At 36.2% G+C, this 72,089-nt stretch overlaps 2 protein-coding genes across 4 annotated transcripts; one reads left to right on the forward strand and one right to left on the reverse strand.

Moving 5' to 3' along the window:
* Positions 1 to 3,522: 3,522 nt before the first annotated feature.
* On the reverse strand, positions 3,523 to 22,909 carry LOC131155278 (phospholipase A1-Igamma2, chloroplastic-like). Its single transcript, XM_058108308.1, has 3 exons — positions 22,072 to 22,909; positions 20,995 to 21,521; positions 3,523 to 3,893 (listed from the first exon to the last, which is right to left on the reverse strand). The coding sequence occupies exons 1-3, from the start codon at positions 22,843 to 22,845 to the stop codon at positions 3,650 to 3,652; spliced, it is 1,545 nt and encodes a 514-aa protein (XP_057964291.1). The 5' UTR covers positions 22,846 to 22,909; the 3' UTR covers positions 3,523 to 3,649.
* A 22,795-nt stretch (positions 22,910 to 45,704) lies between these two features.
* LOC131155279 (uncharacterized) lies at positions 45,705 to 63,884 on the forward strand. Of its 3 annotated transcripts, XM_058108311.1 has the most exons (7): positions 45,735 to 46,373; positions 46,469 to 46,680; positions 62,157 to 62,442; positions 62,551 to 62,636; positions 62,737 to 62,828; positions 62,936 to 62,982; positions 63,142 to 63,884. In XM_058108311.1, exons 1-7 carry the CDS (start codon positions 46,050 to 46,052, stop codon positions 63,193 to 63,195), a joined length of 1,101 nt encoding a protein of 366 aa, XP_057964294.1. In that variant the 5' UTR covers positions 45,735 to 46,049; the 3' UTR covers positions 63,196 to 63,884. The 3 variants fall into 3 exon arrangements, with proteins under 3 accessions (XP_057964293.1, XP_057964292.1, XP_057964294.1); XM_058108310.1 differs by having other exon boundaries at positions 45,705 to 46,373; positions 62,160 to 62,442; positions 62,936 to 63,884; XM_058108309.1 differs by having other exon boundaries at positions 45,715 to 46,373; positions 62,936 to 63,884.
* Positions 63,885 to 72,089: the final 8,205 nt, after the last annotated feature.

Consider the following 72,089-nt stretch of genomic DNA (forward strand, 5'->3'; position numbering starts at 1 on the left):
GAAATGACCTTAGAAAGACCTTAGGGTGTACCCTTCGAGGTCAACCGACACCGGACTTTTTCGGTGTCTTCAAATTGGACCCCAAGTGCCCCTAGGGCACACACACTTTCACATATATTTGTTAGGCACTTGAATAGGGCTTGTTTGTTATGATACGGGACCGAAATGCACACATGGTGCACTTTCAAGTCGATCAGCCAAGCCAGTTCATTTTGGCCTGGTCGACCGAAACCCCTTGGGTCAAAAGTTTGACCATCTGGTCGACCGAATCAAGTAGTTCAAAAGGCCCTAGTCGATCGAAACCCCCTGGGGTCAAAAGTTTGACCACCTGGTCGACCGAACCAGGTAGTTCAAAAGGCCCTGATCGACCAAAACTCCCTGGGGTCAAAGGTTTGACCACCTGGTCAACCAAACCAGGTAGTTCAAAAGGCCCTGGTCGACCGAAACCCCCTGGGGTCAAAAGTTCGACCATCTGGTCGACCGACCACTTTTGTACTACAACTACCTGGTCGACCGGAGGGTTCTCGGGAGAATTCTCAGCGGTCTGGTTGACCGAACCAGCCAGTTCAAAATGGCTCGGTCGATCAAAATTCGAAAAATTGGGAAATCGCCCTCTCCTAGTCAACCGTGCCCTTAGTTCAATATTTCCTGATCGACTGAACCATTTGAGACTTGGTCGACCGAAACATATCTGGTCGACCGGACCTCTCGGGTTGCCATGATTTTTACCGCAGTTAATATTTTTTAAACAGGGTTAAAATGCTTTAAACATCATTAAACTTTTCTAATAATACCCAATAGGTCCCCAATGGTCATATTTTCTCCCATGCCTATATATATGTGATCATTTGAGAAAATTAGTATGGGATTAGCAATCTTTGATTAGGAGAAATTCTTTAAAAATCCCAAAGTTTATAATACTCATTTACTGATCCTCCAACACATATTCTTACCAGATCTTCCACTCAAACATTTTTGTAAGTGTGATTTAAGTGTTGTTGCTTTCTAGGGTTGCTCTTCCATGTGTGGTAATTGTTTTTGACGATTTTAATTAAGAGCTAACCCAAGTATTCTTAGGGGACTTTCTTAATAAGTCTCTCCTAAGAAGACTTATATTAAACTTCCAAGTATTGCACATTCATTGCAATACCTTGTGAAGTTTGTATTTGGTGTGGATTGCAAAAACCATTTCAAAATACTTTCAAATATTTAGTGTGCTTTGTCTTGATAAATCTTTAAAGAGATATTTGTTTGTGTGAGAAAAATCTTTGTTGCAATATTCATTGATTTATATCTATTGTTGAATACAAAGATTAAACACTTTTTGCAAACCAAACTTATACATTGCTAGAGCTTCATATACATATATGTCTTGAGAAAACTTGTTGATTGAAATATATAAAGTTTAAATAATATCTTTGTTTGAGCATTTAGATTGAATATCCTGTGATACAAAGATCATCTAGGTTTGCACTCTCACGCACTCATTACAACGATAGTAAATCTATTTGAGAGTTGACATCTTAGACCACATTGAGCTTACATATTGAATCATACTGTGGTGTTTGTGATTGCGCGTATTTGGGCACACATCTGCTTTACTTGAAAACATATTCATTGTACCATTTGATTGTATTTTAAATATTGTTGTATTTCCAGGCACGGGCCTGAAGAGGGAGATTAGCCCTGGAATAGTCCCGGATTGGCTTAGACCCGATTAGGAAAGTTAGGTGCGTTGTCCTGTTAAGGTGTGTAGGTCGAGGTCAACCTCGCTAATTGGCCTGATTAAGATTGAGGTCAACCCTGTATTAATTTGACCTGGTTGTAAATGGTGCCGCTCCACCCTTAAGTGAGCTATTAGTGGAATCCTCTGACTTGTGAGCTAGCGGCGGGGACGTAGGCACAGTTGGCCGAACCCCGATAACATATCGTGTGTCTATTTACATTTTAGCACTTTATATTTATCGCACATATATGTTATTGTATGAATGATGTGCATGACTTAAATTCCACGTATTTTAGTTATCAACACATTTGGAACTTTGTAGAAAGACCCTAGGTTACCAAAACTTATTGACTTTTGACTTAACCTAGGATAAAAGTTAAAATTTCCAATTCACCCCCCTCCCTCTTGGGAATACACCTTTTCTAACAATGTGGAAACTTTGTATCATGTGTTTTCAATTGTTTCCCCCTTTTTCTTTAAAATTTTTCTTCTCGTTTAGGGATTGCTATTCCCTCTTCTTCAACACCCTAGACAGAATCTGGCGTTGATAGTTACTATCTTCCATTGCATATTTAATAAATGACTTACAAATTGTTTCATTCTAACTCAGCCTAATTACACTACCCTTATTTCCTCAATTGTAACCAATATGTTTCGTATGCGTTCTTTTTTATATATATAAGATCAACGATGAAAATTAATGGAGATACAAGACAAGGTGTCTAATTAATTGATTTCTCCTTTCCACCTTTAGCTATGTACATAATTCACTAGAGAATAAACTATGTCAGTTTCTTTATAACCTTGTATTCTATCTTAAAAGTAGAATAATTTATATATACATGTGCATATACATAAATAAAACTAGCCCAAAAGTAGTGTGTATAAGTTATGTGTGAGTCTGTTTATTTATTTATTTTTATTCTTGAAATTGCAATTAACTAGAATACAATAAAGAGGTTTTTCATTGGAAAATTCCAATTAGTCTAGTTGTTATACCAAATGAAAATTTCCAAACGACAAAGGCAACATATATATGGAGATATTTTTATAATATAATGAACCAAAGAGCATTGGGAAAAAAGGAAGAAGTTTGTCAATGTTGAAGACTGAAAAATTTCATATAATAGTGTTATTTTGTGCCATTTCCTCTATTCCTCATGAAGGATGTGAGGCGCAATCAAACTTAAAAATCAACTATAAAATTATGGTCAAATTATTATAAAATTTAAAAAGGGGCACATGCGGAAGTACAAGGAGTGAACTACGAAACCATGTATTTCTCTTCTCTCTAGTCCCCCAATCCTAGAGTTGTCTAAGACACTATTATGAAATGAAAGACAATAAAGTACGATATATGTTACTTGACTCTTTAAAAAATGTTGCTACTATAATTTTTCTTTAAATCAAAGTAATATGAGCATAATGTGTTTGTATCTACATTATCTCCTTTTCCCTATTTGAGCAATATTCATTAAATCAATAAAAAAAATCCAAAAACTATATATGTAATTGATTCGATAAAAATCTTACTTGGAGAATATTTTCTAATAATTAAGCATCTTTTATTTATAAATGCTTGAAATGCAATCATATTAAATTAAATAAAAAAAACATATCAAATTTTTATTAGAAAATAAAACCAGCAAGGAGGACCTTTGAGAAAGGATATAGGAGCTTCAACTATGGAAGACGGACTTGTGGAGGAGCTTTGCTTGAAGCATAAATTAAATGGAAAGGTGATTGAACCAAATACGAACCCTCAAACAAAACATTATTCTAATTCAAGTAGGGTATTTTTTTTATGGAGAATGCCACAAAATGCATATAGATAACTTTATTATAAAATTACTTCTTTGGGTGTATAAATTTTTCATTTATGTTTACAAAGAATTTACAATGAAAAACATAGAGAAAAGTGTTTTAGTGATCGAGAAGTAGGCCTAACCGGCTAAGGACATGGTGTGTATCATCAGAATGATCATCGAGTTTTGGCCGCTCAGGCTGCATCCAACGTCCATCCTTGTTCTTGATCATTCCCTTGTTCTCATATTGTCTCCAATTCGGTGGAACCAAGTAATGATCCTTTAGAAAATCGCATGCCTTGTTCACAAGAGCCGGGTCCCTTCTACTCGCTAGCACAAATCTTTGCCCTTTTCCATGATACCTGCAATATCATTAATTAACTTTCCAAACATTTAATCAATAAAGCTATTGCTATATTTTTGTTTTTTCTTTTTCTTTTTAATTGTTTCTTGCTAAAAAGCGTACATGGCTTATAACCATGACAAACAAATCAATGTACCTTCAGTTTCTTTCCCCATTTTCCATCTTGAAAAAAATAAGTTGTCTTTATTTTAATTCTATATATTAAATCAAGAAAATTCACTTTGGAGACTAACAATTACAAACTATTCATTATACACTTGCAGAATTGAAATTACTAATGTCTCGTTATTAATTTCTATAAAAATCCTACTTTCTGCTATCAAAGCAGAAAGGGCTTTGAAATTAAAAGATCTTTGAATTCCACTTTTTTTTTTTGGCTATCAAAATAACAGTAGTTTTTGCTATCAAAAGCAAGATGAGGATTTTCCACCTACTCTATGTATATATATATAGTCTTTTTAACTTTAGTTGAAAATGGGTGGGGGGAAGACAAACAAACCCCTCTCCTTTCTTTATATAATGGGAGATAGATTATTTCTCATATCCCTTTCCATCTATTGTAAGATTTGAACTTGAAACATAGAGCATGAATTTCCCAAACTTTTAACTATTAGAATGTCTCTTAAAAGATAGGAGTATAAGTATTGAATGAATTCGATAATTTTTTTTTAAAAATGATTTATTTCCCTTTTTCCATTGCATTAGGATGCACTTGTTAGTTAGATCTAAAAATTAGTTATTAACTGCAAATCTTTATGCAAGACTTTTTTTATTAATTCAAAATAATACACATTTAATAAATAAATACAAATAAGTTGACTCAATAACTATATTGTATCGTTAAAAAATTATATAAAGGCCTTAGCTAGACTTGATATTTAAGATATAAAACTTTAGTTTATTCATTACCCTATCCTCTCAAAACTTTCATATGATAGAATTCTAGTTTGAAAAATTCCAAATATTATCATTTACAGTGTCATTCAATTAAAGAATTATTGGTTATATTATCATCAATATTATAAATACCAAGAAACCTAAGTTGTTAAAAAAAATAATTTATAGTTACTTTGTTGGAAAAAATAATCACGTGAAGCTATCGCGTTCATCCAAAACATTGATGCCGATAAGTGCATAACAAGGTCGCCAAAATAATCTTGCCATTCCCAACCACCACCACCGAAGACGTTAGCCACTATAACGTCGCCGACGGCTCCATCTTCGTCATGATGGCCTCGAAGAAGCTGACAATCTCGGGCCCTCGGTGCCATGGTCCAACTTCGACGCCATGATGTTGGGTATGGAGCTAAACTGCGTGTTTGGAAGCGGTGGCAGCGCAGCTCGCTCTTTGGGCCGAAAAGGTAGTCGTTCCACTGGTACTCCCTCATCTATGTCTCTGTTTCCAAGTTTATATGTAGACAAGAAAAATTGAACTCCTCAAATTTATTTTCAAAATTTTTCTTGCGAGTCAAGCTGGGCAATTCGCTTAATTTTTTTTTTTTTTTTTCCCACAAGAAGCTTGCTTAGGTCTATCCTCATCTTTCCTTCTTTTGTTTAAGTTTCTTCCCCCATTTTGAGTATGAAATCATAAGAAAAAAAAACCATTGAAAGTCTTAATAAATGTTGCCTACCACCTGTTTGTTGAAATGTTTAGCTCAATTTATGTTCAATTATGTTGCCTACAATCCATTAAATTTGGTGGTTGTCGTAGGTTTTCTTTTGCCTTGGAGATTATGCACGATATACCCTAAATATACCAAGGTCAAATAGTCAATCCGCAGCATTAAGGTACAGCAGTAATCAAGGCCATCATCGCTTAAAGACAGTTGCTCTGAAGAGGTCAACTCCATATAGGTCAGAGCGATCCACGCTCGTGCCACAGACAACTTGTATAAACTCCTTAAAGGTCAGAGCGATCCACGCCCGCGCCATAACTCGCCAATAATTGGCCACACATCCTCGGGTCCAGTTCTGTCATTATAAATAGGGACTCGGGCAAGAGGCCAAGGTATCTCATTCTAACGCTATTTCATTGTTGCCTACAACCTCTCTAAAGCATTCTCTTACTTAGGCATCATAGAGATCCCCCCGGAGTACATCCTGGGTCCTCTAAGCCACCTTTGTTTTCATCATTTTCAAGTGATTGGAGATTGGAAGGCTCATCGGAGGTTCTTGACGTCTTTATTCCACAACAGTTGGCGCTATCTGTGGTAACGCTTTCGAGAGGTGTTCATCCTGCTTCCGGCCCCGATCTTTGAATCATGGCAGTGACCACCAACTCCATATCTGCCCCTGTCGCTGGCGATTAGTCACCCCAATCCGTGCACTCTACACTCGTAGACCACTCAGGAGTCACAAGGGAGGAGTTCCTCATCTTCCAAAGGAAAATGGAAGCCTCCCAGAAGAAGATGGATGACATATTCAACATGCTCTTACAACAAAAGAGTTATAGAGAACCTACCCTTCACCAGCAGTTGATCGATCCTAACTCACTGAAGAAAGCAGAAGACCCAAAGGAGAGCAATGGAAAAATAAATCCCCCAAAAAAAGTGGAGGGCGTGAAAAGCATGGGAACGAACGAGCAACGCTCGATTGAGCTAGAAGAGAGGATAAAGAAGATAGATCAGATAGAAAAAATGATGAAAGAGGGACGAACCAACCCCTTTTATGGATTCACTAAAATATTTAGATCCACCTTTCACCAAGGACGTGATGGAGGTCTTACTACCCAGCAAGTTCAAGATGCCAACTTTCGAAAGGTATAAAGGATCAACTAACCCAGTCGATCACCTGGATACCTTCAAGGTACTGATGCAATTGCAAGGTGCACCTGATGTCATCATGTGTCATGCATTTGCTGCCACCTTTAAAGGAAATGTCAGGGCTTGGTATCGAACCCTTAAGCCTAGATCGATAAGCTCTTTCGCTGAGATAGAGTAGCAGTTCACCAGCCATTTCATTAGTAGTCGAAGGATCGCCAAAACCACTGCTCATCTGATGAGTTTGGTTCAAGGAGAGCGAGAGACGTTGAAGAAGTTTATACACCGCTTCATCACAGCAACCCTAGAGATCTGCAACCTAGATCACAGGGTGGCACTGGCAGCCCTAACCACGACTCTTCAGCCCGGAGCCTTCCTATACTCGTTAGGGAAGAAGCCACCAGCCGACATGAGAGAGCTGATGACTAGGGCACAAAAGTATATCAACTTGGAGGAAGTGATGGATATGAGAAGAGATCAAATTGAGTTAAAAAAAAAAAGGCGCTACTAGAGAGGTTGGCGAATCTTCTAGAGCTGGGAAGAGACAGGAGAATAGTAAGCCACCGAACAGCTCTAGAGGGATGGGAATTACTAGTAAGTTTCAAACTTATACTCCCCTAAACGTACCTCAAACTAATGTATTAATGCATATAATAGAGAATGGGTATGTGTCGTGGCCTGAACCTATGCAAACGCCCTCATATAAACTGAATATGCCGAAGTTTGTCAGTTTCATAGGGATCACGGGCACGATACTAAAGACTGCATTCACCTAAAAAACGAAATCGAGGCCTTTATAAAAAGAGGTCATCTGTCTACATTTGTGAAGAAAGGAGATCATCGAGGGGAGTTGCGTGAACAGAAAAAGCCTGATGTAGCTGAGAAGGAGGAACAGATCATTAGAGAAATTACCGTGATCTTTGGCGGCTTTGCCAGTGGCGGTGATAGCGAAGGAGCTTGAAAGAGATATGTCAAATAGGTGCTTTTAATAGAGGAAGGGAGCCAAACGACAAAAAATAGAAGCAAGAAGACATTATAATCTTTAGCAGTGAAGATGAAGGAGTACAACAGCCTCATGACGATGCACTAGTAGTGTCGCTACTTGTGGTCAATTACAAAGTAAGACGTGTGCTGATAGACAACAGGAGCTTGGCCAATATAATATTCTAGTCGGTGCTTCAAGAAATGAATATTGGCAAGGAATGCTTAAAATCTGTCTCCACCCCACTAGTCGGGTTTGGAGGAGACGTAGTGCATCCACTGGGTACGATAACGCTCTCGGTGACAATGGGGGCAGCCCCATAGCAAATCACGTCGATGATAGATTTCCTAGTGGTTGATAGACCTTCGGTATACAACATCATACTGGACCGCCCATCGCTTAACGCAGCCCGAGCGATAACATCCACCTATCACCTGAAGGTAAAGTTCTGTTCTGAACCCCTCACGGGACGGGGGTGATCAAAGGAGACAAGATGGCAGCTCGGAATTGCTACTTAATAACATTGAAGGATAAGAGTGAAGCACAGGAAACCTTGATTGTTGAAGACCTGGAAGTGAGGGGGGAATACCCACAAATCAGCACGCTTGACGAAGACCTTATGGGTATAACCATAAATGGTAATCAGGAGAGATGTGTACGGAATGGGAGTCGTTTATCTGACTATTTAAAAATGGAGTTGAGCCGAATATTGAATGAGTACGTGGATGTCTTTGCCTAGTTGGTTGATGACATGCCAAGGATTGACCTTGGAATCATGGAGTACAAGTTACGGGTATACCTAAACCATAAACCTGTGAAATAGAAGAAGAAGTGCTTTGTAATAACCCCAAAAATGGTTATAAAAGATTAGTGGGGTGATTTTAAAAAATAATAATAATAATTAATTAATTAATTAAATTTAAAAAAATTAAAATTTAAATAAATAATTATTAATTAAAATAATATAATATAATATAATATTATAATATTAATATATATATATATATATATGTGTGTGTGTGTGTGTGTGTGTGTGAAAGTAAAGCTTCCTGAAGCTCATCTGACTATCAAATTACAAGAAAGGAAAGAAGAAGGGACGCCCCTTTTGTCTCACACACACTTTCTCTCTCGTCTCCGCTTGCGTCTCTCTCTCTTCAATTTCCTCAGCTTAACTGATCGAAAATTAGAAAATACTGTTAGACTCTATTCTCCGCCACCGACATTTCTACCAGAGCAGATTTCTCGTAGAAGCAGCATAGGCATATCCCCTGGGGTAAGGTAAATTCTCACTCTTATCTCAATTTTGCTTAAATCTTAAGCTGAATTGATGATCGGACACCACCATGAGAATCTAGGGATGATTCTCTACAAGTCTAGCAAAGCGGATTTCTCGTGGGATCGTTGTAGTTATAACCCCAAAATTAGGATAAGGGGGTTATTAAGGGATTAATTATTATTTAATTAATGTAGATTTGGAAAGTTAGAATATTGGGCATTCTAAGGTTGAACTTGGGTTATTGAATTCAGGATTCAGGTGAGCATCGCGGGTATAATTTCGGGATCCCTGCAGGCGTAGTTCAGGAAAACCAGGGTGAGTGGAGTATTTTAGAATTTTAATGTTAATTTGGAGTATACGAAATCTAGGAAGTGATAAACGGAAGTTATTCTAGGAGTTAAGTTGAATAATTTAGGATAAATGTGAATTTTAGGTTTTTGGGCTGCGAACGCTGAGGGGCGTAGGAATTGGGTATTTTTAGCGAGATCTCAGTAAGTCAAGTAAGGAAAATACATTATTACAGTTATTTTTTAGAATTATTGATTTAGTTAATACGTAAAAATGAGAATATGTTATTTTACCTGAAATTATTATGATATGAATATTAGATAAAATTGTGTGGCATATGACTTATATTGAATTGTGGTGTTTTAGTATTTGAAATATAAGACATGATGAAAAGTGATAAATTCTAATGAGTATTTTCTGAGAAATGTTGAAATACGTGAAACATGGTATATACTATTATGAGATGATGGAATATGCACAGAAAATGATGAGAATATTTTTATTGAGATGAATTAAAATATACTGATATGAGAATTGTTTTATTGAGAAATGTTGAAATGAGGATATATAAACGTATTGAAGAGTATTTTCTGAAAAAATGATGAAATATGCAATATAGAAACGTTTCACTAGGAAAAGTTGAATAATGTGAAATGAGATATATATGTATTATTATGAAATGAAATTTGAAGTGTGAATATTAAAAATGAGAATTTTGCAATGTAAATTCTGCAATATAATATATTGAAATGTGGAAATTGAAATGTGAACATTGTAAAGTGCGAAAGCTGCAATGGGATCATTAAATACTGGGAAATGTGAACATGGCAAAAAGCGAAAGCTACAATGGGATCATTGAAATATGATTGATAAAATTCCAATACCTTATAATGATTACAGGTATGTGGTAATGATAACCCTGAGGGATGGATATGGAAACCCTAATGATGGGTTGTGATATTGAGCACGGTACCGTTGCTAGTGGTGTTAATGCAGCCACACGGATTCATGGAGCGTGTGGCGTGACAGTCGACTGAGCTATTTAGTAGAGTTGTTGTGCCCCCTAAGTCAGGATCAGGGCTACAGGCCGGCCAGTCATACTACAAATATGGGATATATGATATGATATTTTGATTTAACCGGGTCGGCCAACCACAACTAGATCCAGCCTTCGGGCCGCACAACCCTAACCATAGGGGGAAGCATGTCGTGGAATATGGAGTGAGACCTCGACCATGGGGTGAAGCATGGCATAGAGAATATCCTCAAGGCAGTCATGAGTTATAAACATGGGTATATTGGTTACCAAGCACACTCATAAGCTAGATGAAAGTGGAAAGGAAATGAAATGAAAATGGGAATGAGAAAAAAAATGTGAAATGAAATTGTGTGAGTTAACATTATAAATAACTAAAGCGAAGTAAAACTCATCGCCTAAGGGCTTATTGAGTAAGGTGAGTACCCTATCAGTTATGGCCGAACCCGAGTTATTCAAGTAAGAATACAAACGATATTAGGGCAGAGGGAAGCTGCTTGTATGGGCGGGTAAACTCCCTATTCTCAGGAACTTCTTTGGTAAACATGAGTTGTGTAGGAATGATTTTGGAAATGAAATTAAAATCTTTTGAAAGCTTGTGTTGTAAATTTATATGACGGTATATATGGAATGGTACATTTTTTTAGAAGATACAATCACTAATATGTTTATATATTATGATATAATGAAACTCATACCGCCACACATTGTAAATAGTTTATTCCGTCTTACTGAGATGTGTCTCACCCAAATTATCTAAACTTTCAGGAAACAGAGATAGGCCAGGTGATAGAGTTCCGAGATAGTATGGAGTTGAGACCCTGATATACAGGGTGAGTTTTTGGACTAGGGAGGTGTAATTCCCCTAGGGTTGTGTTTTTTTTGGATATTTAAAGACCTGCTCGGGAAAACAATGGAGGCATATGTGGATGACATGCTAGTGAAAAGCCAGAGAGCAAAGGAGCACTGCAAAGATCTAAATGAGGCATTCAAATTGTTGCGCAGGTATCAAATGAAATTAAACCCTTCCAAATGCATATTTGGTGTCTCTACAAGAAAATTTCTAGGCTTTATGGTGACACACAGGGGAATAGAAGCTAACCCGGACCAGATACGGGCTACTGGAAATGAAAGCCCCTCGAAAAAAGAAGGAGGTCCAGGTCTTAACAGGAAGGATTGCCTCGCTTAGTAGGTTTGTCTCCTGCTCAGGAGATAAGAGCCTACCCTTCTTCAGGGTACTGCAAAAGAAATGAGGACTCAAATGGGGGGAGGAGCAAGATGAGGCCTTCGAACAACTCAAGCAATACCTTGGTTCCCCCCCACTACTAACCAAGGCGAAAGCAGAAGAAGATCTCTACCTATACGCGGCTTCAACTCCATATGCGGTTAGCTCAATCCTAGTTGGAGAAGAAGGAAGGACATATAAACCCATCTACTCCACCAGCAAAGTATTGAGCAGAGCCGAGATAAATTACACCATAGCGGAGAAGGCTGCCTTTGTGGTTATCTGTGCAATACGAAAGTTAAGACCATACTTTCAGGCACACAAGATAATTGTGTTAACCCATTTACCACTGAAACAGATTCTCCATCGGCCGAAGACCACGGAGAGAATGATGAGATGGTCAATTGAGTTAGGAGAATTTGACATACATTACAAGTCAAAGCCTGCTATAAAATATCAAGTGCTGGTTGACTTCATGGTGGAATAATCATACGAAACAACTGAAGAACCAAAGGTCTAGACATTACATATGGATGGATCGTCTAATGCAGCCGGAGGAGGAGTAGGGCTAATCCTTACGGCTCCAAATGGTTCAGAAACACTCTATGCGTTGAGGTTGGAGTTCGCAACAACTAATAATGACACTGAATATGAAGCCTTGCCGGCAAGTCTATGCCTAGCAGAGTCCCTTAGAGTGGCTTAGATTCATGTGTCGAGCGATTTACAATTGGTGGTGGAGCAAATGAAGGGAGAATTTGAGGCTAAGGAACAAAAAATGAAGAAATACGTAGCAAAAGTGCAAGAGTACATCAAAACATTTGCTCGATTCGATATAGAGCACGTACCACGATCGGAGAATGGAAAGACTGATGCACTGACAAGATTAGCCTCAGCTACAAAGCTAGATTGGAATAGTGCCATCTACTTTAAAAGAGTTGGGAAGCCTTCCTACGAGGAGGTTGGTGTAAACTTGGCGGTGGTTAAAGCTATTGAAGGAGAATGGAGAACCCCCTTGATACAATACCTCCGAGATGGGTCCTTACCAAATGAAAAGAAGGAGTCTATGAAGATAAGAATGAGGGTAGCCCAGTACACACTCATAAACCAAGAGTTATATAGACGGTCCCTAACATTGCCATACCTACGGTGCTTAGGTACCGAAGAAGGAGAATATGTGCAAAAGAAAATGCACAAAGGGATATGAGGAAATCACCTGGCTAGAAGGGCCTTAGCCCATAAGACTTTGTGGCAAGGATTCTATTGGCCCACCATGAAGAAATATGGGCTTGAAATGGTTAAACAGTGTGACAGGTGCCAAAGGTGCACTAGAATACCACGCATGCCAGCCCGTATTCTCTCTGTTGGCTTTTTGAGTTTGATCCTTAGTTTTGATAATGACAAACCGCAAGTCACTTATGTGTGTTTCTAGTGGTTGAATAGGTTATAATTTAACACACACATAAGAGGTTTGAGATGGAAGCCAGACGGAGCTCAAAGAACACATTATTTGGCATATTCCACCAAGACGGAAGAACAAAAGAAGAAGAAGAAGACATGTTTCAGTTGTATATGCACTTAATTTTTCTATTTTGGTCTTTAATAACTGCATACATCCTGCATGATATGTTTTAATGCTAAGACAGAATCGTAGACAGACCTTAGGACTGACTTTGGTCAACCTTTGGTCAACCGACACCAGGTTTTTTAGGCTAAGTTAAATTATTTTGGCCTTAGATAGACCCTAAGTCCCTGCACGTAACTTTTTACTAAAAAACAGGACATAGGCTTAAGTTTGAAAGGGTTTTGGGCGACTGAACCTTGGCGTTGAAAACGTCTCGGTCGACGAAATGGTTGAAAAGTCAGAAAGGTTGACTTGGTTCTGGCAACCTGTTGACGCTACGATTCCAATGCAGTTTTGATAATGACAAATCACTTGGTATTTGATCTGTGCATTGAGTTTGTGAATAGGAACCATATTAAGCATGCACGGAAGGATAACGAGTTATGGAAGCCTTACAGTAAAGCATACATATCTTGGTAAGATCCATGGAACTCAAAAGTACGAGAATCAAGATGCAAGCGGCAAAGTTCAAGAATATCTTAGGAATGGGTACTTAGACCTCATGTATTTACATTTTCGTATGATTTAATTTGAGGCTCAATATATATCTTAGAATGACTTTAGGACTCATGCATTTCATGAACATCATTAGGAAACATTCATGGACTTAGAATTAAAGTCAAAACCCTGGAAAATGTTTTTATAAAGGAGCCAAGAAAGAAAACAAAACAGCTTTTTGAACTGGAAAGTAAATATGCAAAAATTGGGAACTTCAGATGATTGAACTTTAAGTTCAGTTGACTGAAGAATTTTCTCAGACATTTAAAGAATAAGCTCAGTCATCTGAAGATTTTTAGGTGAAAAATAGAAATTGGCAGAAGTACTTCAGGTGACTGGACCTTGACCTTGGTCATCAGAAATCCACACTTCGATCATTTGACCCTTGACCTTGGTCATCTAACCCTATGTCTAGGCTATTTTTTTTCGAAGGATAAAATGATTTCAGTCATCTGAGCCCTTGACCTCAGTTGTCTGAACTTGCAAGAAATATTAAACATGCAATTTTTATTGATCAAACATGCAAGCTATCTTATGATCCAACGGTTGAGATCAATTCTAAGGGTAAGACACTATTTATACTTCATATCTAAACCCTAGTATGTAAAAATAAAAATAGAAGAAGATCATCATAAAGCGTAGAACACATCTTGTTGAAAAGAGAACTGTGAAACTTGAGCTGATTGATATACGATTGCCTGCTCTTCACTTTACATTCATCTACTTTAAGTAAATCTACTTAGAATATCTAAGTGGAACTCAGTTACTCATCTGAATTTTTCAATCTAGTATTGAGGTTTGATAAATCATATTTTTTGTTAAGAATTAGTTGGATAAAATTTTTCTTATATAAGCTGATCTACTTGTTGATATTCATTTTTCATAGAGTATATCATTGCAAAATCTACTTTTGAATTCTTGTTAAGAAGTTGATCTTGTGTGTGCATAGAGCAAATCATTTCATTAAGAATATTACCACTTGAGAAGAGTTTTAGATATTGATTAAACACTTTTGATTCAAGTGGGTTTTCATTCAAAGAGTTGTTATTTTCAATATAACAAACCTACTTATTTGAAGATCATTTATGTTTGTAACTATATATATATATATATATATATATATATATATATATATATATTGAAGGATATTTTCAGAAAATCATATAGTCAGAGTGTTGATCTTTGGTATCACCATCTTAGAGATACATTTACATATACATCAAGTCAAATATTACCTAAATCACATTGAGATTGAAATATTATTGAGATTAAAACATTTCGTGAAATAATTTTTTACAAAGTGGGTGTAACATCTTTGCAATTTTAGAAAGTTATTTTTATATTCAAAGATCTAACCTAAGTTCTCCAAAGCATTGAGTTATACAAATATTTTTGGGGAGATTTGATAAAAAAGAATTTTTGTATGGAAGCACATCATACATAAACGATTGTATCATTTTCCTACATTCTGAGCTTCAAGTTATATCATATGTTAAATGTATTAGGAATTTGAATTGTACTCGCAAACTTTTGTTTGGAAGCATTTTTTAGTGTTTTTACAGATTCTATTGTATACACGGCTCGGTGTGTGAACTGGTGTTTGAGGAGAGAGTTGTATCTCTTGTAAGCAGCAGAGTAGGAAGGAGTTGTACCTCTTGTAAGCAACAGATTGTACGGGAAGCTCTGTCCCAATTTAAGGAGCAGAGATTTTAGTGAAATTTTTGAGTGGTTGCTCAAGGCGAGAATGTAGGCTGAGTTGGCTGAACCTCGTAAAAACCGCGTTTATCTTCTCTCTTCCCTTTACTCTTTACTTTCAGCACTACATTTAAATTGTTCATATTGCAAGTGTAGGTTGAATAACATTGCACACAATTAATTAGGTAAAAAGAACTTATTGATAAATTCAATTTAAGTAAGTTATAAATCCCAGAAATCGATTTGGTAAATAAATAAATAAATAAGGATTAAGTGGTAAATAGGATAAATTTTTTTTAACATACCCAATTCACCCCTCCCCCTCTTGGGATTACTTCTAATTCAACATTTGGTATCATAGAGGGTGTACATAGACTTAATAGTTCTTGTGTAAAAAGATCACATGACACACATCAATCTAACTCCATTCGGTGAAGGACACTTATCCATTAGACCACCCTTTTTCTGTGGTTTAAATTACACCTATTAGAAACGTAGGATGAGCATATATCTATTGAACATAGATTAGAAGGTATGAAAAATAGTGACTAAGGGTAATCATATTCCCATGAAAGTAATTGATAAGGTTAATGTACCTAAAATTGAAGACGAGTATACAAAGAAAGATTGGAAATCAGTACAAATCAATGCTACTGCCATGAACTTGCTTTTTTGTGCATTAGACATAAATGAATTTAATAGGGTAATGACATGTAACTCAGCTAAAAATATTTGGAAAAAATTAGAAGTTACATATGAAGGTATTAAGGAAATCAAGGATAGTAGGATAGACATGCTCACCAGTGAATATGAAGCATTTAAAATGACTATTGATGAATCTATACATTCCATGTACACGAGATTCACACACATTATTAATTCCTTAAATGCACTTGGAAAGACTTACCCTACTTATGAGTTAATTAGGAAAATACTCAGTTGATTACCTCCAGTGTGGGAAGCGAAAGTTACGGCAATAGCTGAAGGGAGAAATCTTAAGGAAATGTCGGTGGACGAACTCATTGGATCACTCATCACCTATGAGCTGTCAATAAACAAGAGGAGGATTGAGCAAAGCAAAGAAAAGAAGGTTACTGCACTTAAGGCATCATCAAGCTACTCAAGTGAAGAAAGTGAGTCCGAAAAGGATGATGACATGGCTTTGCTAACAAAGAAGTTCAGGAAGTTCTTGAAGAAAAACAAGAAGTTCAACAGAAAAGTCTGGAACTCTAAATCGGAAAGAAGAGAGTCTAGCATGAAGAAAAAGAAGGAGGATCCACCAACATGCTACAATTGCCGAGAAGTTAGACACATCAAGTCTAAGTGCCCCAAGCTCGTGAAAGCCTCAAATAAAAAGAAGAAGGTGCTGAAAGTCGGTTGGGATACTCATAGCACTAGCGATTCAGAATCTGAATCAAGCGATGACGAGATTGCCAATCTGTGTCTAATGACACATGACGACCTTGAGGTACAATCATCATTTTCATAATTTTCGTATTATTCTAGTGAGTTTGAAAATGAAAATGACTTGATTTCATATGATGAACTGAAACAAGAATACCTATACTCTATTAAAATGCTTGAGAAGAAAACAAAGAAAATTTCTGAGTAAAAAAGTAAAGTCAAAGAACTTTCAAGGTTATTTGAACGCCAAAATGAATCTCATGCATCTTTCATAAAAGATAAAGATTGAAAATTGAGGAGTTAGAAAAGGATTTGAAAGATAAATATGCAATTATTTATAAATTTACTGAGAGACAAAACAATTTTGAAAAACTCTTAGGATCTCAAAGAAATTCCCTAGAAAAGGAAGGGCTTGACTTTAATGGAAAAGAAAATCTAAAGAATAGACACCTTTACATGGGTTATTTTAGAAGAGAGTCAAAGTCATATGTTCCAACTAAGAATTATTATAGAAATACTACATGCTTTAAATGTAGAAGGTTGGGTCATATACAATTCGACTGTCCTTTCAAAAATAAAGATGTAAAAATTAAGAAAGTATGGAAGGTCAAAGGTCAATCTAGGTACCAAAGTTAGTTGTTTTATTGTGTCTTGCAAATATGCTTAAGATCAGCATCCTCAAAAGACAAATGGTATATGGATAGCGGATACTCACGTCACATGACCAGGGATAAAGCGAAATTCACATTTATCATACTCAAGGATGAAGGATTTGTCACTTTTGGAGACAATGTTAAGGGAAGGATCACAGGTGTAGGTAAAGTTGGTAAGAACTCTTCATTAATTATAGATGATGTCCTATTGGTTTAAGGCTTAAAACATAACTTATTGAGCATAAGCCAACTATGCGATAAAGGTTACAAAGTGTCTTTTGACCATGACAAATGCATAGTTGAACACAAAACTAAAATAAGATATTGTTCATTGCTAAGCGTCATGAAAACGTATATACCACAAGCTTTGATAACTTAACTTCACAAGGTGTGACATGCTTATCTGCTATAAATGAAACAAGTTGGATTTGGCATAGGAGACTAGGACACGCAAACATGGATTTAATCTCAAAACTTGTTAAGAAAGAATTAGTTAAGGGACTGCCTAAGACTAAATTTTTGAAAGATAAAATTTGTGATGCTGCCAACTAGGAAAACAAGCGAGAATAAGCTTTAAGAAGAAGAAAGAGATCTCCACTACTAGGCCACTCCAAATGCTACACTTAGATTTATTTGGTCCAAACCTAATTCAGAGCTTAGGAGGAAAATCATACGCCTTTGTCATAGTTGATGACTTTTCAAGATTCACATGGGTATTATTCTTAGGGCACAAAGATGAAGCATTTGAAAAATTTATAAACATGTGCAAGAAAATCCAAAATGAAAAGGGATATATAATCACTAAAATTAGAAGTGATAGGGGTAAAGAATTTAAAAATCAAGGCATGGAAGACTATTGTAATTCATTAGGAATTGCTCATAATTTTTCAACACCTAGAACACCACAATAGAATGGTGTAGTTGAATGGAAGAATAGGTTCATACAAGACATGGCCAGAACTATGCTTAACGAACATAAACTACCTAAGTATTTCTAGGCTAAGGCAGTGAATACCGCTTGCTATGTTCTAAATAGAGTTTTGATTAGACCATCACTTAATAAGACTCTGTATGAGTTATGGAATAGACATAGACCAAACATATCATATTTTCATTTTTTTTGGCTGTAAATGTTTTGTACTTAGAGACAATGAACACCTAGGAAAGTTTGATGTGAAATCCGATGAAAGTATCTTCCTAGGGTATGCATTAGATAGTAAAGCCTATAGAATACATAACAAAAGAACATTGGCGGTCATAGAATCTATTCATGTAGTGTTCGATGAGTCAAATCCCTTCTCCAAAAGGACTGATAAAGATGAAATTAAATTAAACAAGGAATTTGAAGAACTATCCATTGAGAATGATTCAGAAAAGAAAAATGAACTTAAGGAACCATCCGTTGAAATTGATCAAATTGAAAATGAGGTTAATGAACCACCTAGAGAATGGAAATATATAAAGAATCATCCCATTGATCAAATAATAGGTGAACCATTACGTGGAGTAGCCACTCACTCCTCTCTTTGGAATATGATTAGTTATTTTGCATTTCTATCTCAAGAAGAACCTAAGAATGTGAGTGAATCTATAGAGGATGAATCATGGGTGTTGTCCATGCAAGAAGAATTAAATCAATTTGAGAGAAACAAAGTATGGACATTAGTTCCTAGACCTGAGGATAAGTCAATCATAGGAACCAAATGGATATATAAGAATAAGAAAGATGAACATGGAGTAGTTGTGAGAAATAAGGCTAGATTAGTAGCTGAGGGATATAATCAAGAAGAAGGTATATATTTTGAAGAAACATTTGCATTTGTAGTTAGGATGGAAGTCATACGAATGCTTTTAGCATATGCAGCTTTTAAGGATTTCAAGTTATATCAAATGGACGTCAAAAGTGTATTTTTAAATGGCTACATAAATGAAGAAGTGTATGTAGAACAAGCTCCAGGTTTTGAAAACCATAAGAATCCAGATCACGTGTATAGACTGACAAAAGCCTTGTACGGTTTAAAGCAAGCTCTTAGAGCTTCGTATGCAAGGCTAAGCGGTTTTCTATTAGAAAATGGACAGCTCGATAGAAATTGCCTAAGAGAGCAGCTCAATGGAAACAGCTTGGCAGAAATTGCCCAAGAGAGCAACTCAGCAGAAATTACCAAAGAAGAGCAGCTCGGCAAGAATTGTCATCGAGAGCCGCTCGGTAAAACAGCTATGCATAGATTGTCAAGGAAAGTTGTTCGGCAAAGACAGCTTTGCAAGAATTGCCATCAAAGGCGACTCGGCAAGAATAGCTCGGCAAGAGAAGCTCGCTAAGAACGGCTTGGTAAGAATTGCCAAAGAGAGCAGATCGGCACAAATGGCTTGGCAAGAAAAGCCACAGAGAGCAGCTCGACAAGAAAGTCCCCAACCGACCTCCTTCGAGTTTGGCTCGACAATAATGAAGTAGCCCGTCAGCTTAGAAATGTCAAGCAGGCATATGTCGGCTTGGATACGCCGAGCTCCCCTCTTCTACTCGGATAAGCAAAGCATGCTTCAAAAAAAAAAAACTTTCGAATTTTAGAAGCAGTGCTCCATAAATTCGAAACTAAAAGGGAGGGCAACTGATATACCCTAAATCTACAAAGGTCAAATAGTCAATCCGCAGCATTAAGGCACAACAACAATCAAGGTCATCATCACTCAAGGACAGCTGCTTTGAAGGGGTCAACTTCATATAAGTCAGAGTGATCCACACCTGCGTCATAGACAGCTGGTATCAACTCCTTAAAGGCCAGAGTAATCCACGCTCGCGCCATAACTCGCCAATAAATGGCCACACATTCTCGTGTCAACTTCTACCACTATAAATAAGGACTCGGATGAGAGGCCAAGGTATCTCATTTTAACCTCATTTACGGTTGCCTACAATCTCTTTAAAGCATTCCCTTACTTACGTATCAGAAAGATTCCCTGGAGTACACTCCGAATCCTTTAAGTCACCTTTGTTTTCATCCTTTTTAGGTGATCAGAAATTGGAAGGCTCATCGGAGGTCCTTGATGTCTTTATTCTACAATAATGTGGTTGCGAGAGATTTTCTGAAAATGAAGCTCAAAGCAGAGCACATGGAATATTGGAAAACAAATTTGGCGGCTGTTGGTGATTTTCTTCTATGTTGGAGATTTTGATGACCGGTGGAATTTTTATTTTTTTTTTTGCTTTGGAAATTTTATTCTAAAAAATGAACCTCCTATTGAAAATTTGAAATCTTTCAAAATTTTGTCCCGGTCGGAGCTGGACCGCGGGGCTGACATGCTGGCTTCGTCGAGGCCGTCAAGAGGAAGACGGAGCCGCCGGTGACTAGGCTGTGGAGGTTGGCAAATCGTAGAAATATTCCGGCAGCATTGCTGTGCACTTGTCGGTGCCGGTGTTTCGGATCAACGGACATTAGCTTCACAAGATTATTTTCCCGGTATGAGCCACGCGTCACGAATCTAGTAAACCGGCACAGGGCCACGTTGGAGGGACCGGCGCCGGCTATAATTTCCCATGACGAAAGCCTCAGTAATGCCGCCATCAGCCCCCAGCAAGAACGCCATGTATAGCATGAAATCACAAGGAAATGACGAGCAAACTGCAAATTGCAAATTGAAAATTGAAATGCAGTAAATGTACTAACCCGTCAAGCAGATGGAGGTGCGCCTCCAAGTTGTGGGCGCAGGCGGGGTCGCCAGTGGGCTTCAGGAACGGAGAGTTCTTGTGGTTCAGCGCCAGCTCCACGCCGACGTGCGAGTAACACCACGGCAGCCCCTCCGCCAGCCTCATCACCGCCGGCGGAACCCGTTCGTTGAAAAACAGTCCCGGCGACTTGGGCACCACGTCGTGCACGTTCACCACCCGCAGCACCTTCACCCGCAGCCCCTCCACCCGCTCCTTGAACCTCGCGTTCCCAACCCTCGGCCCCGAAAACGAGAACACGCTCACCGGCACCGCCCCGTTCACCCCGCTCTCCACTACGTCGTACGCGCTCAGCACCGCCAGCGCACTCCCCAAGCTATGCCCCGCGAAACTTATGCTCATTTCCTCGTCCGCGTACTTCTCCACCAGTCTCTTCACCTCCGCCAAAACCTGTTCCCGCGCCGAGAACTTGCAGAACCTACACGTCTTGTCCTTCTCTGTATACAACTCGACGAAACCGGACTCCACCTGCACTAGGCAAGATGGGTGTTAGCTAGACTCTTTGGGGAGTATTTACTTGACCCAACATCTTAATTTTAAAATTATTCTGATTTAGGATCAAAGACTCTTTATATGTAGACTTAATATAGATTGATGAGTATTAATTTTACCTAAACTAACCAAAAAATTATAAAGAAGACAAATAATTAAGAGATAAAAGATAATTAAATTTGGTTATTAGAGTACTTATAATTAATTATAAATATATTTTGGGATAATATGGATCTAATTCCATCTCAATAAAATTAAGATGGGTGTTGGGATGAGAAGACTTCAGTGGAAAAATTTTCATGAACAAGAGTAACAATTTACTTTAAAAGTTTCAGCTCAAAATTACCCTAATATTTAAGTAGAAAAATTTTGATGAACAAGTTTAATATACTTAAGTAGGTATTAACTTGACCCAGAAAGATTTAACTACTAGATTTTGGACACATTTTTTTCAATGTGAACAAAGTTTGGAGTGAAAATTCTTTGACAATGGAAAAATAATGGACTTTGGTTTATTACTTGGTACCTTGACGGTGGGATCGGGGCAGGGGATCTTGGCAGCGGAGACCGGTTTGAGGAAGTCCATGAGGTCCGCGATCCACTCCAGCCGCGTCACCGTGCCCCTCCACGCGACTGTGATATCGCGGCGGCCCAACCGCGCGGATGTTTCGTCGTTCGACACCGCGACGTACCCGATCCAGTTGGCGTTTCGGCTCCAGACTTTGGGCCACCGTGATCTCCTGAAGAAGTTGGGGAGGTTGATGATCGACGTCGCGTACAGGTAACGCGTCACCTCGTACTCGTGGCCGGTCATCTCGAGGGATTCGAAAAACTTGCGGCGCGTGAACCGGCAGCTGCCGCAGTACTTGGAGAACGGGTCGAAGTCGAAAGCGTCGTAGCATGCTTGGGCCATCTCGCCGTACCGGATCAGCTCCGTCCGAAGCAGCGGGTCCATCGGGTCGAGCAGCCCCACCCAGTCGTCTCGCCCATGGATCTCGCGCCAGTGATCGGCCAATCGCCGCTCCGCCAGCTTACTCGCCGGGGCTTCTTCGTCTTCGTAGTTTTCATGTCTCTGGTCTCTTTCTTTTTCGAGCTCGGTGATAAGGGAGGACAAGGATGACTCGCTGGTTCTTGACAAGACGCTTCTCATGGTAGGCGCTCTTGCTGCAAATCCAAATTGAAATCTCCGCGAAAATGGCGCCGGAGAGTGGTGTTTTTCCAGCGGGAGGAGGCAATGCCGGTGGCGTGCAAAGGGAAGAATCGCGTTGGAGGATGGACAAATGGCCATCATTAAGGGCATCGATCTGTGAATTGAATGAGCTGAATGTATGAAGATGGTGAGATAGATACAAAGATGCCTAGTGAAATGGGTAGGAAGGAGGGAGGAGGGCTTGGGGTAGGAATAAGTTGACTATAATAATACGTAGTCTCATCTTTTAATTGACTATCAGTCTATAATAATACCGTGTATGGATAGCTGGTTGGTGTACATAAGCGCATGTGATTCGCATGGTTAAACGGGAGACTATTTTCTCTTAGAAAATATTAAAAATGTTAATTAATATAAATATTAGTTAATTAAAAAATATGAAAATTTTAATTATAATATTATGTATAAAATTTTAATTAATTGTTCAATTCTAATATATCTAAAATGACTATTAAAAGTATTAATGTTTATGTTAATTAACTTTTTAACTGATATTTGTAATTTATTAAATAAAAAGTTATTATTTTGTTTTATAAAATTTAATATATTAATTAATATTTGGAAATTATATTGTCCACAATTATTTTGGTTAATCAATTATTTAGTATTAGCATTTTAAATTTATAATTGTTGAAACTATTAGGATATAGGTTTAATTAAGTACATATTTTTAGTAGATTTTTATGTTGAAAATTACAATTATTTTTCATATTTTCATACACATATCAAAGGCAAAATGTACATCTTCTAAAAATACCAATTTGTTGACTCTATGAGTCAAATCTTATTTTGATAATGACAAATCACTTGATATTTGACTTGTGCATTTGAGTTTGTAAACAAGATAATGATTTAAAATGCACGAATGGTAAACGTGTATGGAAGCCACAAGGAATCTAAATTATATATCACTTGACTTAATCCATTGATCTAGAAGAATAAAAGAATGAAAAAACAAGCGTCAAGTTCAAGATCTTCAATGAGAATGAGTATTTATAATTGAATGTATCTACATATGTCTTATGATATAATTTGAAGTTCAATCATTCTCTAGACAGACTTTAGGACTCATGCATTTCATGAAAGATTCATTTACATTAGTTTTAAGTTGAATAAATTTTTCGAGGCAAATTTTAGAGGCCTCGTCAACGAACTCATGAAGGTCATTTGACGACGAACAGTGTTGTCTCGTTGACGGAAAAATACCGAGAGCCCAAAAAGTTCAGACAATGCTCTCATCAACGAACTCATGGCCTCGTCGACGAATGAGTGTTGTACACTCGTCGACAAACATACCCATTCGTAGACGAATGTCACAGCGCAGAATGACGGTTCAACGCAAAAACGAACGTAAATATGATATTTTACATGATCTAACGGCCATAAATGATTTAGATGACGAGATTGCTTATAAACCAAAACTCTAAACCCTAGAGCACCACTTTTTTTCTATCTCTTTAGAAGCCTTGAACATATTGAAAGATTTTTTCCTGCACTCTAAAGAATTCATATTTGTCTGGGTATTTGCATCTTCAAAATCCAAGCGAATACACGCACAATTTCTACTAATCTAGGTTTGATCTTGAGGTTTGGAAAAATATTTTATTGAGTATTCAATCTTCTATTAAACGGTCATCTTCTCTATTATATGTTTATCTAAAATCTTGTTGAGAACAAGAAACCTATTTTCCCCAAGTTATTTGTTTGAAAAATATTTTGAGAATAGTATTCTAAAGCTTGAATCCTTGTGATATTTAAAGGTATAATTTTATTCAAAAAGATTTACATTATTGGGCAAAAGGTAATTGAAAAATATTGTTTAAATCTTTGAAATATTCAAAGTCTTATTTTTATTCAAAGATTTAACGTTATAAATTATTTGATGGCAAGAACTTAGATCTACGGGTTATTCAAGATCATTTTTACAAGGGATCTTATTTTATATTCTTGCAATAAAGTACTCTAAAATCAAACCCTAAGTTCTCTAAAGTTTTTATTTATAAAAATTAATTTTTGGGAGATATTGATTAAAGGGTAGATTTGTGAAGCATCTCATTCTTCATATAAAAATCATATTGTTACATACATATTGAGTTTTATGTTTTATCATATGATTATGTGCTAGGTTTCTATTGTACTCACTAGCTTTGTGTAGAAGCATTTGAGTTTTTGCAGAAATTGTATTCATTATTTTGTATGCACGATTCGGGCTGTGAACCGGGGTTAAGGAGGTAGTTATGCCTTTTATAAGCAGCAAATTGTAAAGGAAGTTCTGATCCAGTTAAAAGAGCAGATTTTTAGTGGAATCCTTGAGTGGGTTGCTCAAGGTGAGGATATAGGCTGGGGTAGGCCGAATCTCATAAAAATCGTGTTTGTTTTCTCTCTTCCTTCAACTCTTTTTAATTTCCGCTTGTATTTGAATTATCTACTTATTGTGTATGAGTTGAACATATGGTACGTTTGTGAGTAATTGGGTAAAAATTGTATGTTTGATAAAGACACACATTAAATTGATTAATTGTGAAACATTAAGCTAGTTGTTAAGTAACTTACAAGTTTGTAGTTGATAGTTTTCAAAATTAGAACATGAAGAACTTGAATTTTTTAAATACCAATTCACCTCCCCCCACTTGGGATAACATCGAAATCCACATTTGGTATCAGAGCGGGTTTACATAGACTCAACCGTTATTTTTGTAAAAATTACAATAGCACACACCGGTGTAACCCCATTCGGTGAGGGACACTCATCCACTAGACCACCAAATTTTTGTGGTGTAAATTACACCTACTAGAAACGTAGGACGAGTATATATCTTTTAAATATTGATTGGAAAGTGTGGAGAATAGTTTCTAAGAGAGACCATGTTCCTATGAAAGTTGTTGATAAAGTAAATGTACCTAAGATCGAAGATGAGTATACTGATGATGATTGGAAATCTGTTCAAATAAATGCTACTGCAATAAACCTTCTATATTGTGCACTAGACGTTAATGAGTTTAATAGGGTAATGACCTGTAAAATTGCTAAAGAGATATGAGAAAAATTAGAAGTAACATATAAAGGCACTAAGGAAGTAAAAGATAGTATGATAGATATGCTTACTAGTGAATATGAAGTATTTAAAATGCCTACTGATGAGTCTATTCAATCCATGTACACCAGATTCATACACATCACGAATTCATTAAATGCTCTTTGTAAATCTTACCCTACTTATGAGTTAATCAGGAAAATCCTTAGGGGACTACCGTCGATGTAGGAAGCTAAAGCTACTGCTATAGCCGAAGGAAGAAATATGAAAGAGATGTCGGTTGATGAACTGATCGGATCGCTCATCACTTATGAGCTATCAATAAATGAGAGGAAAAATGAGCAGAATAAAGCAAAGAGAGTTACAACTCTTATGGCATCATCTAGCAGCTCTAGTGAAGGAAGTGTCTCAGAATCAGAAGATGACATGACCTTACTACCTAAGAAGTTCGAAAAGTTCCTGAAGAAAAATAAGAAGTTTAACAAAAAATTCCAGAACTTGAAATCAAAAAGAGAAGAGTCCAGCAAGAGGAAATAGAAGGAAGATCTGCCAACTTGCTATAATTGCAAAGAGGTCGGACACATCAAGCTTGAATGTCCTAAACTAGTGAAAGCCTCCAAGAAAAAGAAGAAGACTCTAAAAGTCGATTGGGACACGCACAACACAAGCAGTTCAGACACTGAGTCCAGTAATGATTTGGTAGCCAATCTTTGTCTAATGGCACATGATGATATTGAGGTACAATCATCTTTCTCGGTATCTTCTTATTATTCCAGTGATTCTGAAACTGAAAACAACATGCTTTCTTATAATGAATTGCAACAAGAATATTTGTACACTCTTAAAATACTTAAGAAGAAAACTAAGAAAATTTCTGATTTGAAATGTAAAGTAAAAGAAATCTCAAAGCTTATTGAAAAACAAAATGAGTCTCATGCATCTGTGATAAAAAAAAAAAAGGATTTAAAAATTGAGGAATTCGAAAGAAACTTGAAAGATAATTCTAAAATTATTTATAAATTCATAGAGAGCTAGAGTAACTTTGAGAGACTTCTTGGGGCACAGAGAAATTCTCTTGATAAAGAAGGACTTGATTTTAATGGAAAGGAGAATTTGAAACAAAAACATCTTTTTATGGGTTATTTTGTAAGAGAATCAAAAGCTTATGCTCCATCAAAAGACTCTTATAAATATACTACATGCTATAAATGTAAAAAATGGGTCATATAAAATTTGATTGTCCTTTTAAAAACAAAGATGTCAAAATGAAAAAAGTATGGAGAGTTAAAGGAGATTCAAGCACTAACCCCCATGGACTCAAGAAAAAATGGGTACCAAAGACAGTTACTTAAATGTGTATTGCGGGTATGCTTGAGATCATTCTCCTCGAAAGATAGATGGTATATGGACAGCAGATGTTCACATCAGATGATTGGAGATAAAGGTAAATTCGCATCTATCACACCAAAGGATGGAGGATTTGTCAATTTTAGGGATAATGCAAAAGGAAGGATCATATGTGTAGGTAAAGTTGGTAATGATCCATCACTTATCATAGATGATGTTTTACTGGTTGATGGTTTAAAACATAACTTATTGAGTATAAGTCAACTGTGTGATAAATGTTATAAAGAATCTTTTGAACATGACAAGTGCATTGTTGAATATAAAATTGATAACAAAATTCTATTCACTGCTGAGTGCCATGAAAATGTATATACCACCAGTTTTGATAACTTAACTTCTCAACGTGAGACATTTTTCTCTACTATGAATGTAATTAGTTGGATTTGGTATAGGAGACTAGGACACGCAAACATGGACTTAATATCAAAACTAGTTAAGGGAGACTTAGTTAAGGGATTGTTTAAGACGAAATTCGTGAAAGATAAATTCTGTTATGCATGTCAATTAGGAAAACAGGCAAGATCTAGTTTTAAGAAAAAGAAAGTAATCCCCACTACTAGGCCACTATAAATGCTACACTGAGATTTATTTGGTCCAAACCCAACTCAAAGTTTAGGAGAAAAATCATACGCATTTGTTATCATTGATGATTATTCTAGATTTACATGGGTACTATTTTTAGGTTACAAAGATGAAGCATGTGAACAATTTATTAAACTTTGCAAGAAAACTCAAAATGAAAAGGGATATACTATCATTAAAATAAGAAGTGATAGGGGTAGAGAATTTGAAAATCAAAATATGGAAGAATACTGTGATTCACTATAAATATTTCATAACTTTTCAGCTCCTAGAACACCTTAACAGAACGGAGTAGTAGAGAGAAGGAATAGATCTATACAAGAAATGACCGAAACTATGCTTAACGAACACAAATTACCTAAGTACTTCTAGGCTAAGGTAGTAAATACCGTCTGTTATGTTCTAAATAGAGTCCTAATTAGACCATCTCTAAATAAGACTCCATATGAATTATGGAATGGTCATAGACCAAACATCTCATATTTCCATGTCTTTGGCCACAAATGCTTTGTACTTGAGACAATAAACATTTAGGAAAGTTTGATGTGAAATATGATGATGGTATTTTTCTAAGATATGCCTTAGATAGTAAAGCCTACAGGATATATAATAAACGAACATTAACTATTGTAGAATCCATTCATGTTGTATTTAATGAATCTAATTCATTTGCTCAAAAGACTGATGAGGATGAAATTGAGATTAATAAAGAATTTGAAAAATTATCTATGGAAGATAAGTCAGACAAGAGAAATGAAGTCAAGGACACATCTTCTGAAGATAATTAAGTTCAAAAAGAGACTGATGAAATACTTAGAGAATGGAAGTACATAAAGAACTATCTTATAGATCAAATTATAGGAAAACCATCACGTGGAGTAACTACTCAATCTTTACTTAGAAATATGATTAGTCATTTTACTTTCTTATCACAAGAAGAACCTAAGAATGTGAGTGAAGAAATTGAGGATGAATCATGGGTAATATTTATGCAAGAAGAATTAAACCAGTTTGAGAGAAATAAAGTCTGACCATTAGTTCCTAAACCTAAGGATAAGACAGTTATTAGAACAAAATGGATATATAAGAACAAGAAAGATGAACATGGAATAGTTGTTAAAAATAAGGCAAGACTAGTAGCTCAAGGATATAACCAGGAGGAAGGAATAAATTTTGAGGAAACCTTCGCACCTGTAGCTAGAATGGAAGCCATTCGAATGCTGTTAAGGATTTCAAGCTGTATCAAATGGATGTCAAAAGTACATTTTTAAATGACTACATAAGTGAAGAAGTATGTGTAGAACAATCCCCAAGTTTTGAAAACCATAAGCATCCAAATCACGTTTATAGACTGACTAAAGTCTTGTATGGTTTAAAGCAAGCTCCTAGAGCATGGTATGAAAGGCTAAGCGATTTTTTACTAGAAAATGGATTTACTAGAGGAAAGATTGATACAACACTTTTCATAAAAGCTAAAAATGAAAATTTGCTCCTAGTACAAGTATACATAGATGATATCATATTTGGAGCAACAAATGAAGAGTTGTGCAATGAGTTTGCAAAGTGTATGCAAAACGAATTTGAGATGAGCATGATGGGAGAACTTAACTTTTTCCTAGGACTTCAGATCAAACTAGAAAAACATGGAATCTTTATAAATGAATTGAAGTATATTAGAGACTTGCTCAAAATATTTAATATGAAAGATGGTAAAATTCTAGGAACACCTATGAGCTCTTCTTTAAAATTAGCAAAGATGAACAAGGTATACCAGTAGATGTTAAGCTCTATCATGGGATGATTGATAGCTTACTATATCTAACTGCCAACAGGCCAGACATAATGTTTAGCGTATGTTTATGCGCAAAATTTCAGACTGCACTGAAAGAGTCTCATTTATTAGCTGTTAAAAGAATACTTAGATATTTGATTGGAACCATTGAACTTAAATTATGGTATCCTAAGTATACCTCCTTTGAGATTATTAGCTACTCGAATGCTAATTTTGCCGGTAGTAAAGTGGATAGAAAAAATATGAGTGGCACATGTCATTTCTTAGGACATTCTTTAGTATCTTGGTTTTCAAAGAAGCAAAATTCAGTTGCTCTTTCCACAGCCGAGGTAGAATATATAGCGGCTGGAAGTTGTTATGCTCAAACGCTTTATATAAAACAACAACTTATGGATTTTGGATTACACTATGACACAATTCTTATAAGATGCAACAATACGAGTACAATAAACATCTCAAAGAATCCTATATTATATTCACAAACTAAATACATAGAAATTAGACATCATTTTCTTCGTGACTATGTACAAAAAGGAATGTGACACTTAAGTTTGTATGCACAAATGAACAATGGGCAGACATATTCACGAAATCACTTTTGGAAGATAGGTTTATCCAAATTAAATGTGAATTAGGTCTGATGCATAGTCAGGAAGTTGCTTAGAGTTACATTAAACTACATAATTAAGGGGGAACAACTTAAATTAAAATTAACATTTGGTTAATATTTTCACATTTGGATAATTTTTTTTTACATTTGGTATTAAACTTAATTAATGGTTATTGCATGTTAAATTTTGATGGATACATGACACATGTTAATGCCCACATGAACTTTAGGACTTTAATGGACTGATTTGTTTGTACATGTCTATGAAAATTAAAATACTGTGTATGTTTACATAGAAATTTAATTCAACAACACAAATTTACATTAGAATGGAGGAGAAGTAAATTAAGTAACACAAGGAGATATATTTCGTAGTACAATTTTGAAACTTAAAGGTTGAATTGTATTGTCTTTTTTTTTTTTTGTGCAAAGATGAGATATACTTATGTCAGAACATTTTATTTACATACCTTTTTGTTGATGTCAAAAAGTGGGAGAAATTAGAAAGCAAAAATGACAAAATGATTTTTTGGGAGAAGTTAGTAAGCAAAAATAAATTATGATTTTGTTGTCAAAAAGAGGGAGAAGTAAGCAATATTTTTCCTTTGAAATAAAGGGGGAGAAGAGTATAGTATAGACGTATATACTAGCAAAAATATTACATATTTTACAATGTGTATGAACTTCATCGTGTGTAAACTATATTGTTGTATTGCTGAATTCTAATTTATACATTATCTTAGGGGGAGCCTTGTTAGGCGTAACCCATTTTGGCTCATGTGTTTGTCATCATCAAAAAGAGGGAGATTGTTGACTCTGTGAGTCCAATCATATTTTGATGATGACAAATCACTTGGTATTTGACCTATGCATTTGAGTTTGTGAATAGGATCATGATTTAGAATGCACAAATGGTAAATGCGTATGGAAGCCACGAGGAATCTAAAGTACATATCACTTGACTCAATCTATGGATCTAGAAGAATAAAAGGATGACGAAGCAAGCGTCAAGTTCAAGATCTTCAATGGGAATGAGTATTTAGAATTGAATGTATCTACATATGTCTTATGATATAATTTGAAGCTCAATCATTCTCTAGACAGACCTTAGGACTCTTGCATTTCATGAAAGATACATTTACATTAATTCTAGGTTGAATAAATTTTTTGAGGTAAATTTTAGAGGCCTCGTCGACGAACCCCATGGCCTCGTCAATGAACTCATGAAGGTCATTTGGTGATGAATAGTGTTGTCTCGTCAACGAAAAAATACTGAGAGCCCAAAAAGTTCAGACATTGCTCTCGTCAACGAACTCATGGCCTCATTAATAAACGAGTATTGTACACTCGTCGACGAGCATACCCATTCATCAACGAATGTTGCAGCGCAGAATGACGATTCAACGCGGACACAAACGTAAATATGATATTTTACATGATCTAATAGCTAGAAATGGTTTAGATGGCAAGATTGCTTATAAACCTAAACTCTAAATCCTAGAGCACTACTTTTTGCCTATCTCTTGAGAAGCCTTGAACATATTGAAAAATTTTTGCCTGCACTCCAAAGAATTCATATTTGTCTGGGCTTTTGCATCTTCAAAATCCAAGCAAATACACGCACAACTTATGCTAATCTAGGTTTGATCTTGAGGTTTGGAAATATATTTTATTGAGTATTCAATCTCCTATTAAACGGTCGTCTTCTCTATTATATGTTTATCTAAAATCTTGTTGGGAGCAAGAAACCTATTTTCCCTAAGTTATTTGTTTGAAAAATCTTTTGGAAATAATATTCTAAAGCTTGAATCCTTGTGATATTTAAAGGTATATTTTTATTCAAAAGGATTTACATTATTGGGCAAAAGGTACTTGAAAAATATTGTTTAAATCTTTGAAATATTCAAAGTCTTATTTTATTCAAAAATTTAACTTTATAAATTATTTGATAGTAAGAACTTAGATCTACGAGTTATTAAAGATCATTTTTACAAAGGATCTTATTTTATATTCTTACAATAAAGTACTCTAAAATCAAACCCTAAGTTCTCCAAAGTTTTTATTTATAAAAATTAATTTTTGGGAGATATTGATTAAAGGGTAGATTTGTGAAGCATCTCATTCTTCATATAAAGATCATATTGTTGTATACATATTGAGCTTCATGTTTTATCATATGATTATGTGCTAGGTTTCTATTGTACTCACTAGTTTTGTGTATAAGCATTTAAGTTTTTGCAGAAATTGTATTCATTATTTTGTATACATAGTTCGAGTTGTGAACTAGGGTTGAGGAGATAGCTACGTCTCTTGTAAGTAGCATATTGTAAAGGAAGCTCTGTCTTAGTTAAAGGAGTGGATTTTTAGTGGAATCCTTGAGTGGGTTGCTCAAAGCAAGGACGTAGGCTGGGGTAGGCCGAACCTCTTAAAAATCGTGTTTGTCTTCTCTCTTCCCTTAACTCTTTTTAATTTTTGCTTGCATTTAAATAATCTGCTTATTATGTATGAGATGAACATATGAGTAATTGGGTAAAAATTGTATCTTTGATAAATACACACATTAAATTGATTAACTGTGAAACATTAAGTTAGTTGTTAAGTAACTTGCAAGTTTGTAGTTGATAGTTTTAAAAATTATAACGTGAATGACTTAAATTTTTGAAATACCCAATTCACCCCCCTCTTGGGATAACACCGAAATTCACACAATCAGGATTCTATGTTAAACTAAACATTGACAAGGAATCCTATGTACATTTCAAAAAATCTTATAACGCAAACCAAATAAAAATATTCTTATGAGACAGACTTCATATATATTCTTAAGAATGAGACTTTGGGAATGCCATTGATTTATTTTTTATGCCACGAATCAAATGCCCCCTTAGGAATTATATTCAATCTTGAAAATTCACTAGAAAAGAGTGATGTTAAAGAGCACAGACCTATGTGGTATCAAGTAGGTGGGGCTCACTATGCTTGATCATCAAGCATGATCTTATCACATGGATCGATACACATTGTTGTGACACTCAGCCTTTTTGCCTAAAAAGACACTAGCAATGGACCCCAATTTTCTTATCCTTCCACGAGGGGTGCATTTTATAAGCAATTAGTCATTCTCTTGCACTATAAGAAAACTGATTTTTAGTGACGGACTGACGATTTGAATTTCGTCACTAAAAGTGTAGTATTAGTGATGATTTTTTAAAACCGTGACGATTATCAAACCGTCACTAATACTGCACTTTTAGTGACGAAATTCAAACCGTTACTAATACCCCCATCGCGGGAAACCATTTTTCGCTTGAAAACTATCCCGAGAAAATATTAGCAATGATTATTGGGGTATTACTAACGATTTCATTGCGTCACTAAAAGACACTTATTGCCTTTTAGTGACAGTTAATAGTATTGTACAAGTAGAAAAAGTCAACTATATTAGTGACGGTTTAGAATTTCTTCGTTAATAGTCTATTATTAGTATCGATTCATGAAAATTGTCACTAATAGTGTTTTTATTTAAAATATATAAAAATAATTTATTTAACAATATTAGTGACGGTTTGGAAATTCGTCGCTAATAGTCTATTATTAGTGACGGTTCATGAAAATCGTCACTAATAGTGTTTTTATTTAAAAAATATAAAAATAATTTATTTAACGATATTAGTGACGGTTTGGCAATTCGTCGCTAATAGTCTATTATTAGTGACGGTTCATGAAAATCGTCACTAATAGTGTTTTTATTTAAAAAAATATAAAAATAATTTATTTAACGATATTAGTGACGGTTTGGAAATTCGTCGCTAATAGTTTATTATTAGTGACGGTTCATGAAAATCGTCACTAAAAGTGTTTTTATTTAAAAAAATATATAAAAATAATTTATTTAACGATATTAGTGACTGTTTGACAATTCATCGCTAATGGTCTATTATTAGTAACAATTCATAAAAATCGTCACTAATAGTGTTTTTATTTAAAAATATAAAAATAATTTATTTAACGATATTAGTGACAGTTTGACAATTCGTTGCTAATAGTATATTATTAGTGACAGTTCATGAAAATCATCACTAATAATGATTTTATTTTAAAAATATAAAAATAATTTATTTAATAATATTAGTGACGGTTTAGAAATTCATCACTAATAGCTATTATTAGTGACGGTTTATGAAAATCGTCACTAATAATATTTTTATTTAAAAAATATAAAATAATTTATTTAGCGATATTAGTGACGGTTTGTAAATTCGTCACTAACAATAAGCTATTAGTGATAGTTCATGAAAATTGTCACTAATAGTGTTTTTATTTAAAAAATATAAAAACGTCCTTCACTCCTTTCCCCCAATCTTCCTTCCCCTCCAATCGTCCTTCCTTTCCCTTTAATCCTCCTCCTTTCCCTCCTTTATTCCCCAGTGACATCCTCTCACCATGCCTCCGTCGTTCTCCTCTCGTTGACTCGCGACCCCTCATTCTTTAGGATAGTTTCCTCCCTCGTTCTATGAATCAACATGAAGCCTTAGCTCACTAACCCTTGCTTGTGACACCAATTGTGGTCGAGTTGGGTTCTTCACCAGATTTTGAGTGATTGTGGTCGAGTTAAGTTCTTCGAGCTTCAGGTTTAGGGTCACACACCCTTGCCGACTCGCAGCCCCTATTTTATCGTTAATACCTCTTATTTTTTCTTCTGCAACTATTTTCTTTTCCTACAGTGTCATTTTAAAAAAAAAAAAATTTGCTAGACATTTTGCTGAAACTTAATTAAAAAATTGTCATATATGGACTACTGCTGCCTTGGAGAATGTCAAATGTGTAAATGTATAAATATATATACACATATATTTGTATAATGTACACCATTTTAAAAGTTAAGAGTAAAATGTGCAATGAAATGGTTCATAGAAGTTAGATATAGGTAGCAAACATAGCAATTATGAGGGAAACCATGCTATAGGCTATTTCTTTTAATATAAAGAAAAGACACACAATCATGTAATAAAAAACCATCAAAGATCAAATTGCACAAAAAAATGGTATATATATATATATATATTAAAGAAACGTCCTAAAAAAGTTTCTCTAATTTTCTCTATTTTTTGGTAATTCTCTATAATTTTTCCATGATTCTCAAGAATTTACCCACTTTTATTTTATTTTTTGAGAGTTTTAATTTTATGACTTTTTATATTTTCTTAAATTTCAAAAACTCCCAAATTTTTTTTGCATATTTTGTAATTTTCTATATTTATTTTAAATTTTTATTTAATTTTTAGGATTTTTAAAGAATTATTTTCAATTTTTATCTAATTTTCATTATTTTAATTTTTAATACTTTTTCCTACATTCAAAAATACTTAAAAATCTAATAATTTTATTATTATTATTATTATTATTATTATTATTATTTGTAATTTTTACTGATTCTAAGCTTTTTTTTGAATTGTAAATGATTTTTTATTATCTATGTTAATAAAAAAAAGGGTCTGACTCGACTTTGTTCAAGTCTAATCGCTTAGAGGCGGGTCAACCTGAGTCGAATCGAGTCAATCAAACCCAATGTCACTTATTTGGGTTGGAAAAGAAATAAAAAAAAAAAGTCAAATGAAATTGCAACACGTGGCATGCACCATATGTCAGAATGGGGCACCCACCCCTTCTTCACGTATGTATGCATAGGGGGGAGGGCGGATAATGGCTACGACACTCCTCAAATGCCATCGCTACTATGGTGATTGGCTAGCTGCCACCATCGTCGCCTACTGTCGTTGGTAGCCACTAGAGCTCCAATTTTTTTTTTCCATTCTCTCTCTCTCTCTCTCTCTCTTCTCCAGTGCTATCTTCTTCTCTTTCTTATCTCTATTATTTCTCTCTTTGTGTCCACTAGTTCTTTGAAATTCTTTTTTTTTTGGATTACGCACCGGGTATCCACGTGTCCGTTTTATGGTCCACGTGACTAATCCTGTGCCCCTTGAAGTTGACCCCACAACTCCAAAAGGAGGGTAAATTTAAGAGTCTAGGGGTGGAAACGAATCGGGGAGGGTTTGAACACCTGACCTCATAAGAGGCACTCCTGCAGTCTGCACTACCACTTGAACCACACCCTGGGGGTAGTTCTTTGAAATTCTTACTATTAGAGATGGAGCCAGGAGACACAGCTGGAAATGCGTTGCAAGCTAGGAGCTGAGTTAGAAACGCGGTGCATTTATCCACCATTAGCCTCTCCGTTGTAACTTCCATTCATGATTGATTTTATTTTAATTGTGATTTAAATTCCAAGCCCTATAAATAGAGGGTTGTGGAAGTTGTAATACATAGTGCAGAGTGTGTGCAGATAAAGTGAGAAGCTCAAAGAGAGCAAAGAGGAAGAAGGGAGGAAGAGAGAGTAGAGAGGAAGAAGGGAGGAAGAAAGAGAGAGAGTGTGTGAGAGTTGTAATTTTTCCGGCGATAGTGAATATTTGGTGTGTGCTCCATGGACGTAGATCGTTATTGACCGAACCATGTTAAAATTTTGGTGTCACTTTGATCTGGATGCTCACAAGTTCCTAACAAGTGGTATTAGAGCCCGGTTGGAGTAGGAAAGCCAGATCGGAAGTGATCCTGAAATCAGAGCTCTGTCCAGTCGATCCAAACAAAGTTTTGAGGCCACCATCGCATTCAGCTCGCCAATAAGAAGAGAATCGTGCAAATCGGAGCTTGAAAGGAGTTCAGTAGAAGCCTCACGCACCCTTATGCGCCACGCTGGAGTAGGACGCTTCACCACGCGCCGGTGATTAGTCCCTCACGCGCTGCACACGCTGCACGCGTCTTCCTCGCCCGGACAGCCTCAACCTGACCCGGTTCACTCCCTGACCTAAGCCGACAGGTCATTCAGACCCGGGTTAACCCGAGATTCGGTTCCTGACCCGGATCCGACCTGCCGTCTCAGAACAAGCCACGTCAGCTGCCACGCTAGTCGAGCCATGTTAGCAGGTGGGTGCCACGTTAGCCGGAGGTGCCACGTCAGTAGGTGGACCCCACCCCTGACACGTCATCATGGGCCCCACATTGCCACATCAGCAACGCCTCAACAGGTGGACCCCACTGCCATGTCAGCACGTCACGTTAGCAAGTTTGACCAGGTTTGACCAAACTTTGACTGAGCTTTTCGGAGTCGTTTTAGATCCGTTCTTCAAGCGACTTGAACCATTTCTAGGGTTTTCGATCATTTCGGATACAATTGCGCTATCCATTTGAGCTAGTTCCATATCTAGATCAGTGAATCAAGATTTCAAATGAAAAAAGCTATGGAAACAATTTCGGTTTTTGGAAGATGCAAATAGAAGATTATTTGTTTGGGAAGGGATTGCACTTATCGCTGAAGGGTAAGCCAACATCCATGAATGAGGACAAGTGGGAGTTGCTTGTTCGAAAAGCCCTCAGAGCCATCAGAATGACGTTGTTGAAATTTGTGGCGTCCAATATCAAGCATATAACATCCACCAAGTCTCTGATGGATGCGCTCTCTAATATGTACAAGTAGCCTTTAGCCAAAAATAAGGTACATCTCATGAAAATACTATTTACGATGAGCATGTCTGTAAGTGAAAGTTTCAGCAGGCATTTGAATAACTTCAATGAGTTGCCTAATTAACTCGCCTCAGTCGGGATAATGTTTGATAATGAGATTCGGGTCCTACTGATTCTCAGTCAGTTGCTTGAAAGTTGGAATGGTGTCATTACTGCCATCAGTAGCTCTGCAGGAAAATTGAAGCTTGTATACGATGAGGTCATCAACATGATTTTGACGGAGGAAATAAGAATGCATCCGAACCATAGCTACACTTCGAGTTCAACCTTGAACATGGAGAATCAAGGCAGAGGAAATAAGCATGGATAATCAAATAATCGTGGTAGATCTAGGCCCAGACAGTCTAAATCTAGAAATCCCCAAGGTACTCAAGACACAGGTTCCCAGAACAAAAAAGTTATTGAGTGTTGGAACTGTGGAAAAGCTGGTTATTGCAGGAACCAGTGCAGGAGTCAAAAGAAAGAATACGAGACGAGGGCAAAGATAGAAGCAAATATTGCTTCCGAGAATGATGAGATGTTGATCTGCTCTTTGGAGAGCAAGCAGGAGTCTTGGGTCTTAGACTCCGGAGCCTAATTTTATGCCACATGTTGCAGAGATTGCTTAGAGGAGTACACACTAGGTAATTTTGGTAAGGTGTACCTTGGCAACAATCAACCTTGCGAGGTAACAGGCAAGGGAGTTGTAAAGATCAATATAAACGGGTCAGTATGGAAGTTGAAGGATGTCAGGTATATTCCAAACCTGAGAAGAGAATTTGATCTTAATTGGTTAACTGGCAGATGAGGGATACACGACGAAATTCATTGGCAATGAATGGAAAGTTTCAAAGGGTGCACTAACGATTGCGCGAGGTAAGAAAAGCAGAACACTTTTTCTAACCTCCAATGCCTTCATGTCTATTTTAGTTGCTGCAAGAAATGACGACAGCAACATCTGGCACCAACGACTTGGTCACATGAGCGAGAAGGGACTTAGGGTGATGCACTCAAATGAAAAATTGAGTGGTCTATAGTCAGTGTAGATTGATATGTGTAAGGATTGTATAGTCAGGAAACAGAAGAGGGTTAGTTTCCAGATAAACACCCATGCCCCAAAGAAGAAGAGACTAGAATTAGTCCACTCAGAATGTGTTGGGACACATCAGCAGAATGCTGAGAATCCTCAGGTTGAGGAACCAGTGGAGCAGATCGTCGCACCACCGCCTCCTACTCCAACTCCGGAGCTTAGGAGATCTACTCGGTCCCATATACCAAACAGAAGGTATATTGATTACTTACTTCCTACAGATAGAGGAGAGCTCGAATGCTATGATAAAGCATGTCAGGTGGCAGATACGAGCAAGTGGGAGCTTGCGATGAAGGATGAGATGAAGTCCCTCACTTCCAACAGAACGTGGAAGTTGCCCAAAGGTCTTCACAACAAGTGGGTGTATAGAATCGAAGAGGAGCATGACGGCTCCAAAAGGTACAAGCCTCGGTTGGTAGTCAAAGGCTTCGAACAGAAGGAAGGGATTGACTACACCGGCATCTTTACACTAGTTGTGAAGCTAACAGCCATCAGATTAGTCTGTAAAAATCAAGCAGACAGGAAGGTGGCGACTGTACAGAAACTAAAGTTGTGTTCAACTTCAGTTGGTCTTCATGCTTGAAGACACATATTTTGAGCACATCATTTATTCATGATACTGGTTGAGGAGGCATCTCTGTATCCAAGTGGGAGATTGTTAGAGATGGAGCCAGGAGACACAGCTGGAAACGCGTTGCAAGCTAGGAGCTGAGTAAGAAACGTGGTGCTTTTATCCACCATTAACCTCTCTGTTATAACTTCCATTCATGATTGATTTTATTTTAATTGTGATTTAAATTCCAAGCCCTATAAATAGAGGGTTGTGGAAGTTGTAATACATAGTGCAGAGTGTGTGCAGATAGAGTGAGAAGCTCAGAGAGAATAGAGAGGAAGAAGGGAGGAAAAGAGAGAGAGTCTGTGAGAGTTGTAATTTTTCTGGCAATAGTGAATATTTGGTGTGTGCTCCGTGGATGTAGGTCATTATTGATTGAACCACGTTAAAATTTTGGTGTCACTTTGATCTAGATGCTCACAGGTTCCTAACACTTACTCCTTTCTCTTTGATCTGTTTCTAGGTCGGTGACCCTCTCTCTTTCTAAAACTCATGTTTCTCTTTTTAAAATACTCAAACCTTGTCCTTTTCTACTTTTTCCCCCTTTTCAACTCTCACATCCTCCTTTGCTACCTTCTAAAAATCCCATTCTATGCTATCTTTCTCTCTCTCTCTCTCTCTCTCTCTCTCTCTCTCTCTCTCTCTCTCTCTCTCTCTCTCTTTCTCTCTCTCTCTCTCTCTCTCTCTCTCTCTCTCTCTTTGTCGTGTGTAGTTGTCAATGGGTGCGTGGTGTGTTGATTTTTATATAGAAACTTTTTATATTCAACATGCATCTACTTTGATTTCTAAGTGATTTGTGCGTTTATATGCTTATACATTATAAACTGCTCTCTGCAATGATTTTTTTGAAGAAGTATATTTACTAAGAAATATGTGAATCATATTATGCACTTCAAGATAAATCAAGCATTAAAGAAACTATGCTCCAAAAATCAATTCGTATGTGGACATTGTGGGGAGCACACATTCGTCTCATCATAATTAGATTTATGATCTGCATTTAATTGCATTTACAATCTCTTTCACTAAGAACAAAGACAACAACCACAATTTACATTATACGTCAATCTAATTCTAATTCCGCATACATGAAAAATAAACAAATAGAGAAATAGACATGAACTTGACACTATGTTGCTCCAATTCAAATTGATCATTGTATCTCTTCTTAACCTCCTTGCTTTGCTTCTCTTCAATTTCTAGCTTCTTTTAGAGTTGGTCAAATCCTCTCTCAGGCTCTTCTTCTTCTCTTCTTCTTTTTCTTATTAGAAATCCAAGCTCTCACTCTAATGGAGGAAAGGCTACTTGAGATGGAAAGACATGAGAGGGTTTTTCTCTATACAATTCTCTCGTTTTTTTTTTTTTTTCAAAATGAACCCCCACCTTTACCATGCACAAGGCAATCTTAAATAGGCCCACTCTCTTTTTAAAATTATTTTCTTTGATTTTTCTTTTAAAACTCTTGTTGCAAACCTTGGAGTGAGAATCTCCAATTGCAATATATTTTTCATTTTTTTAAAAAATTGGCTAAAAAATTAAGGGGATGCCAAGTGTCAAGGAGGTTAGGGGGAATATGCTATGGTTAAAAGGGGGTTTGTTGACTTTTTGAGTTGACAAATCACAGTAACTCATTTGTGCGTTTAGTCTTTGAATAGGTTAAATCTCAGATAAGCATAGATGATGATGCAAAATGGAAGTCTTGAAGTTTGTAAACGAACACATCATGAGGCGTATTCCATGGATATGAGAAGAGCATAATACTAAAGACTTTATGCTTTTAAGTTGTAATATTATTATAGGTTTAAATGTGTGCTTGCATCTCATGATTTGAATTGAAGCTCAACCAAAACCTTAGACTGACCTTAGGCACATAAATTTTAAATGAAAACATTTTTCTAAAACAAGTTTCTTTTTAAAAAACTCTTTCGTATTTCTTCCGTTGCATTGATGAATACTTTTCTCTATCAAAAAATTCTTATCTTAAAAAATGTTCAACATGAAAATTGTGAAATTTTTTCTTAGCTTTCGGTTGATGCTGAGAACATTCAATTTGGAGTTGTATAGAAAAAGTTATATTCAAAATACAGGAAGCTGTCCACATTAGAAAATTCCTTTCATGCTGAAGACTTTCAGGAAAAAAATAGTCAACGGTTTTGGAGAGCCCAGAAAAATCCTTGACGGTTTTGTAGGATGTCAGAACACTCAACGGGTGGAAACGGCTAGTTTTTCAAAATAAAATATATTTTCTTCCCCCAACGGCCATAAAACGGCTAGAAATGAGTTTGACCTATAAATACAAGCCCCAAACACTTGAAAAATGTTAGAAAATCATTTTGCAAGCTTAGTTTAATGTCTTTGTGATTCTCTGCATTTTTTCATACCCCATTTGAGATTAAATTCTCTTTTCTCCTACTCCTTCGTGAAGATCTTTTTCGGAGAAATTTTTTTGGGGTTTATTAAAAAGGCTTGAGCTCATATCTACTCATATATTTGCTTGAAAGCTTTTCTATTCTTAAAGTTTTTCAAAGGTAATTTTTCTCCTTCTCACTTTTATTCGAAAATCATTTTTGGAGAAATATTTTTTGGGTTTTATTTAAGGAGGCTTGGGCTTATATTTCATTTATAAATATATTGCTTGAAGGCCTTTTATTCTTGTGCTTTCAAAGATCAAATTTCCCATACTATTTCATTTGAAAAATATAATTTTTGGGAAAACCTTTTTAAAGGATTTATTGGAGGGCTTGGACTTATATTCATGCTCATAATATATTGTTTGAAAGCCTCCTCTTTGTTTTGAAAATCTAAGTTCAAATTTCTCCTACATCTTTATCTTGAAAATTCTTGTTGAATAAATTCTTTTTGTTATTCAAGTAAGGCTTGAGTTTATATGTAATCTCATATATATTTTTGCTCAAAAGCCTTCTTATTTTTAAGGTCCATCATTTAAAAAGAAAACTCAGGTTCTCTTATTTTTATTTGAAAATATTTTTGGAAAAAAACTTTTTGGGTTATTCGAGAACTCTGAGCATGTATTTAATTGATATATATTGGCTTGAAAAGGTTTTTGAGAAAAACCTTGAGCTTGTATTTAATCATATACATATTTGTTCGGAAGGTTTGTTGATTATTTCTAAAGGTCATTTCAAAAGAGAAAATCATTTTCCATACTCTCACATTTTTATTTGAAAAATATTTTTGAGAGAAAAAATATACTCTATTCAACTTCATTTTAAATTATAAGAGAGGACATTTAGATTTCAATGTGTACAACTCAGCCTTTTCAGAAGCATTTCTTTGTACAAAAAATTGTTTTAGGAACCAGTTTGGCTCAACCTAGTAATTGAGCTGGGGAGACTTCGCCCCGTAAAAAGGAACCAGTTTGACTCAGCCTAGTAATTGAGTTGGAGAGACTCCGTCCCGTAAGGAGGAACCGGTTTGACTCAACCTGGTAATTGAGTTGGGGAGACTCCGCCCCGTAAGGAGAAGTGTAAATGGCTTCTGCTCCCTCCGTTTAAGTGAGCAAATTAGTGGAATCCTTGGGAGTTTGCCCAAGGCGAGGACTTAGGCAGGATTGGCCGAACCTCAATAACAAATCTTCGCTCTCTCTCTCTCTCTCTCTCTCTCTCTCTCTCTCTCTCTCTCTTAGTTTTCACACTTTAAATTCCATACATGTATGCTTGTTCATTTAATGTTATAATTATTTTGCATATACACGTTTAATTTAAATGAGATATGCTTCCCACGTGTATGTCTGTACTCATTAATTAAATCATTTTATATACACACTTATATTTTTGAACGAGATATGAGTTGTGGTAAATGGTAAATTTAATGTAGTCAAAAAATTTTAAAGCCCAATTCACCCCCCTCTTGGGATCACGCCATAACTGTCAGGGTCTACTGTATATGTGAGCACACCAATTTTGAGTGAGGGATTTTGGGGTTAGATTAGGTGTGTGCATGTGCTTTTAGTGCATGTGTGTGCAATTAGTGAGATGAAAGGCTATGTAAGTGTGATTTAATAAAATGTGGGTGTTATGAGGTGAAACGTGTATGGTGCGAATGAAATTAAATGTGAAATTAAGTGAGATTGAGTGGCATCTAGGGTTGTTGTCATGTGAATTTCAATGATGTGTAGGTGTATATGGGTGGGATTTTTGAAATTTGGGTGAAATTGAATGTAATATATGAAATTGTGTAGATGAAATTGAGTGTATTGTGTAAATTTTGCTGAACCGTGGGATGTAATGTGAGAGGAATATGTGAATTTTGGTTTCAATTTTGTGCAGTGGTGTAAATTTGTGTTCAATGTTAGGGTTTGCGACTAAATTAAGTTTTAAATATGGATTTTGTTGGAAGTTTGATTTTTGGGATTCAAGGTTCAATCGAGCCCAGCTCGATAAATTAAAGTTCAATTAAGCCTCAATTTTGAAATCGAAGTCCACTTTGACCTTAATTTTGAAATTAAATGTCATTTAGTAATTTTGAAAATCGAGGTTAAATTAGTTTTTAATTATGAAATTAAAGCTTAATTAAGCCTAAAACAGAAAAGTTTAGTCAAATTTGGTCGAAGTGATGTTTTGTGACTCGAGTTTGATGTTTGTATGAATTTGTAATGTTTCTATGTATAGTGTAAATTTCAAACTTGGAATTGGGTGGATTGTGTGTGTTTTGTAGGTGGACGTGTGATAAAGGTAGAATTTTGAAGATTGTTGTATTTTTGTTGATTTTGTGTCAATTTTATGATGTGAATGTATTGATTGTGGAGATTGCATTTGAGAAGATAAATGTGTAATACATGCATATAGATAAGAAAAAAAAACCCCTTTTATTATTGATTTTCAATGCAATGGGAGGATGAGTGAGGAGATGGAACTGAAATTGAGAGAGAAGTATGCCTAATAAGAGAAAACTTCAAAAACCCTCTCAATGGCGCCAAAGAGCTTTTTGAATAGAGAGGTAAAGAAGAGAGAGCGAGGCTTTGAAGATAATACACATGAGAAGACCCTAAATAGGATAGAAAAACGACTAAAAAGATAGAGGAAAAGGAAAGTAAAATGAAATAAAGATCTTTTTGGCATTTTTTTTTGGGTGTTCAATGAAGGAAAAATTTGACTTTTGATTTTTTTAATCTTAAATGGAAAAATTTAAGGGAGTTTTGAAGATTTTATTTAATCAAATTTGAGATTAATCATTTGGAAAAGAAAGCGTTACAAAAAAAAAATGCAAATAAAAGACATTAAAAATGCTAACATGTCTTATTAAAAGAAAACTGGATCACATACCCCTTAAAAAGGATAGAAAGACCCTGGGTAGGGTTTGAGGGTTCAAAGTGAGACCGAACAAAATTAGGTGCATACATGTATTACAAATTGAGAATGAAGCGTACATATAGTTTGGTTCAAGGTGGAAATTTGTTATGAGAAATTAATTTGCCCTCACTTAGTTATTCTTAAAGACTTGATCCATAATTGGTTCCTCTACTTTTTTTTTTATGCATGTTGTATGTAGCTCATTTAATTCAAATTTGTTCCATTCATCTAGTTGATCTTCCTTGAATATAGTTTTGAATACTCAAATTGTTCAAATGACAACTTGCTTTTATTTAAAAAAGCCATTGGGCCTTTGAAGATCCATTTGCACAGCCTCTATCTCATTCCAATTTTCGTATATAGTGTATCTGATTAAACTTTGATGAGGATTTGTAATTACGTTTCTTTGTTTATGATATTTTTTTTCCAAATTCTTTGATCGTAAGATTGCAAGAAAAGTTTCTCCTTAAATAGTTGAAAATCAGTGGTTAAGAATTTCACTATTGCCTCAAAATTTTCTAACCCATAAGCATAAAACTTGTTGTTTATACCATTAAAACATGAAATGAGTATCATATGGATACAACTATTGCATAAATTTGAAGGTAAATTATACACTAAAAAAACTTTTAATCAATAGAATCGATACTCTTATCATGCGGAGCACTAAAGAATAACTTAAATAAAAAAAAATAAGAACTCAATTATTAGGTTTTTTTTTTTTTTTTGGATACTGAGGTTCACTAGATCAATGCTACACACTAATTTCAATTTTTCATATCCTTTTTTCACTCATAAATTTAAGAAACTTAAAGCATTGAAATCAATGAGTTTATCTACCCACCTAGAAATGGAAACATATCGCCCAAATAAAAAACAGAGTCTACTCATTCATAATTAAAGTGGCATTGAAGGCTGTTGTCAATTTGAGTATTCAGGGGGGCAATTCTGTCATTTCAACATTAGCAGATGGCCGGAAGCAAGAGTTCTGAGTGCAGAGTGCGAAATGCAAATGCAAACTATCCCAGTTTTTGCTCTTGCGAAGTTCTCTTCGTTTTGGTCTCTCTTTTGTCCGTAGACCCTTTCGCCGCTCCTTTTTTCCAACCTAACCCGCAAAATCGAGCACACCCATTGCTGGTCCTCAGTTCCTCGTTCTCCCGTAGGTTTCAAACCCTCAAAACCCTCGCTGTTCGAAGCTTGTGCTAGCAATTTTCCATTCCAATTGAGACCCATTTCTTTGATCTCTCGCAACTGCTTTGTATTCTACTCTAAATCCTCTCGATCAAGCTCACTGTAATGTCCGGTTCTGGCGGTTTTGCCGTGTCGCGAGCTCACGGGGGAGACCGGTTCTACAACCCCCCGGCGATTCGGCGGCACCAGCAGCAGCAGCAGCAGCAGCTGTTGTTGCAGCAGCAGCAGTTGCAGCAGCGGCAGCTTCAGAGGCCGTTGAAATCGGACTCCTCAGCGGAAGTGGAGAGCCGTACGGACTCCGAGGAGTCGACATTGTCGAAACCGCCCACAGCGTGCTCCTCTTCTCCGCCGCCGTCAAATTTGACTACCAATTTGGACCGTTTGATGGAATCAGTGACACCCCTTGTGGTCGCTCAGTGCTTTCCCGAGGTACTCCAAAAAAATTTTAGGGGTTTACATTGATTTGTTCTTGAAATAAATTGCTAGGGCTATTTTTGTTAACTATTGGCGTTTTGAGTGCACAGGCGGGTATTAGGGGGCGGAGGACTAGGGAAGCTGAGTTACAACCTTTTTTCGGTCTTGGCGATCTGTGGGAATCGTTTAAAGAGTGGAGCGTGTATGGAGTGGGAGTGCCTCTGTTGTTGAATGGGAAAGACTCAGTTAAGCAGTATTATGTACCATTCCTGTCGGGTATTCAATTGTACATAGACCCCTTAAAACGCCCGTCAAGGTTGAGGTAAGTTTGAATATTTCTCATGTTTGCAGTTTTTTTTTTTTATGGTTCTTAGTTACGCTCTCTTTGTGGGTTCAGTGGCCTATTGGTAGATTTTAGAGTATATGCTCATTACTCATTTGGATGATCTTAATTTTTTTTTTTTTTTGGATAGCAAAAGAAAGTTTGATTATTAGGGAAATAATTTACAAGAGGGAGAATGAGATATCTTCTGAGAAAGATCTGGAACAAACTAGGAATAAACAACTACGAACAAACAAAAAGAGAAAAGATCAATAAGCCACGATGTTCGATATTCTTCATAAAATTTAAAAAATGCTGCGCTTCCATAATGCTGCCTTATCCTTCCTTCTTCCAAAGCTTGTGAAAGAAATGGCTAACAAGTCTTCCACCAAAGAAAGATGCCCAACTGTCTCCCATAATATTACCAAAAAGCTTATTCCAAATCCTCTAAGCAAGTTTGCGACGCAAAAGAAGCTGAGAAGCTGTCTTGGAGTTCTTGTAACAAAGAAACCAATAACAAAGTAAAGCTGTTCTGAAAAGAACTCGTAAGAGTTGGTCTAGAAGAAGGCCCATACACTGAGGAAGACCACAACTGACCCGTCCCTCTCACTTCAAATAACACAGAAAGGGGAGAAAACCTCGTTAGAGTATCCACTTTGGAAATTCGAGAGACCCACATGACAAGGATGCCATTTGAGGCACCATGTGAGGGTAAAAACTATCCCCACAATGGCCACCCCAAATACTTCTTACCAACCCCCCCCCCCCCCCCCCCCAATCTACCAATTCCAATTTTTCCCTCTTGGATAGGGATGATATTGGGGGAGAGCACCTGTCAAAGACTTTCTTAATCAAGTTCCATTTTCTAATCTACCCTTACCCTCATTCCAATTTCCAACTAACTATGTTTATAATTTGACATGCTTCCCCCCTTCCCGAACCCTTTACCGCCATCATAATTTATCTACTATGCTAGATTTTATGCTATTTTTGAACTTTTTTTTTTCCCTCTTGTACTTCCCAGGACTCAAACCCACCCTCACCAAATTCTCTGTAGGGTCTAATAAATTTGGGACTGGATCTTATGGATCAATATGAGTATGAAAGACAGAACTTTGCAGTGGTGAAGGTGAGGGACTTGGAGAGGTTAGGAGCAAACTTTGGGTAGAAGGTAGGGAAGCTTCGAAAAACTTGATGGTGGCTGCCTCATGGTGCTCCTTTTGAGTTTAAAGTAGCATGGGATAGTTTGGTGAGAGGGTTAAAAGGAAGGTTGTTGGTTGGAAAAGTTAACTTTTGTCATAAGGGGAAAAACTTACCTTAATCCAAAGCATTCTTGCTAGTCTTCCAGCTTAATTTATGTTTGTTCACAATTCCAGCATTGCTTCTAATTAGGATCGAAAATTCAATGTTGATGGGGAAACAAAGCACCCCTTAGTGAACTGACTGTTTGCTCCCTACTCAGATTTGGAGGTATGGGTTTGAGACATCTAAAAGAGTTCAATCAGGAATTGTAGGGCATGTAGCTTTGGATGTTCACTTTTGAAAATGGTGTTTTGTGAAAAGAGTGATTACATTATGAATGGAAGGAAGGTGTTATAAAAATTTCTTGGGTTCATGGTAGGAAACGGCCACAGAACAGATTCTGGATTGATTTTTTGTGTGGAAATGATGCACTTGAAGACTGGTTGCCAGCACTTCATAACGTTTTAAGTGATGAAAAGGAATGGGTTTTCAGATGTTTTGGAATCTGACTTTTAGAAGTAGGGTTTCAGACTGGGAGTTCGAAGAGGTGAAAAATTTGTTAGCCAAGCTCCATAGCATCAAAATCTACTGGAATTTGGAAGATTCTGTAAGAAGGCTTAGTGTTAAGACTGCTCATTATCGGTCAAAAACTACTACAAATTCATCTCCGGAAGCAGGCAGGTGGTCTTTCATTGGAAGGCTATGTGGACTGTTATAATCCCCTAGAAAAATTGTTTTTTATTGTTAGCATTTTAGGCTCCTTGGGAAGCTGTTCTCAGAGGGGACAACCTGCACCAAATAGGCTTCTTGGGAAGCTCTTCTTCAGCGCTCAAAGTTCAAATGTGGTGATGTGAACACTGAGGGTATGGAACTTAGCCCCTCTTTGTGGTTTTTAGTGCATTCAGAGAGAAAGGAATAAGATGGCCCTTTGAGGGGAAAAGTGGTTCCTATACAGAAGTTAAGGATGCACTTATACACGCACTTCATTTTTGAAGCTTTGGAGTTTAAACCCAAAGATCAATTTTTTCTGTGACTTTTTTGATAATTGTTTTTTAACAATGCTTTTGTTTCTTTGGCATTTTGCCCCCCTTCCTTCCCTTCTTTGGTGCTATTTTCTTTAATTCCACACTTCACTTGTCAAAACAAAATCTCTAGTTATAGTTGGCTGTATCTGTTGATTGATTGTGAAATGGACACAAAGGAAGAGATTTTCTTTAATCCCAAGTGCCAATACAGACTGAAAGACCTACAAACTTCATCTTTTAAATAGTAAAAATTTGGTGTAACCAAGTGCTTTGTGAAGGAGAATGTTTATCCTTTGAAATGGTTCTGTTTATTTCGACAGGGAGGACCTTAAAGTTAACTTGAAACCATGGATGGAAGAAAAAAAAGTAAATGACAACCTCTTCCTTTAAGACTGTTGCAATGAACAACTTTTACCGAACGATAACCAAGGTGAGAGTTAAACTGCTGTGCAAAAGTAAAAAGAAGAAAAAAAAAATGGAATGAAGTGGTTGGTAATCTAGAGAAATATGATCCCCTGGTGTCAAACAAACAAGTTGAGCTCATGTGAGAATGATTTGGAGTGTTGTAATAATGCTTTGACTTTTTTTTGCAGATTTTTGAGGTTGTTTTGGATCTTAGGAGTAATATATCTGTCTAGTTTGGTTAGTTGAGGTCTTAGTGTCTTACTTAACAGGATGTCTCTCATTTTGGCACTTTAACTGGTTGTAATGTTTGGGATGTTCATTCCCTATGAAGAAAGGAAGGATCCCAAAGAATTGATATTTCTCTTAGTTGTTGAACCTTTCTTTGATTGATCAATGTGTGATATCCTGAATTCTCATTACTAATGGAATCAAAGTGATCTTTGGATTGATTAGAAGATCCTTTCGATTGACTAGAACCCATCACTTGAACGAAACTAGATCTTGTGGAATCATATAGAATTGACGATACATTCTATACCTTTTCCTTGTTTACTAACCATACATTGTCTAATAAAATCCAATTCTCTCTTGGTACATTCCTCAAGAAATCTGGTTTGTGCAGATTCTTCCCTGAACCTTGGTGCAATCCTTCCATTTTTGGATTCCAGTTATGGAGAGAGTTGCTGAGAGGTATGATGGGTGGAAGTGTGTCTATTTTTCTTAAGAAGTTGTAGTACACTAGTCTCAGCTTGTTTGTCTAGCTTCCCTATTTATTTATTGTCTTTTGATTGAGATCCTGAAAGTTTGGTTGAGAGGATGGGGAAGTTGATGTAGGTTTTCTGTGATCTGAATTGCTGATTCAACATGCAAGCAAAACGTGTTTTACTTTTTTAGGCATTTTATTGGGATCTTTATCTTTAAGATTTTCAGATATTTTTATTTAAGGAATTAATATTTTAGTTTATTTAGGTGTGTAAAATTACTCTTATTTTCCCAGCATTGAAAGCCCACACTTTTTTCTTTTTGGGGTGGTGGTTGAAATTAAGTCGCATTGGATGTTGGTCCTCTATCAATGATTCAGCATGCAAGCAAGAACTATCCTACTTTTGTAATTTTTATTGTATTTTCATTTTTTTTTTATCTAGGATATATTTTTTGGGCTGTATCTTTAATATTTTAGGTTTCTTTTAGTTAGGATAGTATTTTAGTGTATTTAAGTTTCTAAATTTCTTTTTCCAATTTCCCATGCATTGAAATACTATAAGAGGCTCCTTTGTACTAGTTTTATGGAGGTTGATTTGAAATTAAGTTGTGGTGGTGGTTGGTCCTGCAGCAGTTGGTATCAAAGCAGAGTAACTCTAAATCGAAAAAGTTACCAGTGTTGTTTGATAGGGTTTGTGATTTTAGCTCAAAATACCACTGCTGTCATCGTTTGAAACTGTTTTCTATGATTTCTGATTTATTCATTGGATTTGTAATTTCAACTCAAATTGCTTTGCCTTCTTTGTTGCCATCTCTATGCCACTGCAATCACTGCTACATGCCCGATTGATGTCACTGAATTTTACTTTTAGCCCTTGCACTCCTGTTCCCATCCTATCACAGTTGCAAGAATTATAATGAAAAAATTGTGCTGTTTCGTGATGCAGGACAAGAAGCAAGACCTTGGGAAGATCCTTGTTGGAGAATAATTAAGACGAATTGGGTTAAGGGATTGTGGGGTTTAGTTAGTACTTTACTATGTTTTTAGTTTAATTAGTTTAGTATCATGTGTATTTGGGGGCTTGTTTGTAATATTGGTGAATTTTAGGGCTATGTTTGTAATTTCATGTTGTTTAAGGGATTTATGTGCAATTTCATGTGAAGAGGCTTTCTTATAAATAGCATGTAAAAGTCATGTTGTAGGCAGCAGTTGTTGAATTTGAACTGAACATGAGTTTCCCCTTTGTGTCTCCTCTCCTCTCATCCCCTTCCGTCCTCTCTTCAATCTCTTTTAACATCTTCCATGGCTGCAGATCCTTGATGCTGCCCCTGCATCATTTGGTATTAGAGCCCAACCATGATCTTGTTCTACCTTTTCAACTCCCCCATCCTTCCCTTTCACTCTTCTTCTCTTCTTCCTTCTCCCCACTGTTCTCTAGTTTCCCTTGCCCACTCTTCTTCATTCTCTGGTTCTTCTTTGCCCTGAAATTTCAGTGTTTTTTTTTTCTCAAAAAAGTTGAAAGCTGTTCTGAATTTTTCAAAAAAATTCCAGTCATGTCCCATTTTTTCGAGACCATAAATTTTAGCCTAGATTTTATAACACCACCCACAGGGCCACACCATAAAAAACAGAACCCCCTGAAACCCTAGCCCTAAAAATTTATTCACCGTCTGACCACCAGAGGAGCACCATGCACCGGCCAAACTTCTCCAGCCGTTGGCTCTTCGAAAATCCTAACCTTCTGTGCTTTTCTCATCAGAGCACCGACACCATTGAATTCCCCATTCCTTGATCTCCCTTCGCCCCAAATATCATTGCTGAGAAGTCACTTCTGACGACTTGTGCATCTCACACGCCAGTGACGTGTGTGAGAAAAGTTGCCTGAGTTCCTTGCAACAGCCAATTTCGTAAGAAATTGCCTTTAGCCACTATATTTTGGGTTTCTTCCTCTATATTTTCATTTGTGGCATGATATTTTGATTGTGGATCTTCTATTTCACAAGAAATGCCACCAGCATAAAAACTCAGGTCTTTTTATTTTATTTTATTTTATATTGCTGCATATTGTGAATGTTCACATTGAAATTTGTCATTTTATCACGACACTCAAGATCAAAGGCGAATTGAAGATTGTTTTTGAGAAATTGGGAGTAAAGATTGTGGGCAATGGTGTTAAGGGCTTTTGTTGATGTATAGTTGCAGTGGATATATGTACAAATCCAGCAATATGGTGACAAATTATTGGTGGAAATGTTTGCTCACCTTTTTCAAGTGTGGAGGAAATGTTTGCAAAATCGTCATTGACGGATGATGCCCTAAGAATATGGTTTCTACAAATGGAGTCACTCATATGCAACTTCATTTAGAACCTCACCCTGGCCTTATGAGATGTCTTGGATTGATAACACTACCTTATATGTTTATGAAAGATGTTTGGTTCCTATCCAAATGGGTAACTATTTTTGATAATGTTTGGTGTGATATAATACCTATGAAGATTGGCCATGTACTCCTTGCTTCTCCTTGGTTGGATGATTTGGGTGACTCAAGGAGATGATAACACATATATCTTCCACTATATTGAGAAGAACATCATTTTGAAGCCTGCTCCACCAGCCAACCAGGATAAAGAAGATGAGATTAGTGATCATGTCGAAGGCACTCAACTTGAAGACACGAGCAAGGCAATGAATGTGTTTGAAGACATCTACAGTATTTTAGACACTCCTATTGTTGAGTTTGTATTCTAATGTGTTTATTGTTGTTAACTCTCAATTCAAGTCAATGATGCTGCCAAAGGATCGTGGTTTCTTGTATCACTCAAACGCTGGTTTTCGAAGAGTCCAAGTTTGCTTTTTACTTTTGATCCTCCACCATTTCAAAATTTGAGGCCATATTTTTCTAATTGGGGGAGAATTGATGTAGGATAAGAAGCAAGACCTTGGGAAGATCAATGTTGGAGAATAATTAAGAAGAATTGGGTTAAGGGATTGTTGGTTGTATTTAGTAGTTTACTTTGTGTTTTGTTTATTTACTTTCTTATTATATGTTTGGGGGCTTGTTTCTAATATTTGTGTATTCTAGGGGTATGTTTGTAATTTCATGTTGATTTAGGGATTTATGTGTACTTTCATCATTTCATGTGAAGAGGTTTTCCTATAAATAGTGTGTGAAATCCATGTTGTAGGCAGTTGTTGAATTTGAAATGAAGTGAACGTGAGTTTCCCCTTGTTTCTCCTCTCTCCTCTCTCCTCTCTTCAATATCTTCTAACCTCTCCCATGGCTGCAGATCCTTGGTGCTGCCCCTGGGTCACACCATCACCAAATTTGAGCAATTGAACCCTAAACACAATCACAGTTGCAGATTGATATAAACAATCATCCAAATTCTTCAATCATGGCACCTAATTTTCTCTTGTTTATAGCCTTGCGCTACCACCCACCTTAATCTTTTGATTAACCAACTTTTAAAGTCCAAACCTCTTCAATTCACATCCTTAATTGAAATATTAGTCACCACAAATCAGTTACAGAGCACAACAAGAATAAGGAGAACCAGAAGGAGAAGTTGTTGTTGCAGTGCTGATATTGGGCCATTAAGCTGTTAGTCCAGATCACAGAACTTGCAATTTGAACCAGAGACTATATTGCTATTGAAAGATCTTCATTGAAGCTTCACCATTGTTGTGAGCCATGCCATTGCTGGCAAAAAAAATTCATTCTTACGCCCATTGTTAGTTTGGTGGAGTAAAAAGGAGAAAACCCTACCTCTCATTTGGTTTTTATTGAAGAAGACGATTTAAAAGTTCCATGCTACTTGATCTGGATGGAACCTCTTTGCACCAAACTGGACTGCCCTAATGGAACTAGACCTGACTACATGAAGTGGTATGGTCAGAACCTTACCCATTAGAAAGCAGAATAAAAAAAAAAGAAGGAAAAATTCGTGATTGCTTTGACCTAATTATTGTGAATTAGGAGAAAGGAACTTCTTTGAGTTCGTTAAAGAGGAGATTATCCAGAAAGAGGAGGTGTTGAGGAAGCACCTTTTGAGAGTGAAGGGCCACTGGATGAAATATTGGATGCACCAAAGTTGGACCTTGAGCCTCACAGATTTGCAAGTTGCACCTCCAATTGCTCTTCAATCATATAATCCTATTTTCTTTTGAAGCTGGAAAAATGCATTGGTTTGCGTCAGGTTTGCTCATGGTCATTATTCTTTATTCTTTAGTTATTTAAAGTTTGAGGTTGAATTCTTCCTAATTGTGTGAGAATGATTCAACATGCACAAAAGAGCTATCCTAATTTTTAAATTTTTATTGTATTTTAATTTTTTTATTCAGGATTTTTTTGGGATCATATTTTTAAGTTTTTAGGATATTTTTATTTAGGAAACTAGTATTTTAGTTTATATAGATTTCTAAAAGGTTTTCTTATTTCCCTAGCATTGAAAGTGTATAAAAAGATCCTATGTACTAGTTCATGCCTTCATGGGGGTTCAATTGAAATTAAGCTGCATTGGACGGTGGTCTTGCAACATGGATGGTGCGTAATACCTTTTGTTATTTGGGAGATTGTGAGGATACTTGGATCTAAAGCCAGCTTGGGGACCTTATGTTTTTGGGGCTTTCCACCCCCCGCCCACGTGGAGCGGGAAAAGGGAAGGGGGTGGAAGAGTTGGTGGGGAAAGGGAATCTTACTTGTGTGGTTGTGCTAGTTCCTATTTTATTGCACATCTATTTCTCTTGTTCTATGTGGTCTAAAGGGATGGTTCAAAAATCCAAGTTTGGGAAGACTTGTGGAAAGGGGGCATTCCTCTTCATTTACATTGTCTTGCTACTATTTATGATGCTTTTATTTCTAACTTCTATAGTCAAGATTGCTCTTGTATCTCTTGGAATCCTTAGTTCTTCTACAATTTTAGTAACATAGAAGTGAATTAGTTCTTTGAGTTCTACTCTTGACATGGGTTTCTTCTTTCTAAATAAAATACTTTGGTGCCTTTATTCTCCTGTAATTATTTTTATGTGTATCTTGTAGGGACTTTGTTGTAATATGTGGCTCATATGTTGAGTGGAACACATGTGCAATGAGAAAACATGGTTGAAAACAGCAGCTATGGTTTGCAGGAGCAAACCGTCGACGGTTTCCCTGAAACCATTGATAGTTTTGTCAGGATGACAAGAAACAATCGATTGTTTTGGTGCTGTTACTTCGACTGTTTAGTCTCGGTATTAAACCGATGACGGTATGTCTGAGACCGTCGATGGTTTGGCTCGGTAACTCAACGTTGGTTTTCGAATTTTGAATTTGAGAAGTTGTATGAGTTGGGTTTCGGGGGGAAAAACCTCTGAGAGGGTTATATATACATGGTATATATTGTAACTCTGTAACATTCATATCTCTAAACACAAGATAGTAAAAATTCATTGCTGATTGCTCCAGTGGATATAGGCATTGCCGAACCATGTAATTCTTCATGTCATTGTTTCATTGCTTTCATATAATTTACGTGATTGTGTTTTATGTATATTTCACTATTGAGTGCTGCATTGTAAGATCGTTTGTTTCCGCTGCGCATTGATTTGCACAAAAAATTGGTATCAAAGCATTGTTGTAATGACTTTTGAAATATCTTTTTGCAAAGTTTGATGTTCTTAAGTTCAATGGAACGAGAAACTTCGGACTATGGCAGAGAAGGGTTAAAGATCTGCTAGTGCAGCAAAGTATGGTGAAGGCATTATACAGAGGTCAACTGGAAGGCATTGACAAAATAAGTTGGAAGGAATTGGAAGTAAAGGCTGTGTCGACTATCATGCTTTGTTTGGCTGATGACGTGTTGTATCACATCATGGATGAGGATTCTCTAGTGGCAGTTTGGCAGAAACTAGAAAGACGGTATATGTCTAAGTCTTGATCAAACATGTTATATCTTAAGCAAAGATTGTATTGGCTTAAGATGGCGAAGGGTTTGGATTTGAACCAGCACATCAATGTATTCAATCAAATTATAAGTGATTTGATGCGGGTTAATGTGAAGTTCGAGGAGGAAGACGAGGCATTGATGTTATTGAATTCTCTACCTGCGTCTCACACGTATGAAAATTTGGTTACGACTCTAACATGGGGCAAGGAAACCTTGAATTTGGAAGAGGTAACAAGCGCACTCCTGGGTTTTCATTAGATAAAGAAGGCCAACGATGACATTTCACAAGGTGAAGGTCTTGTGGTGAAGGGTAATTAGGAACGTGGGAGAAGTAAATTCTGGAGCGGATCGAGTGGTAATAAATATTTGTTGCAGTCCAGGAAGAACATAAGGTGTTTTAAGTGCGGAAAAATTGGGCACATAAAATTGGAGTATTCGGAGTAGAAGAAGGGGAATGCAGAAAATCAAGAGGGTTCGTCAAAATCTACGAATGTAGTGGAAGAAGGAGACTTAGGGAGCAGTGATGGTGATATTATGTTTCATCGGGTTTAGAACGCCTCATGGATTCTTGGATCCTAGATTCAAGATATTCTTATCACATGACACCAAATGGAAATTTGTTAAACAACTGTAGGTTAGTTAATTCTAGTTCTGTTCTAATGGGAAATAATGCTTCATGCAAAATTATTGGAATAAGAAATGTCAGAATTAAAATGTATGATGGTGTTGTGAGAACATTATGTGATGTAAGGCATGTACCAGATGTACGAAAGAATGTGATTTCATTGGCACTTTAGATTGTAATCGGTATAGTTACAAGTCTGAAAGTGGGATAATGAAGGTGTGTGAAGGCGAATGGTGATGAAGGGATAGAAATTAGCGAGAAATATCTATGCACTGTTGGGTGCCACAGTTGTAGGTGGAGCTATAGTTGTAGAATCTGAATTAGATAACATTGTTTTGTGACATATGTGGTTAGGGCATATGGGTGACTATATTTATTCAGATGTTTGGGGACCGGTGAGGATAACATCACAGGTTGGACATATGTACTTCGTGAGTTTATCACGAAAGGTCTTGGTGTACTTCATGTGGCACAAGTCAAAGATTTTTGCCACGTTAACTTGCGGTTGAGGTTGAAAATTAGATCGGGAGAAAGATCCTTCGGTCAGACATTGGAGCTGAGTACGTTGGTGTTCAAGGAGTTTTGTGAGTAGCATGTCAAATTGTATGCAAGGTTTGCATAGAACTTCTTGGTAAAGTCAGTGAGTATGACGTGTTTTTCGATACACTGATTGCCAAGGGTATCACTAGATGGGAAATCATTTCGTAGTGGCTTCTCTTTTTACACCACCCGTTTTCTCTATTGTTGTTCAATTCTGGGTTTTAAGAAATGACTTATAAATAGTAGGACAAGCCTGTAACATTTTATAATATTAACATGTAGGATATTTATATTTCTTCTATTTTTCAAGCCAATAAATGAATAAATTTCTTTTCAAATAAGCGCTTGGCATTTTTTGTAACCCCATGCTGTTTTTTTTCTCAATTAAATCCTAAATTAAGATCCATATATTTTACTTCTGTTAACTTTAGGTTTATGACCTACAAAATTTCTACTTAAAAATGAAGTATCCCTATTCCCATATAAAAAACTTGGAGACCATTTTGGTGGTATTCCCATATAATTTAAAGTATCATGCATAGACATGCAGCCATACCTGACATTTGTACCTGAGTCCAGGTAATATCGACATGCTTCAAAGGCTCACTATGATACACGGTGACATTGTTCTTGAGTGAAGCTCTGGGACAGACACTGGGAAAAGAAGTTTATTACTTCTTGGGAAGGAATCAAAAGCCTGCCAGACCTGTTTAGCCTAGTCTGAAAATATGGAGCATCTTCATCAGTTGAAGAGCAACTGATTTGAAGAATCTGTTGTCATGTTTCTTGAAACCCTAACCTAAGAGTCTTGGAGAGCAAGTCATCTTGACAGCTAGTGACTCTTGAAGTATGCTGAGCAAAAGGTTTCCAATTCCTTCACTCCCATATCCAGGGGTAGATTCTGCAGTGACCATGGCTGGCACTTCTATTAGCCGTCATAGTGCCTAGCTATTAAGAGTGAAAAAGATGCTTTTCTATCTAATTCTTAACTGAAATGGGGGGTAGCAATGACATTGTGATCTAATTTATTGTCATTAATTATTCCCATGTTCTTCACATGTTCATATATTTTGTCCATCCTCTTCTTAATTTAGGACTTCTCAAAAAACATTCGCATACATAGATATGTACAGACATACCCTCATGTCTCTGGCTCTGTCCATCTCTTTATGTGTGTATGTATTCAATTTGTTCCCTCTGTATATCACACTGCCTTATGTGAGTTGTTTAATAGTTTTCTACTTTTTAATTTGACATTATTTTATCTTTTCAATGTTTCATTTTTTCGGTGGATAGTTTTTGAAATTGAGGGTACATCCCTTAATCTTTCAATTGATTTGTGCCTGGTAGTTGTTTTATATGTAGTCCTAAACCCTGGGTACTTTTTTGAAGACCAAGGCAGCTGGTGCCTTGTAGTATAATAAATTTACACTGTATTTGTGCTATCATATGATCAGCATAAAATATTTTGCATATCCTCAGTTAGAGCATTGTTTGACAACTATTTTGGCATGGCCATTTATTTCTATCATATTCTTACAAATTACAACAGACCAGGCCTTAAGTCCCACTTAGTGGAGTTGGCTACATGAATCCTTTCCTGCCAATTTACATGGCCTTGGACAATTTCCTTGGACAATTTGAGGGCTATTGAATCCTTAGTCATTATCTTGTTCCAAGTTATTTAGGTTTACCCTTACCCTTCTATTGCTAAAGTAACTAGCTCACGCCTCTCTCGTGCACAATTTGGCCTATGTTGCAGGGGTGCCCAAACCACTCCAACCTTATCTTCTATAAGTGCTATACCTAACTTATCTTGAATATGTTCATTCTTTAATTTATCTTTAAATGTTATATCACTCATCCACCTTAGCATTCTCATTTTGGCAAATTTTACTCTTTGGATATGTTGTTTCTTAGTTGCCTAACATTGTGATCCATATAGCATGGTTGGTCTTATAGTCGTCCTTCTAATTTTAATTCTACAACCACCACAACTTGCCCAAAGCACTCCCTGTGCTTTAGCTCTATGTATTACATATTCTTATGTGATTTCTCCTTCAACTTTTATAATAGATCCAAGGTATTGAAATCTAGTAGCACTATTAATTTCTTCACCTTTTAATCGTTTCTCCAATATTCCTCCTACCATTATTGAAACTATATATCATATTTTTTGTCTTATTTCTATGTATTCTAAAATATAATGCTTCTCTCTATAATTCTAACTTAGATCCTACATCTTTAGTTTCATCAGTCAAAACAACATCTGCAAACAACATACATCATGGAACCGGATACTTCTAGTAAGTTCATCCATAACTAATGGAAAAAGATAAGGGCTCAAAGTATATACCTGATGTACGCCTATTGTTATTGGGAATTATGTAGACTCTCCACTTTTAGGCCTAACACTAGCGATTGTTCTATCGTACATATCCTTAATGACAGCGGTATACCTACTGCATACTCCTTTCTCCCACCCCCCTAGAATCCACCATAGAACTTCCCGAGGTACTCTACCATAGGATATCTCTTAGTCAATAAAAATCATGTGCAAGTTTCTCTTCTTGTTCCTAAACTTTTTATTAATCTTCTTAAAAAATATATAGCTTCTATAATCAATCTCCCATGCATAAAATCGAACTGATTTTTTGAAACCCTCTTTTTTGACATTAGTCTTTGTTCAATTATCATGCCACATAGGTTGCATGAATCATAAATTTAACTTTATGATAGTTATTACAATTTTGAGCATCTCCTTTGCTTTTTTATGTAGGTATTAAAGTGTTTTGCCTTCATTCAAAATTAGCTAGTCAAATAATTCTGTTATCATTAGGCATTTACAAACTTCAATTGGGTATTATTTGATCAGCTTCATCATTTTTCACCTTTTTTTTTAATGCAAGCTTAACTTCATTAACTCTAGTTTTGCAAATAAATTTCAAATTTTTAGCCTTTTCTTCATTTGTCGATTCTAACGTTAATACTTTTACTCTATCTGTCTAGATGGCAGAGACTGCCGACTACATGCTATTGAAATAGTTGTCTAAAACTAATAGGCATGTTCTGCCCCCTCAGGTGTTCCAGAGGGTGGCTTATGTCGCTGCCCAAGAGTAACAACCCTTCTGCAGGACTAACACTCATGTTTAGGCTGTTTCTGCAATAATGCAGCTGTTTGGTATCCTCATGATGGAACTCTTATACAAATTGAATATCTTATGATGTGGCCTTGACTGTTTCAGGTGTTACTGACATTAATTAGACATTTTTATTGAGTAGCTTGATTGGTTCAAATGTTACTGGATGAGCTTATTTTTTTGAATAACTCGAGGACAACCCCTGATCAAGCCTTCTAGGTATGCTAGTTCACTAATCAACCTAGGGCACCCCCCTTCTCTCTTCCCCCAGGCCCCTTTGCCCTCAAAGGAAGGGCCCTTGGAGAGGGGTTGTGAAGGGCCCTTAGAGAGAGGGGTTGAACAACTACTTCATCCTGAAAATTCTTACTTTTCACACAGCAACTTTTGAGTATTACTACAGTCAGATGATGTGGGTGATGCTGGCTATGATGCAGCTTGCACCTTTGTTGGTTATAAATCTTGAATTTCTTCCATCTGGTACTCCTGGATACTCTTACAGATTTAGGCAGGGTGGACATTGCTGGCTGCAATGCAACTGGCATGCTTGTTGAGCTGCAACCTTGGTTTTCTTCCATTGGTGATTTTGCATTGCTATGACAGCCATGCGGTGGACAACACTTGTTATGGTGCAGATGTTGCATCTGTTAAGCTAGAGGCTTCATTCCCTGCACTTAGGTGTAGTTCTTGCTAGGCCCTACAAATGTATGAGGCAGGATAAGGGCTACCTGCAACATAGCTTCTGCATTTATTATGTTAGAACCTTGAGTCATTTTTAGGGTTAGTTCTGATTGCACCTAGAAAATTTGAAAATTGAGACATGTAAGCTGTCAAAATTATAAGGACTGGATGTTTGCATTGTAATTTGAAGGCTATCTTAGCTGGAACATTGTCTTAGCTGAGCGGTGGTCTGAGATAGGAGGCTATCTTTTAGCTTGAGCCTGGTGGTACATTAGAATTTATACTGGAGTCCCCTTCTATTTGTATACTGAAGATTAGAATGACTATTGCATGATTGCGTCCATGTCAGCGAGTTATGTTGTTGGCTGCTTATACTGCCCTATTGAAATACAGGACGTGATCGTCTCCTTTACTGTAGAATTTCATTTGAATTACTTGAGTAGCTAAAGCAACTTTACACTACAAACATTCCGCTGAGGGAGCAGTATCTCTTATGTAGCCTGCATGTTTGTCAAGAGAACTTGCATTAGTCAGTTACGTAGCGAGGTTCTTAACTGAGTGCTGTAGAGATACTCTTGACAATCAATTTCATTTGGGTTGCTATACAACCTAAAAAATTAAACAAAAAAGAACACTTCAACCACCAAAAAGGATGTGCATGGAACAGCATATGGATATTGGATTATGGCTCATGGTGGATTCCCTGGCATTAGGAAGGGTAGAATGGTCCATAATTAGCTAAAGTTTTCCTGGGATACTTCTTTTAAACTATATCTATGGAAATTTAAGAGTAAGTGAAGAGCTCGTGTCAAATCTGAACCTGTACATGATGTGCTCTAGGTGCAAGCTTGTGTATTTTCATGCTGATCTTGTATGGGAAAAATAATGTAATTCTAATGTTTCAGCAATGATATGGCTTGAGACATGGAAACTAGGCTCATTTCAGTTCCAGATTCACACATGCGCATGTGCCTAAGCCCACGTAGTTTAGTGCCTTTTTTTTTATTGATAAAGAAAAAGGGGGTGGAGGTGTTTACATAATAAAGAGTCTAACTGATGACATTGGCGCATCTGGTCTATTGTATTGCTATTATTTGGATTCAGTTTTGTTTCTATGATATTAGATCCAGGCACTTAATGATGCATGTTTCTTGCTTCTTGTGATTGTTTGCTCATTTATATATTCCATCAGAAGGCCTGCTGATGAGAGTGATGCTGAGTCTTCAAGGGAGACGAGTAGTAATGGCAGCAGTGATTGTGAAATAGAATGGAGAGCTAAATGCATTGTTGATGGGGCTCGAAGCCAGCAGAATCTTGTGAGCTTGAATTCACAAAGGTTTAACAGGCTCTCATTGAGGGATAAACCTATTGTGAGTTCATCAAGTGATGAAGTTGAGGTTTGCAACTCTCCGGGGCTGCTCATATTTGAATATTTGGAGCAAGAACAACCACATCATCGTAAACCTTTAACTGATAAGGCAAGTCTGTCTTAATGGAGATTAGTTTATCAAGCTTGGCTTTTATGCATTTTATTGTCCTGATATAGATACCTATATCGTCTTTCACCATGTTCCCCACCTCCACAGATTTCAGTCCTGGCATCTCAATTTCCAGAAATCAGAATGTACAGTAGCTGTGATCTATTGCCTGCAAGTTGGCTCTCTGTAGCCTGGTATAATTTCTCAAACTAAATATAAGATGTTTGAATGGTGGTTGACATGATTGTTCCTCTTATTGTGATTTGAGTTTTGATGAATTGATAATGGGTGAAGGTATCCAATATACAGAATACCTATGGGCCCAACACTACAGAACTTGGATGCATCCTTCTTAACCTTCCATTCTTTATCTACACACTCCAAAAGTATATTTCTCTCTCTCTCTCTCTCAAACACACACGTGCGCACGCACACACAGATTCGTCATTGTTCCTTGTTCTCGTGGTTTATTTGTATTTTTAATTTTTGTCAGGTACAGGCAAAGGTCGGCCACACCTTCATGGTTCAAGTGGTAGGAAGGTCCATAGTGCTGACACATCTTCAAAGATTTCTTTACCTGTTTTTGGCCTTGCCTCTTATAAGTTGAAAGGTTCAATTTTGACTCCTAGTGGGGCCAATGAATGCCTGCAAGAAAATTCTCTATTGCAAGCTGCTGACGATTGGCTCAGGGCCTTGCAGGTTGATCTTCCTGACTATCGGTTTTTCATTTCCCACAACTCACAATGGAGGTGATGGGGTATCAAGTTCAGATAAATGATTATATTGTTATACAGAGTGGGCGAAGAAATTTCAGGTGCCAATTTTGGATGAGTTGTGTCAAAAGCTACACTGCCTTCACTTAATAACCTATATCCCTCCAACCAAATGACCTGGATGAATCTTGTGCCTTACTGATTCATCCTTCTGACTAATTACGCACAAAAGGTTCTGTTTTACAAAAAGCGGTGTCTGCACGAGAAATATTGGATCATATCACTACGGTCAGGCCCTTTTTGAGCAGGAATTGTGGTGCAACCAGACCTTATCTAAGTTGGGGGGCAACACGTCGAAACATATGCTATTTTGTTGTTTGTTGGCAGGACTGAAGAACTATGGTATGCACAGCAGGAATTCGGTAAGGTCTCTCACTTATTTGGTGTGTGTGGGGCAACCAAAGACTTTCATAATCTGGGTACCTTGGTGAATCACTGTGACTTGTCAGTGCTCAGTGATTTTTAATGACAATCAACAATGATGAAGAAAATTTGAAAATATGTACTCATGGCTGCACATATACACCCATCACCCATACCCATAGTTTTCAAAACATGCAATTTTCCTTCTGGTATTAGTATTAATTTATTATCAGGTTCATACAAATGTTTCATTAGCTCTGTATTGTTGGATTCATTCCACCCAAAAAAAAAGAAGGTATTGTTGAAGTTGTGCTCCTATCTTGTCTGCTTTTTAAAACTTTAGAGTGGTGACCATGATATTGGGTTGCAACAATCATATGAGAAATGGTGGCCTTCTACAATCTGGAAATTCACTAATTGCTGGTTGCATGGTAACAAGAAAGATTGTGAAAAAAAAAAATTAGATACAGCTTCTTTTATACAACAAAAAACAAATTAATTTTGCATGCTTTTGTTACATTGTTAAAACTCAATATTATCAAATTTTGTTTATAATTTATAGTTAAAGTACGGTCATTGTTTGTTGCTCAGGCAGCTTGGCTTTGCCTGATTATATCATATGAACCCAGTGTTAGTTTCTAAAAAGGTTCACAGAATATTCTTTATTTTATTTCCCCTGCATTGAAATATTAAAACTAGATGAAAAAGCTTTAATGATTTAATTAGTTTCTTTGCTGCCGCAGCTTTGAATCATTTGTGAAATATGTATTCTAAGGTATAAGATTGAATTAAGCTTGGAACCTAATAGAAATTGAATAGGGATATATTTATTTGCAAAAAAATCCTGCTAAAGATTAATTAAAGTTCTGTGAAAGCTTGCATTATTCCATCCGACTTAGAATATTGGAATAGATATTTTCAAGATAAAATTTGATAGTTGAAATTCCTCATTAATTTTGTTACTGATTAATCTTACAAATAGGAATTCTGTGAATTAAATTTATTTTAAGCATGTGCATGGCAAGTTATCGAAAATCAATTTTCCTTGGATACAGTTTTTGGTTTTCATTTTTTATTTTTTAAATTAGTTTTTAATTTTGGTCTCAATTTTATAATTGAAATAAAGAAAGAGTGGTGTTTTGAAAAGTTATTAATTACATTATCAATTATTTTAATGTTGAATTTGTCTGAGCTACCTCTTCAACATCTTTGGTCAAAGTTTCCGATGGAAGTATTAAATTGATAATTGGTGGAAAATGATTCATATAACCGATCCCACTGAGTGGGAATTTATTGAGGTTTGGTTTTATTGTTGTTGTTATCCGATTTAAGTGTTATGGAATTTTTCCAGGGTGATGGATAGCATTTGCAGGCTGTCTATTGAAATTATCTGTCTATTGAAATTATCAAAAAGGGTGATACAGCTTTTTCTAATTTATTTTTGTCAGTAAAATCTCAACACTTTTCTCAAATGTGCCTAATCTCGGCTTCGGTTCTCCAAACTTTCTCCTTCTTTGTTTTTTCCATCTATTTTAAAATTTCCTACTTTATTAATTTGCTTTTAAATTCAAATTTTCAGGTTTATAATATTTAATATAATTTGTTTTCGAATTTGCTTTTCTTTGTTTTCTAACTTTTTTTCTTTTGTTCCTTCTAATTTTTCTCATTAAAAATAAATAAATAGATTAGAAAGGAAAAGGGAACTAATTGAATTTTATAAGACTTGGTAGATTGACTAGCAACCTCCATATTTAATTTCTTTAAATTTATTTGATTTTTAATTTTTTTTTAAAGGAGAAGGAACCTTCGGTTACTCATACCGCACTTCTAAAAATCAAATCAAATTGAAGGTTTTAGTTTAGCATTATTATAAAGTAAGACTAATTCGAAATCATTACCTAATTGATTGTTTAGTTAATCCATCATTTGGTTTGGTTATTCAATTTGAGTTGATTCTCACAATATCAATTTATTTATATAAATCAATTATCTAAAAATATTTGCACATACTCTTTTTATTTTATTTTATAAATTTAAGTTATTATAGTCAAGTCCATCTTATCTTCTCTATTTTTGAAATCAAATCCTTGTTAATAGGTCATTTTTATTTTCTTTATAGTTAAGTTCATGTTATCTTCTTTATTTTTGAAATCAAATCCTCGTTAATTAAGTTCTATTTTCTTATAATCAAGCCCATGTTATCTTCTCTATTTTTGAAATCATATCCTTCTTAATATGTCCTTTATAGTCAAATTCGTGCTATCTTCTCTATTTTTGAAATCAAATCCCTGTTACTAGTCAAGTACATGTTATCTTCTCTATTTTTGAAATCGGGTCCTTGTTAAATATTTTTTTTTTTAAATTTTGAAATCGAGTCCTTACTAAAGCCCTTTTATTTTTATTTTTATTTTTTTTATCGAGTCCCTTGTCATTAAGTCTTGCAAATTAAGCCCTTTTGAAAACATGTCCCTGTTTTTAAAATCAAGTTACCATTGAGTCTTATTTTGAGTCTAGTTTTAATTTCCTAAAATTGTGGATCCTATGTGGCCGTTAAAAAGAAGGAATTAGAATTTTTTTACTTTATTTTAGCATGCTAGAATGTACATATAGGAATACATGCACGAGGGGATACATACGGGAGTATAGATTCAAATACATACATAGTGCAGGAATTACATTGTAAAATAAAAAAAAAAAAAAAAAAAAAAAAAAAAAAATAATAATAAAAAATTCTCAAAGGGGGCAGAGCGATGCCTTTGGGCTCTAGGATATTCCATAGCATCTCCAAAGGTACATGTTCACCAATTTAGAAAGAAAATTAGGCAATGGGAAGGAAATTTGAATGAATCAAGGAAATTAATGAGAAATCTACAAAAGATTGGGAACGTTCATAGTATCCATAATATGCAAGAAAGATACCTTGATTCTGTGAACTAATTTGGAAATAATCCTCAAGATATATCACACAAATTGATTGAGGGATTTTTGAAAATTGGGGTGTATCCCCTATATATTGGGCCATACTTTCCATTGAAAGGAGAATCAACCATATCACAAAGATGGAGGGATTGCTTTGTAGCAAGAAGGAAAGCACAATTAGGGTTTTTGCCTAGAAGGGAATAATGAAAAAAGAAAGACCAGATACTACCTAAACAAACCTAGGCCTAGCCTTATAAATAGAGGAGTGAAGTACGACGAGTATGGTTGGCCTAGTCTTACGGTCAACCCTCAAGCAAGCACATACATGTGAACACTTTGATTCAATAATTCAATCAACCAAACACAAACAATATAAATTATGCAACGATTCACATGTTATAAGGTTTTTGAAAAAATGTATGATTTTATCCAAAAATAAAGTCTCGAGTGTTCATTTATCAAAGAATCAAGATTGTACGTGAAAAGATGCTATTTTCAAAATTCAAGAATGCAAGTTCTAAGTTAACAATTTAATATTCTTACAATTGATATTAGCAAGTGATAATATTGAAATATAAGGGTTCAAGTGACTCTTCTAAATATGGGTTGCTAGGTTTCAAGCAATGGCTCACACAATCAAGCAAGGATTCAAGAAAATGTAATGAGTTTACCCAAGTGAATGGTTGGATGATTTAATGTTGTTCAACACAAGCATAGACCACGCCAGAAGTCCTTCAATCAAGCTTTGAAACACAAAGATGAAGGTGGGTATAGGTGTGTAGAGAGAGGAGGCCATGAGGGTACTTAGAGGGGGAGGTCGTGTGGGTGAGAAAGGGAGGAGGGGGTGATGGTGATGTTGGATAGAGTTGTCTCTCACCACTAGATCTTCAACGAGAACAGTGTAGCCTCACACTACGCAATCACAAGATTGGACAAAGCTTTAAGCTTCAACAATGAAGTTTTCTTCAATATTCAATCATAGACTAATTAGAATTCTACAATGAGCAAGGATATAACAACTAGCATTGGAGACAAACCATTAAACACTCTCAATAACTCTCACACTTAAGACAACCTAACACAAGTAATACTAGAAAAAAAAAAAGAAATTCCAACCCATAGACACACAACTCAAGCTTAGTTGTCATGCACAATATAAATTCCAACATATAGTATCATCTTCAAGAATGCATCCACAAATAATAAAGTCTTCAAAAGTCTTCAAGTCTTCTATCAAAAAGTTGATGATCTTCAAGTAGTTTCCATGAGTACCTACAAAACAATTATGAGTAATAGTGGACATCGGGAGTGTTGGAATTGGTGTGATCCCAAGAAGGAGGTGAATTTGATATTTAAAACTTTTTCGCTAATTTAAACAATTATGCCGATTCACCATATATTATATCCCATTTTTGTAATGATCGTGTATGTGAAATGATTAATCTATAAGTGTGAACATACACGCGCAACATATCTCATTTAAATAAAGGTATGAATGTAAATAATAAGAACTATGAATAAACAAGCATACATGTGTGGAAATTAAAGTACAGTAATTAAATGAGATAGAGAGAGAGTGACACAATATCTGTTATCGAGGTTTGGCCAAACCAGCTTACGTCCCCGCCTTGGGCATACTCTCTAAGGATTACACTATCCCTACTCACTTAAATGGGCAGAGTAGAAACTGTTACAACCTCTCCTTACGTGGTGAGGTAAACCCCAGCTCAATTATCAGGCTGAGCCCAACTGGTCTCCCTTATGGGTCGGAGAATCTCCAGTTCAATTTATGGGCTGAACCCAACCGGTACACTAAAAATATTTTTGTACATATAAATATGCTTCTGAATATAAGCAGAAATGTACACGTTTAAGCTCTAACAAATGCACTCTCTAATGATATGAAATATACTCAGTAGAGTAAGGGTACTATCAAATAATTTTGCACAAATGAAATATATATGAAAAATGAGTATCATTTTTCTCCTATAAATATATTTAAAAATAAAGAGTAGTTGGAGAATCTAGGAATTTAAACTAAAGAATAAATTTGTGCTGTAAATAATTTTTCTCCCAAAAAATATTTATCAAAAAAATAATTGGGAGAAACCCAACCAATACTCTCAAAATGAGTTTCAAAAAATAAATAACAAGTGAGAGTATGTGCATGTGAATACAAATGAAATGCCCAAAATAAATATACTCTTTTCCAAAATGATTTAGAAATGAGTGAATGAAAAGAGAGTTGGAGAGTTTTGTTTAGAACATTTGCCCTAAAGGAACGATTTTTGTAATAAAAATAGTTTTGGGGGAACTTTGATTAATAATGGATTAGAGAGAAAATTTGGATTAATCAAAGTTGCTAATTTGGAGTAATGACGGGGTATTTATAGATTTTCCAAAAATTATGACCATTGGGACACACTTGGTATTTTTAAAAAGATTTAATTGTGTTTTGACCTTAATTACCCTAGTAAAAATTTGCAACCCAAGAGATTCGGTCACCCGGTCTATAGGGTCGGTCACTCGAACATACACACAAGGAAAAATTTAATTTTCAAGTTTAGGTGCCCGAGGAAAGGTTCAGGTGGTTGAGCCAAGGCGATTTTCCAAATGCTCGAGATTCAGTCACCCCGTTCTTAGTTTGTTCTGTCGAACATGACAATTCGGTTATCTGGGTATTTTTGAACTAAGTATTCGGGCACCCAAGGACGGTGGAAAAAGTTACATTGAGCGTTCGGTCAACTGTGGACAATCAGTTCAAATTAGGTTCGGTGGCCCAGGCCTTAGTCAACTTTTTGACTCTTTACACATTCGGTCGCTCAAACCATTTTAACCTTCTAAGGTCGGTCACCCGAAGCCCTTTCAAAATTCAAGTTATGTTCTAATTGGCCTCATAAGTTTTGTCCTTATAATTATAAATATGATATTTAAAATTTTAGGGATTCATTATGTGCATGGGGACCTATGGTCAGTCTATGGCTTAGGCTTTTTAATATACCCCAAAAATCCAGCGTAGGTCGACCGAAGTCAGGTTTGGTTCCCTACGGTCAATCTATGGTCCTGTCTGAGCATTAAGTCATATCATGCAAGATGTATGCAATTATTACGGACCAAAATATAAAAATTAAATGCATATAAAAATTAAAACAAATATGTCTTCTTCTTCGCTCTTCTGACATCTTGGAATGCGCCAGAGTGTATAGTCTTTACGTCCTTCAAGGCTTCCGTTGCCAGTCTTTTTATGTGTATGTTGAATTATAACCTATTCAATCACTAAATACACACATGAGAAACATGTGTTTTGTTAGCATCAAAATAGGGATCAGACTCAAAAAGTCAATTGGGAGGTCATCCCCTGTGTCACTATATCGGCAAAGGAGATAGTCAAAACATGTTAATCCCCATCATCTCTCCCAAGCCCAAAAGAATTCTTCTCCAAAGAATGAGAAGTGATGTACTTTGAATACAACTCTATGTTGAGATGAAGGAGGTCCTCTTTAAGTATCCAACTCCTCTCAGAAAGTGGCTTGCCTCTCCACATGTCCAAGAACTTTTGGTATGATCCGGTTCATGTGAATGTAGTCTTGTCATCCAAGATCTCTTCAATCTCATCAAGCTTCTTTGGTATAGGCACAGGTGGAGGCAAAGGAAACTTTGGGTTTTCATGCTCATGAAGAGTAGGGAATGGAATAAGGATCACTTGCAAGGTTAGAATTGGAAGGCTCCACAAAATATGATGTTTCAAGAAAGGGGGTTAGATCTTCAACATTAAATACATTACTTATATGAAAATTGTAACGACCCAAAAAATACTGATATTTAAATATTAAAGAGAGAGGAAAATGGAAATAGGAACAGAAGGAGGCAGTAGACTTCGTTGACGAACGCTTTGTGTTCATCAACGACATCACATTTTGGAGATAATAATAATAATAATAATAATAATAATAATAATAATAATAATAATAATAATAATAATAATTATTATTATTATTATTATTATTATTTCTTGGAATTTCCAGGACTCGTCGATGAATACAAGGGTTCGTCGACGAGTGCATAAGGAAATTCGTTGACGAATACAGGGTTTCGTCGACGAAGGTCTTCAGGACCTCGTCGACAAAGATCTTCAGGACCTCATCGATGAAGGCAAGTTTTCATCAACGAGAAAATACCGAGAGAGATTTTGGGGTAGCTTGAATTTCGTCGACGAGGAAGTAAGGTTCGTTGACGAAATTACTGAAAGATTCGTCGGTGAGATGACGTGTCTCGTCGACGAAAGCCGCAGTATAAATAGTGAAAAACCCGAATTTTTACCCATTTTCAGCGCTCCTCTCTCTCTCTCTCTACGACCCTCTCTCACTTCTTTTTTCATTTCTAGGCCTGTTTTTTACCGGATCAAAGATCTGAGGCTACCACGACACTCTTGGCGAAGTTCTTTGCAAGTCTGCTGGAACTGATCGTTGGAAAAATTGGGTTGGATTTTGTCCCAATTTCAGGGTGAGGCATTTTAATTAGTTTTTGCCCTTCCCTCAGTTATAAGAAATGTTGTAGGTAAGAAAATACTGATATTTTGTTATAGGGAATTGTGTTTTCAGGATGTTGAGTTAGGAACCCTGCGAGTAGAGAGCCAGAATTTTATAGGGGCTTTTCAAAGTTAAGGTAAGGGAAATATGCTATGGTAGGGTTTTAAGAATATTAACAGAGTTTTCATAGATACATATATACCAATTATTATGCAGTTTCTATAGAATGAATGTTTTAATGTTGTGTGGCCTGAGTAGATATTCATCTGATGTAGATTTATATAGATTTTATTCAGTTCATTATATCATAGTTTTCACAGAATGTTATGTTTTCCTGAATACCATAACACACACTTTATAAAGACAGATTATACAGTTATAGCATCAAGATGCTACAGTTACTCAGATTTTACAGTACAGAATTATAGCGTATGGTTATTTTGGGAACATAATGAAAACAACAAAGGTATATATATAGATGTACTTATATAATATCAAATCCTTGTGGAGTTATTACAGACAGATACAGTTTACAGAGCATGGTACCGTTGCTATATATAGATAAAGTGTAACCACATATCTCAGATAGTGTGTGGGTACCGTCTAACCGTGCTCGAAGAGGATGCAACTCCCTAGTACATTGGGTAGAGGGGGCCGGTTATACGAGGTAGCGGCCAGTCCCATGCTTAGGAGTGGATGCAGTTTGGCTTGGTTGAGGTAGTGTAGAGTATGATGACTTACCTGGAGGGCCGACCATGTTAAGTCCCACTTTCGGGCCGCACAACCCTGTCATGAGAGGTCAAATCATGACATACAGAATCCCAGGGAAAAGAACACAACTATATATATGTGTACAGATTTATAGTTTTTATTGTATGTAGTAAATTATAACAATATGAATGATAGAAAGTTCAGATGATACAAATGTTTTAAACTTTTATATATATGTTTTATAGATTTTCCAGATCATGCAGTTTTAAATATTATTATAATAATTTTATAACTCGGTCGCCACACATTGGTAATAGCATATTTTCACTTACTGAGCGTTGACTCATCCCAT

Source organism: Malania oleifera, chromosome 5, assembly GCF_029873635.1.
Source record: "Malania oleifera isolate guangnan ecotype guangnan chromosome 5, ASM2987363v1, whole genome shotgun sequence".
NCBI classification, from domain to species: Eukaryota; Viridiplantae; Streptophyta; class Magnoliopsida; order Santalales; family Ximeniaceae; genus Malania; species Malania oleifera.

Bases quoted from the DNA above. Each gene is read 5' to 3' on its own strand.
- LOC131155278 (XM_058108308.1), bottom strand. From the start codon at position 22,845: ATGCCCTTAATGATGGCCATTTGTCCATCCTCCAACGCGATTCTTCCC. The intron at 21,522-22,071 runs GTACCAAGTAAT...TGCCTAGTGCAG, and splicing joins GCCCCGATCCCACCGTCAAG to GTGGAGTCCGGTTTCGTCGA. The intron at 3,894-20,994 runs GTTAGTACATTT...ATGATATTGCAG, and splicing joins CACCTCCATCTGCTTGACGG to GTATCATGGAAAAGGGCAAA.
- LOC131155279 (XM_058108309.1), top strand. From the start codon at position 46,050: ATGTCCGGTTCTGGCGGTTTTGCCGTGTCGCGAGCTCACGGGGGAGAC. The intron at 62,443-62,550 runs GCAAGTCTGTCT...CCACCTCCACAG, and splicing joins GTAAACCTTTAACTGATAAG to ATTTCAGTCCTGGCATCTCA. The intron at 62,829-62,935 runs GTATATTTCTCT...AATTTTTGTCAG, and splicing joins TTTATCTACACACTCCAAAA to GTACAGGCAAAGGTCGGCCA.